This window comes from Thamnophis elegans, chromosome 17 (assembly GCF_009769535.1).
Source record: "Thamnophis elegans isolate rThaEle1 chromosome 17, rThaEle1.pri, whole genome shotgun sequence".
Classification (NCBI taxonomy): domain Eukaryota; kingdom Metazoa; phylum Chordata; class Lepidosauria; order Squamata; family Colubridae; genus Thamnophis; species Thamnophis elegans.
The window spans coordinates 11,368,761-11,440,421 of NC_045557.1; the positions used below are offsets into that span (position 1 = coordinate 11,368,761).

At 44.9% G+C, this 71,661-nt stretch overlaps 1 protein-coding gene across 1 annotated transcript; it reads right to left on the minus strand.

Moving 5' to 3' along the window:
- Window positions 1-12,185: 12,185 nt before the first annotated feature.
- NAALADL1 (N-acetylated alpha-linked acidic dipeptidase like 1) lies at window positions 12,186-51,023 on the minus strand. The gene is made up of 19 exons (XM_032234237.1): window positions 50,742-51,023; window positions 47,600-47,772; window positions 44,734-44,855; window positions 42,408-42,530; window positions 36,197-36,386; window positions 34,227-34,320; window positions 32,231-32,335; window positions 31,636-31,721; window positions 30,607-30,726; window positions 28,641-28,726; window positions 28,126-28,189; window positions 27,134-27,201; window positions 25,098-25,189; window positions 22,478-22,568; window positions 21,902-21,983; window positions 18,338-18,511; window positions 15,404-15,494; window positions 13,578-13,670; window positions 12,186-12,357 (listed from the first exon to the last, which is right to left on the minus strand). The coding sequence occupies exons 1-19, from the start codon at window positions 50,963-50,965 to the stop codon at window positions 12,186-12,188; spliced, it is 2,250 nt and encodes a 749-aa protein (XP_032090128.1). The 5' UTR covers window positions 50,966-51,023.
- Between the last annotated feature and the right edge of the window lie 20,638 nt (window positions 51,024-71,661).

Here is a 71,661-nt window from a genome sequence, read left to right on the forward strand (position 1 = left end):
TTGTTCTCACTGTCAGGACATTTTTCCTGAGATCTAGGTTGCTCCTCTCCTTGGTTCTTCTCTCTCTCCCTTCTCTCTCTTTCTCCCTTCTCTCTCTCTCATTCTCCCTTCTCTCTCTCTTTCTCTCTTCTCTCTCTCTTTCTCCCTGCTCTTCTTTCCCTCTCTCTTTCTCTCTTTTCTCTCTCCCTTCTCTCTCTCTTTCTCCCTTCTCTCTTTCTTTCTCCCTTTTCTCTCTCTCCTTCCTGTCTTTCTCACTTCTCTCTCTTTCTTTTTCTTTCTTTCTTTCTCTCTCTCTCTTTCTCCCTTCTCCCTCTTTCTCCCTTCTCTCTTTTTCTCTCTCTCCCCCATCTCTCTCTTTCTCCCTTCTCTCTCTAGAAGAGAGAGGAAGGAAAGAAGGAAGGAAGGGTGGTACAGGAGGGAAGAAGGAAAGAAAATTGGGAGGGAAGGAAGGAAGGAAGGAAGAAAGGAAAGATGGTACGGGAGGGAAGAAGAAAAAATTAGGAGGAGAGGAAGGAAAGAAGGAAAGAAAGAAGGAAGGAAGGAAGGAAGGAAGGAAGGAAGGAAGGAAGGAAGGAAGGAAGAAAAGGTGGTACAGGAGGGAAGAAGAAAAGAAAATTTGGAGGAGAGGAAGGAAGGAAAGAAAGAAGGAAGGAAGGAGGGAAGGAAGGAAGGAAGGAAGGAAAGATGGTACGGGAGGGAAGAAGAAAAAATTAGGAGGAGAGGAAGGAAGGAAAGAAAGAAGGAAGGAAGGAAGGAAGGAAAGGTGGTACAGGAGGGAAGAAGAAAAAATTCGGAGGAGAGGAAGGAAGGAAAGAAAGAAAGAAGGAAGGAGGAAAGGAAGGAAGGAAGGAAGGAAGGAAGGAAGGTCAGCTTGCAGACCAAGGAAGCCACCCAGGACACCTCCTTCCTAAGAGAAAACACGACCTATGTAACTCCAGCCGCTTTTCACCTGTCGTTCAACCAGGACACCGGAGCCAGCTGGCTACTCGGTCAACCGCACCGAAAGGCAGTGACATTTCGCATCCGATACCCACAGAAAAGGCCAGGTTGACTTTGGCTCCAGCCTCGACCCTTCCTCGTCCCCCTGAAGTTTTCTTTGGACCGTGGCTTGCTTAGACAGGGGGCATCTTTCCGTGAGCCAAAACCACACTTGGTGCCAAAAACCTTGCCAACCAAAACCCCAGTGAATGATGCCCCTTCTTCATTGTTCAGCCATCTCTCCATGCCACTGACCTTCAATTTAATTTGCTTGAAGGCTTTAGTTTTTCTCGACTTCAAAGACCTGGGTTTATCCTTGGGGGAAACTGAGGCACGAGGAGGTGGGAGAGGGGCCCCAGGAAGGGCCACGCCAGGCCACCAGGTCAGAAGGGCACCAAGTTGCTTTGCTGGCACGTGGCTGTAGACGTAGCCTCACGAATCCGGAGCAGAGTCCCTCGACCTTGGCCACTTTACCAGAGGTGAACTACAATTCCCATGCTGGCTGGGGAAATCTGGGAGTTGAGTCCACCCATCTTAAAGTAACAGATAACACAGATTAATGGAGTTGGAAGGGACCTTGGAGGTCATCTAGTTCAACCCCCCACCCAAGCAGGAGACCCTACGCCATTTTTGACAGATGGAAATCCAGTCTCTTCTTGAAAGCCTCCAGGGATGAAACTCCTACAACTTCTGAAGACACCTTCTGTTCCCTGGGTTGATGGTTCTTCCTCCATATTTCCAGGTTGAATCTCTCCTTGGTCAGTTTCCATCCATTCTTCCTTGTCTGGCCTTTGGGTGCTTTGGAGAATAGCTTGACCCCCTAACTCCTCTCTGTGGCAGCCCCTCAAATATTGGAAGATGCTCTCCTGTCTCCCCTGGTCCTTCTCTTCCCTAGACTAGCCAGGCCCAGTTCCTGCAACTGTTCATTGTATGTTTTAGCCTCCAGTCCCCTCATCATCCTGGTTGCTCTTCTCTGCACTCTAGTTTCAACCTTTTTTATAGTGTGGTGACCAAAACTGGATCCAGTATTCCAAGTGTGGCCTTACTAAGGCTTTATAGAGTAGTAGTAGCACCTCCCTCGATCTTGATTGTATCCCTCTGTTGATGCAGTGTAGGATTGCATTGGCTTTTTTGGCTCCTGGCTCCTATTTAGCTGGTTGTCCACTAAGACTCCAAGATGCCTCTCACTGTTATTAAGCAACCATTGACCTTGAGAAATACTCAGCATCATCAGTGTTAGACAGAAATGTGGTTTGCAAAGAGGAGGAGGAGGAGAGCTGCAGGGTCCTTGATGTTCTCTGAACTTGGCTGCTTTCTTACAGACGTTTCATTACCAAACTAGGTAATAAAATCAGTGCAGGGATGGTATTACCTACTTTGGTCACAAAATGTCTGCAAGAAAACAGCCAAGCTCAGAAAGTACCAAGGATCCCTCAGTCCTCTCCTCCTCCTCCTCCTCCTCCTCCTCCTCCTCCTCCTCCTCCTCCTCCTCCTCGAAACCAAGTTTTCAATCAACCTTGCCATGCCACCTAACTGTGGCATCGTGCACAATGTAACAGTGAGATCATGCTGTATATATATCAAAAACTAAACTGACCAGCCAAGGATGAGCGTCCAAGCAAAACATCAATCATACCTTGGGGTGGGGAGGGAAAAGTCCCATTCAGACACATACAGGTGTGCTTCTGTCCTTACTTGCAAAACAATAATGTTTTTCTGAGATTTTTCCCAGACACTGGGAAAAGGATATGTAATCTCAGAAGGGCTTAACTTCACCTTGAGAATCAAACTCAACTTCCACCAGCCAGTCAGAAGAAATACATAAGTAAAAGGACAACATCTGGGCTAAGTTGTTAGGCTTGACTAACTCTTAGTAAGGCCGCACCTAGAGTCCTGCATCCAGTTTTGGTCCCCACACTATAAAAAAGTTGTGGAGACTCTGGAAAGAGGGCAGAGAAGAGCAACCAGGATGATGAGGGGACTGGAGGCTCAAATATCCGATGGACGGTTGTAGGAACTGGGCCTGGCTGGTCTAGGGAAGAGAAGGATCAGGGGAGACAGGAGAGCGTCTTCCTATATTTGAGGGGCTGCCCCAGAGAGGAGTTAGGGGGTCAAGCTATTCTCCAAAGCCCCTGAAGGCCAGAGAAGGAAGAACAGATGGAGAGATTCAACCTGGAAATAAGGAGGAATTTCCTGACAGGGAGAGCAATCAACCCATGGAACAGAAGTTGCCTTGGGAAGTTGTGGGAGCTTCATCCCTGGAGGCTTTCAAGAAGAGACTGGACTGCCCTCTCTCAGAAATGATGTAGGGTCTGCTGCTTGGGCAGGCAGTTGGACTGGATGACCTCCAAAGTCCCTTCCAACTCTGTTATTATTCTGTTATTCAGAAGTTGTGGGAGCTTCATCCCGGGAGGCTTTCAAGAAGAGACTGGACTGCTCATCTGTCAGAAATGGTGTAGGGTCTCCTGCTTGAGCTTCGGGGGGTTGGACTAGATGACCTACAAGGTCCCTTCCAACTCTGTTAATCTTCTCTTTGGCTCAAGCTTAGCAGAAGAGACCCAACCTCAAGAGGACGGCTTCTTCTGGATTTCAAGGTGGAGCTTTCTGGAGGGTGAGGCTTCCTCGGAGCTTATATCAACACCCTTCCTTCCTCCAGCCCGCGGTTTCGACCTTCGCTGCATCTCCTGGCCATCATGAGAAGTTCCCTGGTGGCTCTCCAGCTGCTCCTGGCCTGTGTCCTGGTCTGGGCGACCTCAGTGCCGGAGGAAAAAAGGGAATGTTGTGGGCCAGGGGTGCCTCCGGAAGAGAGCTGTTGCCCTAAAGACAACGGCACTTCACAGGAACCGGGAAAAACAGCAGAAACGAATTCGGAAGAGCCAGAAGCAGAGGAGGAGATGCCAGCGGGATCAGCGGCATCGAGTTTTGCAGGACCGGCAAAACTGTGGAAGGCGCCATATGTTCTAGAGGAGCCGACTTCGGAAGAACTGGAGGAAAGAGGGAAGGAGTATCGCGAAAGGATGCACAAGAGCCCAAGCCCGTATGAATTCATGTTCTTGAAGGAGCACGCCCTGCATTACTTCAACAAACTCCGCTCCGAAGCTCACTACAGACCCCTGGAAGATACAAATATCAAAGTAAAGGTAATTCCATGGGGCGGCCTCGGGAAGGGGCGCAGGCGGGTTGAGGGACTGGGCCACCTGCAGAGGAGTTTGGCTACCCCTGACCCACCCTGAACTAGCGACTGCCCTCTCTGGATGGTTCTTGACGCATGTCTTTTTTCCTCTTATGTACACTGAGAGCTTAGGCACCAAAGACAAATCCTTTGTGTTTCTAATCACACTTGGACAGTAAAGAATTCTATTCTATTCTATATTCTATTCTATTCTACTTCTATTTCTATTTCTATTCTATTTTTCTTCTTTCTGTTCCATATTCTCTTCTCTTCTCCTCCCCTCTCCTATTCTATTCTATTCCATATCCTATCCTATCTTATCCTATCGCATTCTATAGTATATATCCTATCCTATCCTATCATATTTCTATTCTATTTCTTTTATATTCTTTTCTATTCTATATATTCTATTCTATTCTATTTCTATTCTGTTCCATATTCTCTTCTCCTCTCCTATTATATTCTCTTCCATATTCTATCCTATAATTTCTATTCTATTCTATTTCTTTTGTATTCTATTCTATTCTATTTCTATTCTATTCCTATTTATTCTATTTTTCTTCTTTCTGTTCCATATTCTCTTCTCCTCTCCTCTCCTATTCTATTCTATTCCATATCCTATCCTATCTTATCCTATCCCATTCTATAGTATATATCCTATCCTATCATATTCCTATTTCTATTTTATTTCTTTTATATTCTTTTCTAGTCTATATATTCTTTTCTATTCTATTTCTATTCTATAGTATATATTCTATTCTATTCTATTTCTATTCTGTTCCATATACTCTTATCTTCTCCTCTCCTCTCCTATTATATTCTCTTCCATATCCTATCCTATCCTATCCTATAATAAATATTCTATTCTATTTCTTTCGTGTTCTATTCTATTCTATTCTCTTCCATATTCTCTTCTATTCTCTTCCATATTCTATTCTATTCTATAGTATATATCCTATCCTATCCTATTCCATATTCTATTCTTCCATATTCTATTCTATTCTATGCTATGCTATGCTATGCTATCCTATCCTATCCTATCCTATCCTATCTGTCATTTGTCCACTCCCAGACCAAAAATGAGCCCGGAGAACATCCCCTTCTGGACCAGCTGCAACTTCTGGTGGCAAGCAGTTCCACCAGTAAATTGTTCCCACCATTAGAAAATTTCTCCTCAGTTCCAGGTTGCGTCTTGCCTTAGTTACTTTCCACCCGCTGCTTCTTGTCCTGCCCTTCTGGTACTTGGGAAAATTGGCGTGCAATGAGGTTTTAGCTAGGATAAAGATATCCAGCCTCTCCCTGCAGCTGGGAGGCACCAACAGTGAGAGACCAAAACTTCGGAAAATCTTTGTGCAATTCCCTCACTTACCTGCATGACTTTTTAATATTCCTTTCATTTTCTTTTTCTGAAAAGAGGTCGACTACATTTCCTGGAGTTTTAACACACTGTTCTAAACGACAGTGATAGTCTATAGAGATTCTCCGTCATCCAGGTCCTGGTTGTCCCAAAGGGGCTTTTTCAGGAGGCAACTGGGCTTCCTTGTTTTTTTCTTTGAAGAGGTTTCACTTCTCATCCAAGAAGCTTCTTCAGTTCTGACTGGATGGAGGGGAAGGGAAGGATTTATCCTCCTTGCAGACAGCTGGTCATTTGCATCCTTTTAGAGGGCAATGAGGCCACTTGGAGGTTTGTCTGTGTCCTCAGATAAATGGCTCCTTCTACACCCCACTTGCACCACTCAGGTGACCCTGAGGACACAGAAAAACCTCCAAGTGGCCTCATTGCCCTCTAAAAGGATGCAAATGACCAGCTGTCTGCAAGGAGGATCAATCCTTCTCTTGCCCACCATCCAGCCAGAACTGAAGAAGCTTCTTGGATGAGAAGCGAAACATTTAAAGAAGACACAAAGAAACCTCCAAGTGGCCTCAATGACCCTCTAAAAGGATGCAAATGACCAGCTGTCTGCAAGGAGGATCAATCCCTCCATTTCCCACCATCCAGTCAGAGCTGAAGAAGCTTCTGGGATGAGAAGCGAAACATCTTCGAAGAAAAACCAAAAAGTCCCATTGCCTTTTGAAAAAAAAGCACCTTTTGAGGGCACTGTTTCACAGTTTTCTCCAGATTGAACTCTGATCAATGGCTGTGAATGCAGCCCCCTATAGCCCTCTCTAAGCGGTTTGCAGAGTCAGCCTCTTACCCCCACAACAATCTGGGTCCTCATTTTACCCACCTCGGAAGGACGGAAGGCTGATTCAACCTTGAGCCTGGTGGGATTTGAACTGCCAAATTGCAGTCAGCTGGCAGTCAGCAGAAGTAGCCTGCAGTACTTCATTCTAACCACTGCATACCAAGGAAGGAAGGAAGGAAGGAAGGAAGGAAGGAAGGAAGGAAGGAAGGAAGGAAGGAAGGAAATAGCACTTAAACTCATACATTGCTTCACAGTGCTTTCCAGCCCTCTCTAAGTGGTTTACAGAGTTAGCTTCTCCACCCCCACCCCCACCAATCTGGGTCCTCATTTTACCCACCTCGGAAGGACGGAAGGCTGAGTCAACCTTGATCCTGGTGAGATTCGAACTGCCAAACTGCAGGCAGCCGGCAGTCAGGAGAAGTAGCCTGCAGTACTGCCCTCTAACCACTGCTCCACCCTGGCTCAGTGCTTACTGCTTCATTTCATGACTGGTGAGCCTGTTTCTCAGTCTGGAGACCCCTGCATGATAGTTCTTTGCCTAGGATAGCTGGAGGATTTCTCCAGTGGGCAGCGGGGTGGTGTAGATGACCTCCAAGGTCCCTAGAATTGAGGGGGGAAGCAATCTAGAACTAAGGAGAAATTTGCTGAGAGTGAGAACAATTAACAGCGGAATGGTTTGCCTTTGTGAAGGCTCCATCACTGGAGGCTTTCAAGAAGAGATTGGACAGCTGTTTGCCCAGCATGGTGTAAGGTCTCCTGCTTGAGCAGGGCGTTGGACTGGAAGACCTCTGAGGTCCTTTCCAACTCTGTTATTCCTCTTTCCAGAAAGCCATTGGCAGCATCCTGACCTTCACGCTATTTTTGGTGAACACCAACTGTACCAAAGAAGAAGGACGGAGACTTTCAACCCCGTGGTATGAGCCTACTTCCACAAAAGAGGTGCCCTGCGTGGCCTTGCCCAAACACGAGCAGAAGGTAAGATGCCCAGCCCACCTCCCTCTTGCGCCTCGCCAAGGTTGCCCACCTGGGGAGCACTGTCGTACTTTCGCAGTCCATCAGGCTGCGTCGTAAGGCACGGCCGGCTTCAGGTAAGAGGTGAATCCCCTGCAATGCTTCCCAGGATCCTTTTGGGTAAAGAGAAGAAACCGAGAAGCTGGACTAAAACAAAAGACCTGAGTTGTAAACACACCGGAACCATCGTCATCTCTCGAGCGCCAGGAGGATCAATTGAACGCCTTTGTCGAAATAGCGAACGAGATGTGGATAGGTGGGGAGCAGGACAGGGGTGGGTTTCAGCCGGTACGTACCGGTAGTAGCCAGGAGCAGCTGACAGCGTACCAGTACGGTGGATCGTTTGATCCATCTGCCCGCCCACGTTCTATACTGGTTTTTAAAGCAACTGGCCAATTTCACACGCGTGTGCCAACTCCGACAAGCAGCTGGTTGTCGCAGGGGTGGTGAAGTGCGCATGTGTGTGCAGTGCAGGTGCATGAAAGGATGCAAGCCCCATGAGCACCATACCGGTAGCAACAGGGAGAGGAACCCACCACTGGAGTAGGATCTAAGGGGAAAGCCCAAGGGTGAGATTCAGCCAATGCAGACCGGTTCGGGCAAACTGGATGCTAATTTTACATCTGGTTCACCGAACCGATAGTTGTCAGGACTGGCTGGCCTCGCCCAGCCCTCCTAGGAGCCTCTATGTAGCCCGTTTTGGATGGAGGACCCATGCAGAGGCTCTGGGAGGGCAAGAGATGGGCATACCAGAAGTTCCGGAAGTCTGGGAGTGGGCCCGTTTCCAGCCTCCGGAGGACCTCTGGAGCCTGGGGAAGGCTCAAGGAAAGCCGGAGTTCTTATCCTGCCTTAGGCATGAAAGCTGGCTGAGTATCAGTCACCAGGGGATGGGGAGTTCTAGTCCTGCCTTAGCCATGAAAGCTGGCTGAGTGACTCCGTATCAGTCACCAGGAGACGGGGATGAAAGCCAGCTGAGTGACTCCGTATCAATCACCAGGAGACAGGAAGTTCTAGTCCTGCCTTAGCCATGAAAGTCAGCTGAGTGACTTCGTATCAGTCACCAGGAGACAGAGAGTTCTAGTCCTACCTTAGCCATGAAAGCCAGCTGAGGGACTCCGTATCAATCACCAGGAGACTGGGAGTTCTAGTCCTGCCTTAGCCATGAAAGCCAACTGAGTGACTTCATATAGAGTCACCAGGAGACAGGGAGTTCTAGTCCTGCCTTAGCCATGAAAGCCGGTTGACTGACTTCATATAGAGTCACCAGGAGACAGAGAGTTCTAGTCCTACCTTAGCCATGAAAGCCGGCTGACTGACTTCATATAGAGTCACCAGGAGACAGGGAGTTCTAGTCCTGCCTTAACCATGAAAGCCAGCTGAGTGACTTAGGGCTGAGCTCGGTTTTCGATGGCAGAGGCACCACAGGCCGGTCCTTTGCTGTCTCCAGGATATCCCCACAGGCCAGATCTAAGCGGCACACGGGCCTTTGAGTTTGACACCCTGTTGTAACTCGTTTTCCTTTTCCTCTACTATCGTCCCAATTTCCAGAAATTGAAATGCAGGGTTTCCATGTTTCTTGACGCCAAGACCAGACGGACCGCCGTGGTGGGGCACGAATGCCAGCCGGTGGTCTTTTGGGAAGATTCCGAAGACACGTTGGATCTCGGTCACTTGCTGGATTTTTCGGCCATGCGATACGTGGAGGACTTCTGAGGCCTCCTGCTTTCGACCCTCGTTTCCGGGTAATCTCTTAGACGCAACGCCTCAAATATTTTCCCCTGGAAGAAAAGGGGATCTGTCGCAGCTCCGCTTCAGCCAAGGATTCCCCGTAGTTCTCCTTCCTTTTCTCGCGAAATAGTTGTGAAGATTAAATTGCATAAACGTTGCTGCGTCATTGAACTGTCCTTTGCTGTGAAGGTTCGGCGGCTTTGCATGCCTGGGCTGGTGAAAGTCAAGGGAGGGGCTTTAGCCTTTGAATGCGGGGGGGGGGGGGGAACGACCACAGGGAGTCCTCGGCCTATGACTGTTCACTTAGTGACCATTTAAAGTTAATTAAAAGTTTAAAATTAAAACGTTTAGAGTTAAGTGTACAAAGTTTAAAGTTAAATGTATATTACCGTATACCTTGCATTGCGCAAGGTGATACTATTAACAGTATTGTAAATACTTAAAATAGTATTGTATCTGAAGGGGTGTAAGATCTCCTGCCTAAGCAGGGGGTTGGACTAGAAGACCTCCAAGGTCCCTGTTATCCTATATTCTGTTATTCTATATTCTGTGTTGTATTCCGTTATTCTATATCTGCTATAGATATAGAATCTATATCTATAACTCTTTATTCTATATTCTGTTATTCTATATTCTGTGTTCTATATTCTGTTATTCTATATTCTGTGTTATTCTATATTCTGTGTTATTCTATATTCTGTTATTCTATATTCTGTGTTATTCTATATTCTGTTATTCTATATTCTGTGTTCTATATTCTGTTATTCTATATTCTGTGTTCTATATTCTGTTATTCTATATTCTGTTATTCTATATTCTGTGTTCTATATTCTGTTATTCTATATTCTGTGTTATTCTATATTCTGTGTTATTCTATATTCTGTTATTCTATATTCTGTTATTCTATATTCTGTGTTATTCTATGTTCTGTTATTCTATATTCTGTTATTCTATATTCTGTTATTCTATATTCTGTTATTCTATATTCTGTGTTATTCTATACTGTTATTCTATATCTGCTATAAATATAGACTCTATATCTATAATCCTGTTACTCTATATTATATTCTAAAGTTATGATGGACCTGAAAAAAAAGTACTTACGACCCATTTCTAAGTTTCAACAGCCACTGCCCCCGTCCCCTGCCTCCTGGCCTGGCAGCTATGTGGCTTCATTTGGGGTACTAGACCACTCACCATATTTAACAGAATTCCAGAGTTGGAAGGGACCTTGGAGGTCTTCTAGTCCAACTCCCTGCTCAAGCAGGAAATGCTATCCCATTTCTGGTATAGTAACTGTCTAGACTCTTCTTGAAAACCTCCAGTGTTGGAGGCATTCACAATTTCTGGAGGCCAGTTGTTCCAATGGTTAATTGTTCTCACTGCCAGGAAATTTCTCCTCAATTCCAGGTTGCTTCTCTCCTTGATTAGTTTCCACCCATTGTTTCTGTCCTGTCTTGTCCTGTCCTCAGGTGGTCAGTGGTGAAATTCAAAAAAATTCCCTACCGGTTCTGTGGGCGTGGCTTAGTGATCATGTGACTGGGTAGGCGTGGCTTGGTGGTCATGTGACTGGGCAGGCAACAAGCAGGAACCTCACAGAGTCACAGAGACCTCAAAAACCAACAATCACACTTTGCACAAAAATAACACAAAAGCTACACAACTGACTCCACACACAATGCAAAAGCAGCTGGACTTCACACACACACAAAGGTTCCGACGATCGCGCGGCACAGCTGATTGTTGCACATCATCACAACATTTTTTATTATTTTTTAAAGCATTTTTTTAACGGTTCGGACAAACCAGAAGCATTTCACCCCTGCCGTGGCTGACTGGATGGGCGTGGCCAGCCTGACTCCATTCCCCAAACTGCTGACATCTTCGCACTGGGTCAACCGGGCCGAAGCAATATGGTCCGGCCCCTTACAATTTCCAGGATTGGCCTGCGGGCCTGATCCAACCCCATCGTGGGCTGTATCCGGCCGGCGGCCTTATGTTTGACACACCCTCGTCACCTCTAGGCTTGATTACTGTAATGTGCTTTACATGGGGCTGTCCTTGAAAAGTGTTCGGAGACTACAGTTAGTCCAGAACGCAGCCGCATGAGCGAGTTTGGGTGTACCTAGATACACCCATATTACACCTATTCTCCGCGAGCTGCACTGGCTTCCGATTGGTCTCCGCACACACTTCAAGGTGCTGGTCATCACCTTTAAAGCCCTACATGGCCTAGGACCTGGATATCTGAGAGACCGCCTCCTGCCACATACCTCCCAACGGGCGATAAGAACTCACAGACTGAGCCTTCTCCGGGTGCCGTCGACCGGACAATGCCAACTGGGGGAGGGCCTTCTCTGTAGCTGCTCTGGCCCTGTGGAACGATCTACCCGTAGTGATCCAGACCCTCCCCACTCTCTGGGCCTTCCGAAAAGCCACTAAAACCTGGCTATTCTGGCAGGCCTGGGGCTGTTGACTTCATGTATGAGGTCCAGCCCCACTGAGATTGAGTGTATGGTGTGTTGTTTTTAAATTGTTTCTTTTTAAATTGTTTCTTTATTTTAACACCTTATTTTAACTTGTTTCTGTAAGCCGCCCGGAGTCCTACGGGATTGGGCGGCATATAAATTTATTAAAAGTTAAAGTTAAAGTTAAAGCCTGCTTGAAAGGCAATTCTACCTGCAATATGGTGCCACAGAAGAGGTGAGTTCCTACCGGTATGGTACAGTACGGTTCGGTCAAATAGGTAGTAACTCCAGCGGACACATCGCTGTACTAATTCTATCGCCGGCGCTGTAGGCTCCGCCATCTTGTTTTTTTCATCTGTGCATAGCATGCATCAAACGCGGGTATGCGTGAAGGACATGCGAGCCCGGAATGCATCCCTGAGAGAACCGGCAATAAAAGAAGCCGGAACCCCCCACCCCCTGTCCGCAGCCCCCTAAGCCTACCCTGTTTGCATTGTTTCACATTGCTCAGCGCGAAGCCCGAGAGAACTGCGCCAAACGCTCAGAAAGGGTTTATAAAGTGCAAAGCTTTTATTTCTTCAGACGACGTAAATCTGGCGTGTCACAATCGAGGCTTCCCAAGAGGGCCACGATGAGGCCGGGTCATTCGGCCACGGGTTCGAGAAAGGAAGCAGCGTTCTCCACCGCTTGGATAGCCACCGTCAGATGTTTATGGACATCGTCCCACTTGTCCTGGTCTTTGGCCGCAGCCACGGCGTCGGCCAGGCCTGGGAAGGTAGCCACGGACGACGAGCTGGAGGCCCAGATGACGTGGCTGTGGGAACAGAGGGAGAGAGCCGGGTGCAAATGGCATTCAAAGGCAACAATAGAAATGGAATAGAAATCAGCCGGTTCTACTGGAGTGTAGCGTTTACCAAGTTGGATCAGAAAAGTCAAGATAGCAGCTAGATTAATTCATTCAAATCACTGCAGATCCCATCAAAATTAGAGGGAGGGAGGAAAAGAGGGAGGGGAGGAAGGAAGGAAGGAAGGAAAGAAAGAGAGAGAGAGAGAGAGAGAAAGGCGAGTGAAGGAGAAAGGAAGGAAGGAAAAGGAGGGAAGGAAAATAGGGGAGGGAGGAAGGAAAGAATGAAGGAAGGAAAGAAAGGCAAGTGAGGGAGAAAGGAAGGAAGGAAAGGGAAAAAAGAAAGGAAGAGAAGAAAGAAAGGAAGGAAGGCAAGTGAGGGAGAAAGGAAGGAAGAAAGGGGAAAGAAGGAAAGAAAGAAAGAAAGAAAAAGAAAGGTGAGTGAGGGAGAAAGGAAGGAAGAAAAAGGAAGGAAGGAGGGAGGGAAAGAAAGAAAGGTGATTGAGGGAGAAAGGAAGGAAGAAAAGGGAAGGCAGGAAAAGAGGGAGGAAGGAAGGAAAGGAGGGAAGGAAGGAAGGAAGATGGATGGATGGATGGATGGATGGATGGAAGGAAGTAAAATGTCAGGGTTCCAAATAACACCCCCAACAAAAGAAGACTCCGAGGCCTGAACTTCATCAAAGTTCCATTTTATTAGAGATATGAAGTGAGGGAAAAAGGAAGAAAGAAAAGGAAGGAAGGAGGGAACAAAAAGAGACAGAGGAGAGAAGGAAGAAAAGAGGGAGTTGGGGAGAAAAGAAGGAAACTGGAAGGGAGGTGAGGAAGAAGGAAGAAAGGAAAGAAGAAAGACGGAAAAGAAGGAAGGAAGGAAAAGAGGAAAGAAAATAGGAAGCAATTAGGAAAAATAAAATCGGGAGGAATTAGAAAAACAAAAGGAGAAGAAGGGAGGAAGGAGAAGGAAAAGAAAGGAAAACAATGGAAAGAAAAGGAATGGAAAGGAAGAATAAAAGAAAAAAAAAACAAGCAAGGAAAGACATACAATTTCAGATTGCAGGAGAACTTGGCTTTTTCTAGCAATGGGCTACTAAACGTTGGAGCCGAACGGAATCCAACCTTAGGGAGGCTCAGCCTGAATAAATGGGGGTGGGGGGGGGGGTGGAAACCAGGTGTGTGCTGGGCAGTTGAGTTACCTGTAATAATGCTTCTCTGGAAATGCTCTCGGGTTCAGGAATGTCCTTTCTAACAGCATCAGCTGGTCATTCACCGTCCGCAGAGCAAGAGGGCTAAACAGGATGTCCGGGATGAAGAAGAGACTGTTTGGTTACCCACAATCCACTAAGCCTAACTGGGGCTTGTTCAAGAAACAGGACTCCAACCCACAAGGGATTAAGTAACGGTAAAGATTCCCCTCGCACATCTGTGCTAGTCGTTCCCGACTCTAGGGGGCGGCGCTCATCTCCGTTTCAAAGCCAAAGAGCCAGCGCTGTCTGAAGACATCTCCGTGGTCATGTGGCCGGCATGACTCAACGCCCCCGAAGGCGCACGGAGCACTGTTCCCTTCCCACCAAAGGTGGTTCCTATTTTTCCACTTGCATTTTTTACCTGCTTTCGAACTGCTAGGTTGGCAGAAGCTGGGACAAGAAAAGGGAGCTCACTCCTTTCGAATCCCTGGGGATTCGAACCGCCAAACTGTCCACCTTTCTGATCGACAACCTCAGCTACTCAGCCGCCGCGTCCCATCCGCAAGGGATTGCAGGGTCATTAAACAATGACTGCAGTTGTTAAATCCGTTAAGTCAGTGTTTCTCAACCTTGGCGACTTTAAGTCCTGTGGACTTCAACTCCCAGAATTCCCCAGCTGGGGAATTCTGGGAGTTGAAGTCCACAGGACTTAAAGTCGCCAAGGTTGAGAAACACTGCGTTAAGTGAATTACTGCAGTCATTAGACTTTCACATGGGCTTCGCTTGTCAGAAGGTCGCAAAAGGGGATCACATGACCCACACCAGGACACGGCGACCGTCATAAATGTGAGTCAGTGTTGCCGAGCATCCAAATTTAAATTGCATGACCATGGGGATGCCAGAAAGGGAGTCAGTATGAAAAACCATCCCGACTCACTTTTTTCAGTGTCGTCGTAACTTGGGACGGTCACTAAATGAACCATTGTAAATTGAGGACTACCTGTACCGTACAGCAGAGGTCCGCAACCTTTCAGACCTCAGGGACCACTAAATTCATCATTTTAAATCCCACTGACCACTAATATGATCTTCCTAATGACTGGTTGGGTGGGCGGGGCCATGTGGTCGTGTGACAGGGTGGGCGTGGCCAAATTGATGTCACTCACATCAGGGGGCACTTCACCAGCCTCTGCTCGCCCCTCCCCTCCCAGCCACTCCTTGCCTGAGCCCACCCGGGCTCCTTAGGGCCCCAACAGGAAGCAGTTGCTGGAGCTAAGCAGCCCCCAGGAGAAAGAGTTGGCAAAAGAGATCAGTTCAAATTGGATCTGACCGAGAAGGAGGCTCAGCAGAAGCACCTCACTGAGGACTAGGAGCATGGGCTTTCCAAGCAGAGAGAAGACCTGCGGGAGTGCAAGGCCAGGTGCCGGCGCCTGGAGGCTCAGCAGGCTGAGATGGTCAGCCAGTTCCAGGCCGTGATGCAGCCCCACTAGAACGAGGCCCTCCGGCTCTTCGCCCCCAGCGGTGCTTCCCTCCAGCCTTGGCCCAAAGCCCCCCACCAGGAGACTGAAGCAGACCCCAAGTCAGAATTGCTACCCCCCCTTCCAACCCCCATAAAAAGACCCCGAAGGGGGAGACTCTCTGCAGCAACACAAGCGTCCATTGCACGTATCCATCCCAGGAACCATAGTTTGAGGACCCCTGATTGAGTGCAATATCAAAAATGCAAATAATTTTTCTGCGGACCACCAAAATTTTCTCGCGGCCCCCCAGTTGGTGACGGCTGCTGTACGGGATTAGAAAATTAGAATTAGAAAAATGAAGGGAAAAAAAGTCACCTGGGAGTGGCTTCCCTTTGCAAACTTGCGATGCGCTGGTTGAGGCCGGCAGCTGCAGTTTGGAAGCGAAGCACCGTATCACGGAGGGGGTCTGGAAGGATGGGAAGCGAAGAGAAGGGAGGGGGAAAGACGAACGCTGTTTAAATTTCCTCCCCATATAATAATTTGAATTGTGGGACAACGGATGCCACCTTCAATGGCATGAAATCTTTTTCAGCTATTAATATTTCCCCCCCCCCCCCATTGCTTAATGACTCCATAATCCATTGCGGAGTGGAGTCAGTGCAAATGACTGAAGCTGAGTGGCCCGATGCTTTTCCTGTTGCCGGTGTGGAGTTTTGTTCGGCAGATATATTCCCATCGAGCTCAAAGAGAGAAAAATATCACCCTCTATCTGGGCTCAAACTCCTGCTTGTGAGGCGAGAGCTCCCCCTCTAGGCCACCGCACCACTCAGCATGCTTAAAGATATGGAGATTTCAATTTCCACTCTGCTTCGTCATAAATCTGGCCTCAAGCTACAGAGAGGAAAGGGACCACCAGAGGCCATCTATTTTACCCCCTGCTCAGAGTGTCTCTGACAGATGACCATTTGTCACTTCATGTGGCAGGTTGTTCCTCTGGCTAAGAGGAGGTATGGCCTGGTGTCTAGCCTGAATTTTCCTTAGGAGAAAATATTTGTAGTTGAACTGTGGGGCGCTTGGTATTCTCCAGGCTGAGTTGTTTTCTTGCAGGCGTTTCGTGACCCATCTCGGCAACCACATCAGTGCTAGAAGGGAATGGGATTTGCCTTCCGTTGATATGCAAAGGTTCGAGGGAGCATACTTGGTGGTTCCTTCATTAGGCTGTTGTTTAGGATTTGATTATTTGTCTGAGTTGGTAGTTCCTTTTTTTATAGCAATTTTTTTTCCATTTTCATAACATATAATCACATGTATACTATTACACAGCCAGCATCGTTTTATATTATTAAATGTTTACATCAATTCATCTTACCATCAACTCCCAAAACACAATTATTTAGCTCTTCTGCTCTCCATGCACCATATTTATAGTTTACCCCTCATTTTCTTCTCTCTCTCTCTCCTCCCCCTCCCTACCTCCTTTCTTCCCTCTATCCTCCTTCCCTACTTTACTTCCCCTTCCTCTCTCCTTTTCCTCTCCCCCTTTCCACTTCTCCTTTCTCTCCTCCTCTTCCCCCTCCTTGCCCTCTATCCCATCCCTCTCTTTTCCCTTCTCTCTCTCCTCTACTTCCCACTTTTCCTCTCTCCTCCACTCCCCCCTTTCCACTCCTCCTTTCTCTCCTCCTCTTCCCCCTCCTTGCCCTCTATCCCATCCCTCTTTTTTCCCTTCTCTCTCTCCTCTACTTCCCACTTTTCCTCTCTCCTCCACTCCCCCCTTTCCACTCCTCCTTTCTCTCCTCCTCTTCCCCCTCCTTGCCCTCTCTCCTATCCATCTCTTCTTCCCTTCTCTCTCTCCTCTACTTCCCACTTTTCCTCTCTCCTCCACTCCCCCCTTTCCACTCCTCCTTTCTCTCCTCCTCTTCCCCCTCCTTGCCCTCTATCCCATCCCTCTCTTTTCCCTTCTCTCTCTCCTCTACTTCCCACTCTTCCTCTCTCCTTCTCCTCTCCCCCTTTCCACTCCTCCTTTCTCTCCTCCTCTTCCCCCTCCTTGCCCTCTCTCCTATCCATCTCTTCTTCCCTTTCTTGAAAAAGAAAAATAGAACAAAAAAGGATAGTTGGTAGTTCCTTGATTGAGGTATTATTTACGGCTTGATTCAGAGGGTGAAGCCCACTCCCTGGTAGCACTGATGATGTTCCCTAGTTGGGTCATGAAATGTCTGCAAAAAAAACCACCAAGCCCAGAGACCATCAAGGACCCCACAGTCCTCCTCCCCATCTTCCTCCCCTTCTCCTCCTCCTCCTCCTCCTCCTCCTCCTCCTCCTCCTCCTCCTCCTCCTCCTCTCTGCAGATACCTCTCTCTTCCAGCACTGATGATGTACCCTAGTTGGGTTATGAAACAGCAAACTCAGAGAGCACCAAGCACCCCCACAATCCTCCTCCCCTTACCTGCAAACCCCATCACTTCTGAAAACTCCTCTCATTTCTACCACTGATGATGTTACCTAGTTGGGTCATGAAACGTCTCCAAGAAAACCCCCCAGCTCAGAGAGCACCCAGGACTCCATTAAACCTCCCTCCCTGTTGGTTTGACCCACTGGTCCTGATCCTGCCCACTGGGGTCCCCGAGAATAAGCCCACTCCCTCCTCTGAGTGACAACCTGGCTGATATTTGAAGGCGTCTATAGGGGGCTGCATTCACAGCCGTTGATCAGAGTTCAATCTGGAGAAAACTGTGAAGCAGTGGCCCCCAAAAGGTGCTTTTTTTTCAAGAGGCAATGGGACTTTTTGGTTTTTCTTCGAAGATGTTTTGCTTCTCATCCAAGAAGCTTCTTCAGCTCTGGCTGGATGGTGGGGAATGGAAGGATTTACACTCCTTGCAGACAGCTGGTCATTTGCATCCTTTTAGAGGGTCATTGAGGCTACGTGGAGGTTTTTCTGTCTCCTCAGGGTCACCTGAGAGGTGCAAGAGGGGTGTAGAAGGACCCATTTATCTGAGGACACAGACAAACCTCCAAGTGGCCTCAATGACCTTCTAAAAGGATGCAAATGACCAGTTGTCTGCAAGGAGGATCAATCCTTCCCTTCCCCACCATCCACTCAGAGCTGAAGAAGCTTCTTGGATGGGAATCGAAACGTCTTCAAAGAAAAAACAAGAATGTCCAGTTGCCTCTTGAAAACAAAAAGCCCCTTTGGGAGAAACACGCCCTGGATGACTGAGAATCTCCATAGACATGTGAAGCCGTGCGATCTCCTTCCTTGCTGTCTCTCCGTACAACAGCCTTGCGAGGCAGGCCACTCCTCCCCCTCCTCACCAAGAGAGATGCTGTGGTTGAGAAGGTCCGCCTGGAACGCTCCCTCGGCCGCCTTGTACATGTCTTGCAAGGTCTCTGCATAGTCACTCACGTTGAAGGGAAGGATCAAGGCGCCCGCCAGGCGCAGCAAGACATTGCCGGCGGTTTGTGCCACGGCCCGGTGGCTGGTGAATCCTGTGGGGAGAGAGGAGACTGACCAGAGTGTCTGGGGAAGCTTGCAGTAGACTCTGGGTGGGTCAAAAAGGGCAAGATGGCGGCCACTGGAACTCCACCAGCTTTGGATGGTGAGAGTGAATCTTCATCCTATTTTTGGGGCGCCAACAAAGAACCATAAGGGAACTGGGCAGTTTCACTCAAGCAAAAGGGTGATGGTTTTCCCAGTTGCAATGGATGGCTGTGAAGGTTGGACCACAAGGAAGGCTGAGGGCCAAAGAATGGAGGCCTTTCAAGTTGACTTGAAACTCAACATGAAGAAAACTAAGATCGTGGCCCTCTCAATTCCTGGCCAATAGATGGAGAAGGAATGGAGGGAGGGACAGATTTTATTTTCCTGGGCTCCAGGATCACCGCAGATGGGGACGCAGCCAAGGAATTAAAAGAGGTTTGTTCCTGGGGAGGAAAGCTGGGGCAAATCTAGACAGCATCCTAAAATGCAGAGACATCACCCTGCCAATCAAAAGTGCCTCTAGTCAAGGCTGTGGTTTTCCCAGTTGCAATGGATGGCTGTGAAGGTTGGACCACAAGGAAGGCTGAAGAATGGAGGCCTTTGAACTCTGGTGCTGGAGAAGACTCCCGTGAGTCCCTTGGACTGCAAGGCCATCCAACCGGTCAGTCCTAGAGGAGATCCACCCTGGCTGCTCTTTAGAAGGCCAGATCCTGAAGAGGAAACTCAAAGACTTTGGCCACCTGATGAGAAGGAAGAAGGACTCCCTGGAGAAGAGCCTCATGCTGGGAAGGATGGAGGGCAGAAGAAGAAGAAGGGGATGACGGAGAAGGAGGGGGCTGGATGGAGTCATTGAAGCAGTCGGCCTGAGCTTCAATGGACTTCAAGGGATGGTAGAGGACAGGAAGGCCTGGAAGAACGTTGTCCATGGGGTCGCCTTGGGTGGGACATGACTTCGCCACTAACAACAACACTGAAGCATGGAACTACTGCTGTGATGTTTGTGCACGATAGTGTGTGTATCTACACAACCCCCCTCCACACACAAACGGGGGAGTTTATTTCCTCATTTGCTTCACACCCCAACACACAGATACACACACCCAGGGCCCAATATCTTGGCGGCCATTTCATTCTGTACGTCCTTTCTCAACCTTGGCCGGTAAGTGGCTCAGGGACTCGCACCCAATTTTATGCCAGGGTGGTTAAGTGAATCCCCGCTGTTGTGAAATGACTCACACTGTCATTAAGCCAATTTGGCTTCATCCCCCATTGGTTGGAAGCTGCCTGGGGGGGGGGGGTGTCACAAGACCCTTGGGCCCTGCAACGATCATAGATGCGGGGTGGTTGCAATTGGATCACAGCATCCGGATGAGAACATGACAGTCGTAAGTGCAAGGACCGGTCACTCTGCGGCACCTTTGAACCGTCACTAAATATAGGATTGAAAGCCAAGGACTATTTCTATAAATCTCAAAGGGGGACATATTGTAGTTCGCCAAAGGGAGGGATTTGAGAAACTCCTGTGCATAATAAACAGAAATGCGCCTGGCAGAGAATGTGCCAAGAGCCCATTTGGTTTAGGGCAGTCTTGGCAAAAGTTTTCGGCACTGAGTGCCAAAGCGGGAGGGCTCGCTTGGAACATGATCTTCTGGTTCCCGGAAGATCAGGTGACCAGTGCACGTGTGCATGCCAGAAACCGGAAGATTATCTTCCTGGCGGGCAGCTGCTCTTCCAGTTTCCCGTCCTCCCACATGCATGAAGAATAACTGGCTGGCGCACCGGAACACAGAAGAGCAACAGGCGACGGCTCGTGTGCCCGGAGAGATGGCTCTGCATGCCTCTTCTGGCACACGTGCCCCATAGATTCACCATCAGGGGTCTTAGTAGTTATAGCACTGGTTAAAAAGCAGAAGACTGTGAGTTCTAGTCCCGCCTTAGGCAAGAAAGCCGGCTGGGTGACTTTGGGCCAATCACCAGGAGACAGGGAGTTCTAGTCCCGCCTTAGGCATGAAAGCCAGCTGGGTGACTTTGGGCCAATCACCAGGAGACAGGGAGTTCTAGTCCCGCCTTAGCTAAGAAAGCCGGCTGGGTGACTTTGGGCCAATTACCAGGAGACAGGGAGTTCTAGTCCCGCCTTAGGCATGAAAGCCAGCTGGGTGACTTTGGGCCAATCACCAGGAGACAGGGAGTTCTAGTCCCGCCTTAGGTAAGAAAGCCGGTTGGGTGACTTTGGGCCAATCACCAGGAGACAGAGAGTTCTAGTCCCGCCTTAGGTAAGAAAGCCGGCTGGGTGACTTTGGGCCAATCACCAGGAGACAGGGAGTTCTAGTCCCGGCTTAGGCATGAAAGCCGGCTGGGTAACTTTGGGCCAATCACCAGGAGACAGGGAGTTCTAGTCCCGCCTTAGGTAAGAAAGCCGGCTGGGTGACTTTGGGTCAATCACCAGGAGACAGGGAGTTCTAGTCCCGCCTTAGGCATGAAAGCCGGCTGGGTGACTTTGGGCCAATCACCAGGAGACAGGGAGTTCTAGTCCCTCCTTAGGTAAGAAAGCCGGCTGGGTGACTTTGGGCCAATCACCAGGAGACAGAGAGTTCTAGTCCCGCCTTAGGTAAGAAAGCCGGCTGGGTGACTTTGGGCCAATCACCAGGAGACAGAGAGTTCTAGTCCCGCCTTAGGTAAGAAAGCCGGCTGGGTGACTTTGGGCCAATCACCAGGAGACAGGGAGTTCTAGTCCCGGCTTAGGCATGAAAGCCGGCTGGGTGACTTTGGGCCAATCACCAGGAGACAGGGAGTTCTAGTCCCGCCTTAGGCATGAAAGCCAGCTGGGTGACTTTGGGCCAATCACCAGGAGACAGAGAGTTCTAGTCCCGCCTTAGGCATGAAAGCCGGCTGGGTGACTTTGGGCCAATCACCAGGAGACAGGGAGTTCTAGTCCCGCCTTAGGCATGAAAGCCAGCTGGGTGACTTTGGGCCAATCACCAGGAGACAGGGAGTTCTAGTCCCGCCTTAGGCATGAAAGCCAGCTGGGTGACTTTGGGCCAATCACCAGGAGACAGGGAGTTCTAGTCCCGCCTTAGGCATGAAAGCCGGCTGGGTGACTTTGGGCCAATCACCAGGAGACAGGGAGTTCTAGTCCTGCCTTAGGTAAGAAAGCCAGCTGGGTGACTTTGGGCCAATCACCAGGAGACAGGGAGTTCTAGTCCCGCCTTAGGTAAGAAAGCCGGCTGGGTGACTTTGGGCCAATCACTCTCTCAGTCCGATCCACCTCGCAGGGTTATTGTTATGGGGAAAATAGGAGGAGGAAGATGAGTTGTCAAAATAATACAGGTGGGATACAAATGAATAAATAAAAACAGTGGCCTTGAGGTCTGCCTGCCCCACCGCCCACCAATCATTACCAGGGTCGATATATCGGTCTGCGTAGTCAAAGGTATCGAAGGCCGTGTGGTAGGCTGGGTAAATGCGCGCCGACGTTTTGCTCTGGAGGAGAAAAGAAAAGTGGAAAGCAAAGAAAACGCATCACAACGGAGTTTGCTGGCTTATGTTGTGGTGCGCCAGTGGAGCTGGAAGCAGATTTGGAGAGTGAGGAGGGTTGGGGAGGAACCTGGGCCAGTCCCGGAGTCTGGGGAAGGCTCGGATGAGGGCTCTGTGTCGGAGGCAGAGAGGGGGCCAGGGCCGTATGCCAATTATCAGCTGCCTTCTGAGTCAGACATCAGTGGGGCACATTGTTCCCAGTGTGTGCATGCGCAGAGCTGCCAGACGAAGGGAGCAGCTGAAGAACAGGGATTGACTTGGGAGTAAGGCCACAGGTGGACGGTGAATGGCCCCTCCCAAAGGGAATAAAAGAGGAGCGAAAGGGGAGTGGAGTTTGCAGGAGACATTTCACCGCTGCTCTGGGCGCCTCCCATTTCTGGCCTTATCTCCCCTCTCTAGTGTGCAAAAGACACACACATTCCTGTGCCCCAGGGACTCACCCGATCGTAGGTGTAAGCGAAGTCCATCGCAGTGATGCCCAGGTAGTGGATAAAAGGTGCAAAATCACTTCCAGCCCCCAGAGGCCCCAAGCTGCAAAGAGCAAGCAAAAATCCCAGCTGAGTTTGCGCAGGACATTAAAAAAATTCAGGCTGCATTGCCCTCAAACCAGGTTCTTTCTAATCTCGGTTAGCTTGGTTGTGCGAACCCAAACGCTTTGGTTTGTTTATGGAGCAACGTGTTAAAGAAGGTGGCTCTCTCCCCTTTGAATTGAGGTCAAGAACTGGGGGTTTTATGGGCACACACTGGTCTTTACTGGGTGGGTTTGGGATGTCTTGGTGGCCTCCTTTCCAAGGTGCTCACCAGATTGGATCACGTTCAGTTCTTCTCTACCTAGACAACTTTCTGTGTATGTGAGACAAAGAGAGAGACTGGGCGTTCTTGTTAGAAATTCTGTACAGAACATTCAGCCCTACAGAACAAACTGCACCGTCCACATGTGCTTTTCTGCTTAGCTGCGAGAAGGAAGCAGGAAACTTTATTCAGAGAAGAGTCATGGAGTATACCATCGATGCAATTACAAACTTATTAACACTGCAGTCTACTATCTCTACTGAATAGTGTTGTAGTTGTTGCACAAAATACATGATTTTATTTATTTATTTATTTATTTATTTATTTATTAGACTTATATACCGCTTCATAGGGCTTTCAGCCCTCTCTAAGCGGTTTACAGGTTTTTTTAGCAAATTGAGTCAGCAACTTGCTCCACAGTCTGGGTCCTCATTTCACCCACCTCGGAAGGATGGAAGGCTGAGTCGACCTTGAGCCGGTGAGATTTGAACTGCTGAACTGCAGATCACAGTCAGCTGAAGTGGCCTGCAGTGCTGCATTTAACCACTGCGCCACCTCGGCTCTTTTTTGGTCAATGTATTCCAACAATTCTAGTTGTGACTTAGGCATGAAACATCTCTCTCTCTCTCTCTCTCTCTCTCTCTCTCTCTCTTTCTTTCTTTCTCTTTGTCTCACCCCCCTCTCCCTCTCTCTCCCTCTCTCTTTCCCTCCCTCCTTCTCTCTCCCTCCCTCTTTCTCTCTCTTTCTCTTCCTCTCCTTCTTTCTCCCACTCTCTCTCCCTCTCTTTCTCTCTCTCCCCATCTCCCGCCTCTCTTCCTCTCTCTTTCTCCCTCTCACCCCCTCTCTTTCTCCCTCTCTCTCCCTCCCTCTCTCTTTTCTTCTCTTTCTTTCTTTCTCTCTCCCCCATCTTTCTCCCACCTCTCTCTCTTTCTCTCTCCCTCTCTCTCTTTCCTTCCTTCCTTCCTTCCTTCCTTTTGTCGCTCTCTCTCTCTCTCTCTCTCTCCAACCAACCTTGCAGGAGAGAGAGAGAGAGAGAGAGAGAGAGAGAGAGAGAGAGAGAGAGAGAGAGAGAGAGAGAACAACCGAGATAAAAATCTAACCAATAAAATCATTAAATTTTGCATAGTTTCTACAAACCCCAACCCAACCAAAAACCACTTCAGAAAGTTGTGTGATGCCAGCCCCACAAGGATATTTCTAGACACGCCCTGGTTACAGGCAGGCTGGTGTAAGAACTGGCCTTTATGCATCCCCAAGATCAAAAGCAACAAACTACGGTTTGTACAGCCATGATGGAGATGTAGTCAAACTAGTTTTGCGAAGTTTACCAACAGCTGCTAAAGATCTAGAGTGGTCCTCAATCTACAACCGTGACTGGCAATTATTACAGTCATAAATCATAAGAGTCGTAAAGCGGGTCATCGCATAATCAACCTGATTTTATGAGCTTTCTCGTGGCCATTGTTAAAGCCAAGGTGGCAGCTATTGTTCACTGTGGGTGCTTTTTCGCAGAAAACAGAATCCAAGGCCAATTTTTAGCAAAAATGTTCTAAATTGCAGCCAGCTGACATGGGCAGGATGTTGCAAACAACTTGTCAGTGCGGGCTGGTTGCCAGAATGTGGTCACATGACTACGGGGAGGGCATCAAAACTTCAGAACTGGGTCATCTTTTGGGGCACCCGTCGTAACTTTGAAAAGTCACTAAGTGACCATTCGTAACTTGGGGACTTACCTGAAATTCCTCCTGGTTGGGCTACTCGAAGAAATGAATCTTATGGGGGTATAAGATACACACACACACACACACACACCAGAGATGGGTCCCTACCAGTTCGCACCTATTCGGTAGAACCGGTTCGTCAAATCTACCGAACCGGTTAGAAGAGGTTCCACCAGTGGACCCGGAAAGCAGGCCACACCTACAGAAGAGGTTCCAAAAAATTTTGAAACCCACCACTGACACACACACAGAGACACACACACACACAGACTCACACAGAGAGAGAAAGAAAAAAAGAAAGGAAGAAAGAAAAAAAGAAAAAAAGAAAGAAAAAATGAGAGAGATGAAAGAAAAAAAGGAAAAAGTGACAGAGAGACAAAAGGAAGGAGAGAGAGAGAGAACACATGGCCGGCAAGCCACTCCTACCAGGTCACATGGCCAGCAAGCCACTCCCACAAAGGTGGCCACACCCACAGAAAATTTTTTGAAACCCACCACTGACACACACACACACACACACACATGCACACGACACAACCTCTTTTACCTGGGGATTGTTCCGTAAGCCGAGCTAGTTCTGTTGAAATGACGCTTCCAGTTTTCATACACGGATACCGAAGCATCGGCTGGGGTCTTAACCTACAGGGAAAGAAGTTCTTAAAAGTGGATGCAACTAAACTTTGTAACTTACAATGATAGTACCGATGAGGAACGTGGCCATCATGGACTCTGTGTGTGTGTGTGTCTGTGTGCAGTGTGCCCATCAGTATAAAAAATTAAATATTCTATCCAGGGCGGGGTAAGGGAAGTTACACATGGATTTTTCTCTCTTCAAAATTGTGCCTGCCTTGTTCTCAGCAACACAGTTGGATTTTCTAAACAATGCACATGAGCTCAACGGATGTGTGTTGCTGTATGTGTAACTTTTAAAATCGGTCCATAGTATCTACAGAAGTGTATAATTTTAAACTAGCCACACACAGACACACACAAAGCTTACATCTTTTTTTCTCTCTCTCTGTCTCTCTCTCGACTGAGTTTATTAAAGGCACTTTATTCTCCTGTTCATCTGGATTAAGTTCCGGTCCTTGTGTTTGATTTTTACCAGTATTTTTCTGTGTGTAGATTTTGAGTTTTCTTTTAAATTCAAAATTCTACATTGTAAAGTTTTGTGTAAAAAAATTTGCCCCCAGGCTTGGTTATTTGGGCTGCATCTGAATAAGCTGCTACAAACCCCTAGAAGGACCAGGGGAGACAGGATAGCAGCCTTCCAATATCTCAGGGGTTGCCACAAAGAAGAGGGAGTCAAACTATTCTCCAAGGCACCTGAGGGCAGGACAAGAAGCAATGGGTGGAAACTAATCAAGGAGAGACGCAACTTAGAACTGAGGATAAATTTCCTGACAGTGAGAACAATTAATCAATTAATTTATTAATTAATTAAACAGAAGTTGCCTCCAGAAGTTATGAGTGCCCCAACACTGGAAGTCTTTAAGAAGATGTTGGAGAGCCATTTGTCTGGAACGGTATAGGGTTTCCTGCCTAGGCAGGGGGTTGGACTAGAAGACCTCCAAGGTCCCTTCCAGCTCTTGTATTGTATTGTATTGTATTGTATTGTATTGTATTGTATTGTATTGTATTGTATTGTATTGTAAACAAAATAAAGAAATCTTACGATGCCTTTTAGAGGCATAGTAAGTAAATTGGGATTTGGCACATGGGAATAGAATCTGATGGGGAAAACCATGGAAGATCTTTTAAAGAAAGGGGAAAAAATGGTTGTAAGAGGTTTTATTACCATCTTGTGAGAAAAAAAAAGTTTCTGAAACTTAATAAGAATCATTGGTGTATTATTGGGCGGGGGGAGGGGGGAAGTCGATGCAAAATTGGCATTTTTTAAGAAATATGACGGTGCTAGAGAGCAGAAATCCATTTGGGTGGTGATGAACAGAAATGCTTTTTTTGTTTCCCAAAAGCCCTGCACACAGTGATTTTTCTCCTTGGCAGTTTCAAGATGGGGGGACTTCAGCTGCCCCAAATTCCCAGGCTAGCTGTTATGCCTGCAAGCCATTCTTTTCTTTTGGACTTCAGGCCGGCCACACTTTCTAGTGTGGGAAAATGGGAGGGAGGCTTATATGGAATTGGGTGATAAGTAGCCATAACAATGTTCTTCTTAGAAAACAAAGGTCATCCTTTGTCTCTTCAGCTGGCCGGAACTGGATGGGTGGAATCTGTCTTCATGGCAGTGGGAGATGGGACCATGGGATGGACTTGTGTGTGGGGGCAGGATCTTGAACTTTCAACTGGGTGGGGAAAACCGGGAAGCTTTCAGATTCGGGGTTTCCCAGATGTGCCAACATGGCTCTTTTAAATAAATTGAAACGTTGAGGAATCTCTTGCTTCGGACTCTGATTTTATTTCGGACGCTATTTGAAACCCTGACACTAGCATGCTTTACAATGGGTGGACTTCAACTCCCAGAATTCCCCAGCCAGCCAGGGTCTCCCAGGCTTTTTGTTACCCCAAGGAACAACTGTATTTCAGTAGCTGCTCTCTTTCCTCCCCTTCACTTTCTCCGCTTACCTGCTTAGTAGCAGCAAAAATGACATTTTGGGCTGGGGGTGTTCCTTGGACCCTCAAGGTGGCATTAGCTGGGGAAGGAGACATGGAGCATTAAAAGAAGATGCTGAAGGGTTATGCTTCTCATAACTCTCTTTCCTTCCTTCCTTTCTTCCTTTCCTTTCCTTTCTTTCTTTCTCCTCCCTCCCTTCCTTCCATCTTTCCATTTCTCTCACTTTCTTTCTCTCCCTTTCTTTTTTCTTTCTTTCTCTTTCTTTCTTTCCTTCCATCTTTCCATCTCTCTGTCTTCCTCTTCCTTCTGACTTTCTCTTCCTTTCTCTTCCTTTCTCTTTCTTTCCTTTCTTTCTCTTTCCTTCCTTCCATCTTTCCACCTCTCTCTTTCTCCCTCTTCTTTCTGACTTTCTTTTTTCTTTCTTTCTTTCCCTTTCTTTCCTTTCTTTCTTCTTTCTCTTTCTTTCCTTCCATCTTTCTGTCTTTCTTTTTTTCTTTCTTTTCTCCCCTACCCACAATTATGAATGTAATGTAATGTAATTTAATTTTTACAAAATGGAGCTGGTGAGCCTATTTTATTCTATTTTGAGCTGGTGAGCATGTTTTGTTCTATTTCCTCTTCCTTCTGACTTTCTTTTTTCTTTTCTTTCTTTCTCTTTCTTTCTCTTTCTTTCTCTTTCTCTTTCTTTCTCTTTCTTTCTTTCTTTCTTTCTTTCCTTTTTTCTCTTTCCTTCCTTCCATCTTTCTCCCTCTCTCTTTCTCCCTCTTCTTTCTGACTTTCTTCTTTCTTTCTTTCTTTCTTTCTTTCTTTTTCTTTCCTTTCTTTCTTCTTTTTCTTTCTTTCCTTCCATCTTTCTTTCTTTCTTTCTTTCTGTCTTTTTTTCTTTCTTTTCTCCCCTACCCACAATTATGAATGTAATGTAATTTAATTTAATTTTTACAAAATGGAGCTGGTGAGCCTGTTTTGTTCTATTTTGAGACAGGGAACCTTTTGAGATACTTACCAAAGACAGCAATATCTACATTGATGTAAGCCACACTTCTCTCTTGCAATTTGCTGAAAAATTCCTATGAGTAAGAGAGAAAAAAGAGAGGAATCAGTGCCCTCCACTGTGGACTACAGTGTCCACGCTCCCTTGCCATTCCACACTGGCAGGGGATGATGGTCGTGGACCGCCAAATATCCAGACGATACTAAATGATCAAGGCGGCTATTGTATAAAAGTGAAATAATACAGAAGAAACGTTTGTTTCTATGTTTCGTAGTTTGGAAGAGCTTCATAGCTCCCGTTGCCTTAAGAAAGTTCAAAACATCCTTAAAGTTTCATCTCATCCTGGTCAACCTTTTTTTTTTTTTGAACTATTACCATCTGGCAGACGGTACAGGAGAATAAAAACAAGGGCTGAAAAACTATCTATCCCAGAGCTGTAACTATATTGAATTCTACTGCATAATGTAATATTAATGCGCTCTGAAGACACCGACCGGGTGCGTCTCCTCACGGCTCGGCTTTTTTACCTCAGTGTACTCTGTCGAACCGATGAGGCCGAACTCTTCGGCACCCCAGCTGCCAAAAATGAGCGTTCTTCGTGGGCGCCACTTCCCTGCGTGAGAAGAGAGAGGAAGACAACTCACAGAACTGAATTCTCAACCGCTTCGTGAGATGCGCAAGAATGGGAGTAGACTACATCCCAGCGCCTCCTCGAGATGAAAAACTACAATTCCCGTCCCAAAGGTGCTTTTTTCAAGAGGCAACTGGACTTTCTGGTTTTTCTTTGAAGACGTTTCGCTCCTCATCCAAGAAGCTTCTTCAGCTTTGACTGGATGGTGGGGAAGGGAAGGGTTTATCCTCCTTCCAGAAAGCTGGTCATTTGCATCCTTTTTAGAGGTCCTTTTCTTTTCAGGAGGCAACTGGACTTTCTGATTTTTCTTTGGAGACATTTCGCTTCCCATCCAAGAAGCTTCTTCTGCTCTGACTGGATGGTGGGGAAGGGAAGGATTGATGCTCCTTCCAGACAGCTGATCATTTGCATCCTTTTTAGAGGGTTGTTGAAGCCACTTGGAGGTTTCTCTGTGTCCCCAGGATCCCCTGAGTGGTGCAAATGGGTGTGAAGGCCTCTTGGAACTGCTGAAAGGACTGTGTTGCAGACTGGAGGTAGATGATGTCATATCCTTCTTCCTCCTATTGAGAGGCGGCTGTTAAATTTTGACACAGGTGGCTTCTCTGACCCCTCCTTCAAACCAGCTGTCCTCTCTGTCCAAAATGTGGACTTTGTTCCAAAAGGAGGCAAACAGGTGTGGGATTCAGCCAGTTTGCACCACTTCGGGAAAAGCGGTTGTTAGGTTTCTGAGCAGTTTGGTGATACTGGTTGTTGGAAGAAATCATTAGGGCAGAGAACTGGTTGTTAAATTATTTGAATCCCACCACTGGATGCAAAGGACCAGCCGTCTGCAAGGAGTGTAAATCCTTCCATTCCCCAACATCCAGTCAGAGCTGAAGAAGCTTCTTGGATGAGAAGCGAAACGTCTTCAAAAAAAGAAAAAACAAGGGAAGTCCAGTTGCCTCCTCTCCTCTCCATTCCATATTCTATTCTATTCTATTCCTATTTTCTATTCTATTCAATTCTATTCTATTTTTTTCCATTCTATCCTAGCCTATCCTATCTGATTCAATTCTATTCTATTTTATTGCATTCCATTCCATTATATCCTATCCTATTCTATTCTTTTCCTTATTCTATTCTATTCCTATTTTATATTCTATTCCTTATTCTATTCTATCCCTTATTCTAGTCCTTATTTTATTCCTTATTCTATTCTATTCCTATTTTCTATTCTATTATATTTTATTCCCTCTCCTCTCTCCATTCCATATTCTATTCTATTTTATTCTTTTCCTTATTCTATTCTATTCTTTTCCTTATTCTATTCTATTCCTATTTTTATTCTATTCTATTCTTTTCTTTTCCTTATTCTATTCTATTCTATTCTATTCCACTCCATTCCTATTTTTTATTCTATTCTATTCTTTTCCTTATTCTATTCTATTCTATTCTATTATTTTCCTTATTCTATTCTATTCTTTTCCTTATTCTATTCCTATTTTTATTCTATTCTATTCTTTTCTTTTCCTTATTCTATTCTATTCTATTCCATTCCTATTTTTTATTCCATTTTATTCCATTATTTTCCTTATTCTATTCTATTCCTATTTTTTATTCCATTCTATTCTATTCTTTTCCTTATTCTATTCTATTCTATTCTATTCTTTTCCTTATTCTATTCTATTCCCTATTCTATCATATTCTGTATTCTATTCTATTCCATCCCATCCCATCTTTTCTATTCTGTTCTGTTCTTCCATTTCCACACCCCACACTAAAATCAAATTAGCAAAGGTCCTCCTATCTACGCTTGTTCCGTGTTTTATTTATGAATTACCTTTTTTAAACCACCCTTCTCCCTCCCCCACGTGGAAACTCACCTTCCTTCACCATCTTCCCCAAAATACGTGTGATTTCAAGCATGACAGCTGTCCCACTGCTGGGGTCAATGGCTCCGTGGACCCAACTGTCCCGGTGATTCCCATAGAGGACGTACCGATCTGGAAGAGGAGGAGGAGGAGGAAACGGCTAGTAGTTGTGGAGGAAACTACGAGAGAACTGTGGGAAGAACTCATCCATTTATATAACTCTGTTAAAAATATTGTATACTAGTAGCTGATAACCTGGCATTGCCTGGATATTTATTTATCCTAATCCTGTATTAGACAGGAAAAGCCCTGATTTCAGCGACAATTAAATTAGTTACAAATGTGCCCCTTGAAGCATCAAAGAAAGCAATGCCACCTGGTTGAACATGGCCATACATTTGTCCTCAAAATAATCAAGGCCTTCTTGAAAATGTCCGGACCAAACGTAATTTCTAATGTTGGATTTTCCCCCCTTACCAGAAGGAAGCCGTACTATGAAGCTGTTACCATAGCAACTCCATTGCGCTGTATAGTAGAAGCCATTTCACGGCAGTACAATAGAAGCCATTTGAAGGCACAACAGGCTGTTTCTTAACAACACACACACACACCGAGGGATGTTAGGGATATTTGTTTACACAGGGTAAGTGATCTGTGTTGACTTACAAAACATGGAAAGGGAGGGAGGGAAGGTGAGTGGAGGGAGGGAAGGGGAGGGAGGGAGGGCGGGAGGGCGGGCGGGCGGAGGGACGGAAGGAAGGAAGGAAGGAAGGATGGAAGGAAGGAAGGAGGGAGGAATAGTAACAGACATATCCCGCTTCACAGTGCTTTTACAGCCCTCTCTAAGCAGTTAGAGTCAGCCTATTTCCCCTCAACAATCAAGGTGCACATTTTACCCAACTCGGGAAGGACGGAAGATTGAGTCAACCTTGAGCCCGTCAGGATAGAACTGCTGGCAGTCAGCAGAATTAGCCTGCAATACCGCACTCTAACCACTGGGAAGGAGGGGAGCACAGGAAAGACGAAGGGAGAATAACTCACCAGGTTCCACACTTCCTCGTATCACCCCCAGGACATTGGAAGATGGTTTAATCTCTCTCCGGTTGTAAACGCTCACCCGGACGTTGCTAGGATACAAAGAAATCTGGGTTCAATCAATCACAATGGGACACGTGCAATTACTTTGGGGCGAGTCACTCTCACCCCATCCACTCCAGCTACTTGAGATACCCCCATTTAACTTCTCATAGGTGTAACTGAGGAACGCGGTGGCTCAGGGGCTGAGATGCTGAGCTTGTCAATCAGAAAAGTTGGCAATTCGGCGGTTTGAATCCCTAGTGCCACGTAAAGGAGTGAGCTCCCGTGACTTGTCCTAGCTTCTGCCAACCTAGCCGTTCGAAAGCAGGTAAAAAATGCAAGTAGAAAAATAGGAACCACCTTTGGTGGGAAGGGAACAGCGTTCCGTGCGCCTTCGGCATTGAGTTATGCCGGCCACATGACCACGGAGACATCTTCGGACAGCTCTGGCTCTTCGGCTTTGAAACTGAGATGAGCAGCGCCCCCTAGAGTCAGGAATGACTAGCACATATGTGCGAGGGGAACCTTTACCTTTGCCTTTTTGGTGTACAGTAATTACCTGGTGTTAGAAAAACTCCCACTGTTTCGGAATCCAGGTCCCAGGTGATATTCACAGCCCAGGGCGCCTTGCCAGGCCACTTTTGCTTTCGGTCCATCAAGGTTACTGCAAACCAAGATAGAAAGAAACCACAAAAGCTGGATTAATTCACCAAGGGGGAAAATATCCAGAAGCCACAATGGATCAGTACATTTTAGCCTTTTAGAACATGCAACATAGAAGAACAAGATTGAAAAAAACCTTGGAGGTCTTCTATGTTCAAGTAGCAGACTCTATTTCATTCAAGGCAAATGCCCGCCCAATCTCTTCTTGAAAACCTCCAGGGATGATGCACCCACAACTTCTGCTGGCAAGCTGTTCCACTGGCTAATTGTTCTCAATGTCTGGCAATTTCTCCTTAGTTCTAGGTTGCTTCCCTCCTTGCTTAATTTCCACCCATTGCTTCTTGTCCTGCCTTCAGGTGCCTTGGAGAATAATTTGACTCCCTCTTCTTTGTGGCAGCCCCTGAGATATTGGAAGACTGCTATCATGTCTTCCCTGGTCCTTCTTTTCATTCAACTAGAACAGTGTTTCTCAACCTTAGCAGTTTGAAGATGTCCGGACTTCAACTCCCAGAATTCCCCAGCCAGCGAATGCTGGCTGGGGAATTCTGGGAGTTGAAGTCCGGACATCTTCAAGTTGCCAAGGTTGAGAAACACTGAACTAGAAATATCCAGTTCCTGCAACTTTTTTTTAATGTTTTAGCCTCCAATCATCTAATCATCTTGGCTGTTTCTCCCTGTGCTCTTTCCAGAGTCTCAACATCTTTTTATAATACGGTGACCAAAACTGGCTGCAATATTCTAAGTACGGTCCTACTAAGGCTTTATAAAGGGGACAATAAAACTTCACGCGATTTTGATTCGATGCCTCTGTTTATACAACCAAGGATTGTATTAGGTTTTTCGGCTGGTGGCTCATATTTAAGTGATTGTCCACTAGGGCTTCAAGAACCCTCTGGCAGTTGCTGCTATTGAGCCAACTTTCACCTAATCTGTACCTGTATATTTGTTTTTTGTCGCCGAAATGTAAAACCTTACTTTAAGACCTGTGGACTCCATCTACCAGAATTAACCAGCCAGCCAGGCTTAATTACAGAAACAGATTGACAGAGTTTGAAGGGACCTTGTAGGTCATCTAGTCCAACCCCACTTCCAAGCAGGAGACCCTTCACCATTTCTGACAGATGGCAATCCAGTTTCTTCTTGAAAGCCTCCAGGGATGAAGCTCCCACAACTTCTGTCCCATGGGTTGATTGTTCTCACTATCAGGAAATTCCTCCTTATTTCCAGGTTGAATCTCTCCTTGGTCGGTTTCCATCCATTCTTCCTTCTCTGGCCTTCAGGTGCTTTGGAGAATAGCCTGACCCCCTTCCTCCTCTCTGGGGCAGCCCCTCAAGACTGCTCGCCCTCCCCAGCCAGCCAGGCTCAATTACAGATTCAGATTAACAGAGTTGGAAGGGACCTTGTAGGTCATCTAATCCAACCCCCACCCCAGGCAGGAGGCCCTTCACCATTTCTGACAGATGGTAGTCCATTCTCTTCTTGAAAACTTCCAGGGATGAAGCTCCCACAACTTCTGAAGGCAACTTCTGTTCCATTGCTTGATTGTTCCTTGTGTGGCCTTCGGGTGCCTTGGAGAATAGCTTGACCCCCTAACTCCTCTCTGTGGCAGCTCCTCAAATATTGGAAGATGCTCTCCTTCTCTTCCCTAGACTAGCCATGCCCAGTTCCTGCAATCATTCATCAGATGTTTGAGCCTCCAGTCCCCTCATCATCCTGGTTGCTCTTCTCTGCACCCTTTCTAGAGTCTCAACATTCTGTTTATAGTGTGGTGACCAAAATTCTGGGCGTTGAAGTCCACACGCCTTAAAGTTATCAAGTTTGGGGACCCCCTTACATAACCCATCTGGGCTCTGCCTATGAAGGGCTTCCGTGTAATTTGATTTGATACCCACCAGATCAGCTCCTTGGCATCCTCAAAGCCGATGGGTTGGACGGGGATTGTGGAAATCCCAGAGATCTGATCTTCGGGAATCCGGTAGGTGAAATCTGAATATTGAAAGGAGAAAGTGGGACAGAAGATAAACGGCCAAAAGTTCGGGGTGTTTGGGAACGCAGCAAGAACTGAGCTGCGGGAAAAGATTAAAGAACTGCACAGGAAGAAAGGTTGGGGGTGGATGGCAGACAGCCCCCCCTCACAATACTGGTGGATCACAAGTCCCCAACTTGTACAGGCAGCTGGAACAGAATAGAATAGAATAATTCTGAATAGAATTAGAATTAATAGGATGGGATGGGATAGAATAAAGAATAGAATAGAACAGAACAGAATAGAATGGAATAACTCTGAATAGAATTAGAATTAGTAGGATAGGATAGAATGGGATGGGGATAGAATAGAAAATAGAATAGAATAGAATAATTCTGAATAGAATTAGAATTAATAGGATGGGATGGGATAGAATAGAATAGAATAATTCTGAATAGAATTAAAATTAATAGGATGGGATAGGATAGGATAGAATAAAAAATAAAATAGAATAGAATAGAATCAGAATAGAATCAGAATAGAAAAGAAAAGAAAAGGATAGAATAGGATAAGATAAATAATAGATAGAATAGAAAATAGAATAATAGAAAAGAATAGAATCAGAAAAGAAAAGAATAGAATAGAATAATTCTGAACAGAATTAGAATTAATAGGATAGGATAGGATAGGATAGGATAGGATAGGGAATAGAATAGAATAGAATAGAATAGAATCAGAATAAAATCAGAATAGAAAAGAATAGGATAGAATAGGATAGGATGAATAATAGAATAGAATAATTCTAAATAGAATTAGAATTGGTAGGATAGGATAATCCACCAGTTAATGCTATTTTCCATTCTACAATCAATATAGCCTAATATGTTTCCAATTAGCTGTCAGAAGGCACAATGAAAACTGGCAAAAAAACAGTCACAAGGCTTCCCTTCAGAAGTTGTGGTTGCCCCATCACTGGAGGCTTTTAAGAAGAGATTAGACAGGCATTTGTCTTTCATGGTATAGACTCTCCTGCTCGAGCAGAGGGTTGGACTACATGACCTCCAAGGTCCCTTTCCAATGTTATTTTAAATATTTTCAATGACCCCAAAAGAGCTTTTCAGGTGGTCCTTCCTCAGACCAACTCCTGAATCCTAAACCACCCCATTATCATTCTCCACCCTAACAGGAGGATTATCAGATTCACAGAGTTGGAAGAGACCTTGTAGGTTATCTAATCCAGCCCCCCACCCAAGCAGGAGACCCTACACCCTTTCTGACAAATGGCAGTCCAGTCTCTTCTTGAAAGCCTCCAGGGATGAAGCTCCCACAACTTCCAAAGGCAACTTCTGTTCCTTCGGTTGATGGTTCTCCCTGTCCTTATTTCCAGGTTGAATCTCTCCTTGGTCAGTTTCCATCCATTCTTCCTTCTCTGGCCTTCGGGTGCTTTGGAAAATAGTTTGACCCCCCTCCTCCTCTCTGTGGCAGCCCCTCAAATATTGGAAGATGCTCTCCTGTCTCCCCTGGTCCTTCCCTTCCCTAGACCAGCCAGGCCCAGTTCCTGCAACCATTCATCCTTTGTTTGAGCCTCCAGTCCCCTCATCATCCTGGTTGCTCTTCTCTGCCCTCTTTCTAGAGTCTCAACATCCTTTTTAGAGTGTGGTGACCAAAACTGGTTGCAGGATTCTAGGTGTGGCCTTACTAAGGCTTTATAGAGTGGTATTAATACCTCCCTTGATCTTGATTGTATCCATCTTTCAATGTAATTTAGGATTGTGTTGGCTTTTTTGGCTGCTGCTGCACACTACTGGCTCATATTTAATTGGTTGTCTACTAAGAGGAGAGGGCTCAAATCCACCATCTGACCTCCAAAGAGACTCTCTTTATGCCTCCTCTTACTTTTGGCAGGAAAATAGGGCGTCAGAAGGTCTCCGAATCCGGTTTTGAAAGAGCCTCTCTCTACGCCGGAGCCGGGCATGTACCACGAATGAGGATAGGTTTCTGTGGGTGAAGATTTCCCATCGTTGATGTCTGCAGGATCTGTGTACACCACCACACCAATTACGCCAAATTTTGCCCCGTTGATTGCCTGGAGACAGAAGGGAAAAATTTATCAAATCGATTGATTGATTGATTGATTGATTGATTGATTGATTGATTGTCCAACATGTACAAGATAACAGGTATAAGTATAAACATGGACATAAACAGAGGAAATGGGTATGAATAAATGGGGACAGTAGGAGAGGGACTGAAAGCATGCTGGTGCGCTTATGCACGCTCTCTTTACGGACCTCTCAGGAATGGGGTGAGGTCCACGGTGGACAGTTTGAGGTTGAAGCTGGTTTGAGGATGTCACAACGGAGTCAGGTAGAGCATTCTAGGCGTTGACCTCTCTGTTGCTGAAGTCGTATTTTCTGCAATCGAACGGTTTGGAGCAGTTTATCTTGAGTTTGCATCTGTTGTTTGCCCAGATATTATTGTGGTTGAAGCTGAAGTAGTCGTTGAAAGGTAGGATGTTGTAGCAGACAATTTTGTGTATTATGCTTAGGTTAGATCGTAGACGGCGTAGTTCCAGATTGTCCAAGCCCAAAATTTTGAGCCTGGTGGCATAAGGGATTCTGTTGTGAATGGAGGAATGAAGGACTCTTCTCGTGAAATACCTCTGGACCAGTGGTGGGTTGCAAATATTTTTACTACCGGTTCAGGGCCTCCCACCACCTCTACTATTGGTTCGGCCGAACCAGGCCAAACCAGGAGCGATCCACCACTGCTCTGGACTGATTCAATCGCATTAATGTCCGATATACTGTGTGGATTCCCGGCAGATGAGCTGTATTCGAGGATTGGTCTGGCAAAGGTTTTGTATGCCCTAATTAGCAGTGCAATGTTACCGGAGAAGAAGCTTCACAAAATTAGGTTAACAACTCTTAATGCCTTTTTGGCAATGCTGTTACAGTGAGCTCTGTGGCTTAGATCATTTGAGATGAGGACTCCCAGGTCCTTGGCAGAGTGAGGGTCATCTACGAGATGATATCCACCCATCTTACATTTGTAATTAAATCAGGATTTAATTCCAGACTGGGGTAAGGTTTGTATCTTAATACCGAAGTTTCTCCAAAAGAATAGAGGTAGTCCTTGACTTACAACCACAATTTAGCCCCAAGTATCTGTTGCTAAGTGAGACAGTTATTCGCTGAGTTTTGCTCCATTTTACAACCTTTCTTGCCCTAGTTGTTAAGTGAATCACTGCATTTGTTAAGCCCGTAACACAGTTGTTAACTGAACCTGGCTTTCTCCCTTGACTTTGCTTGTCAGGAAAAAAAAAATTACCTCAGGACGTGGCAACTGTCATAAAACTGAGTCAGTGGCCAAGCGTCTGAATTTGGATCACATGACCATGGCAGATGATGACGCCATGGTTGTAAGTGTGAAAACCGGTCACAAACGGTCGCTAAACGAACTGTTGTAAGTCGAGGACTACCAGTATAAAAATCAGAGTTTTCCTTTTAGGTTTAATGGACAAGGAACTTGGAACAAAAATCTGGGTCTTTGTCATATTGAGAGCAGCAAGAATGCAAAAATGAACAGACGCAACAAATTCCCGCTATAGAAGAATAGCAGGAAAAAGTGACAGAAATGGCCGAATTTAATCTTGTATTCAAAAGTACAAAGTTGAGGATGTAACAATATTACATTTATGCTACTGCAACTGAAAAGAATTGAACATTAATGCTATTTTTTTTCTCCCACCCCCCTTTATCTCACACCAGTGGTGAGTTGCTAACCAGTGTGCTCGGGCACGCAACACTTCTTCTGCGCATGCACAGAAGCGTCCGGGCACATGGGCGGAGCCTCCCACCGCCACCACTAGCGGTTCGACCAAACTGGGCTGAACGGGGAGCAACCCACCTCTGTCTCACAATTCTTTCTTCCCCTTCCTGCTCTCTTTCTTTTCAACGTATATTTTATTCCTTAATAAAGAGGTTTAATTAAAAAAAAAAGATAGTAATAATTAAAGAAATCTGGATTTAATTCCACTGACAGTTAACCAATGGTGATGAATTTTCTTTTAAAAATGTAAATCAAGCATGAGAGCTAAATATATATTTTTAAAAGGTATTAAAAAAGTGATCTCCAAAGTTTTTCGCTGCAGGAATAAGTACAAATATGTTTCAGTCTCTCTCTAGTTATTTCATATGACTCTTTTTTCTATCATCTATTCTAGCTAATCATCAAAACCATATATCACAACCTCAGTTTTACACAAAGTCCATCAGAGGCTCGTACTCAACAATAAACAATAAACATAGATGGTGACTTTTCTCCAATTAACGAAGTCAATTTATCCATCCAAGCAAAATCTGTCAACATCATCAGTTTTTATCTTCTCATCTCTGGGCAGGCAATAATCTCGTTTCTGTGATCATATTTTTAAATGGCTTTTAAGTGGCTTTTTTTTCCTGTTTATTCATTAACCTTATAAGAAAAGCTATCGCCAACTTTGGTCAATCATTACCATTTATTAGAACCAAAATATTCTAAAACATTCCTTCCCCCAATTTTTATTTCAATGATAGCCCAGCATAAAATACAACCAATGAAAATCACAGCAATTGCAATAAATCCATATAAAGAATACTTATATGAAGTAAAAAAATAACTCAAAGTTAAGATTGCTAATCTATATAATATAAAAATGGCCATGTGTGTGTGTGTGTGTAAGCATAATTCTGGAACGCCTCAAGCAATTTCAACCAAACTTGGTACACAGATGACTTACTCTGTGGAGACAAATATTGTGAGGGTAAGACACCTCTAACACCCCTCGGTGTCTGTGTTCTGTTAAGATACAGCCTGTTGTGCCTTAAAATGGCTTCTACTGTACTGCTGTAAAATGGCTTCTACTGGAGTTGCCATGGTAATGGTTTCATGGTACTCCACAAGGGGGCTCCCTCTGTTAATGGGGAAAATGCAACATTAGAAATTTCATTTGGTCTGGACATTTTTCCCCTATAAATAAATACCCGGGCAACACCGAGTTATCGGCTATTACACTATAAAGATAAAATAATAAAATATATAATAAAATTATATAGAACATTATATTGCATTGCATTGCAGTGCAGTGCAGTGCATTCTATTATTCTATTCTATTCTATTCTATCTATTCTATTCTTATCTTATCTTATCTTATCTTATCTATCTTATCTTATCATACCATATTATATTATATTATATTATATTATATTATATTATATTATATTATATTATATTATATTATATTATATTATATTATATTATATTATATTATATTATATTATATTATATTATATTATATTATATTATATTATATTATATTATATTATATTATATTATATTATATTATATTATTATATTATATTATATTATATTATATTATATTATATTATATTATATTATATTATATTTACATTACTATTGCCTGTTATATTATAATTATAATACATAACATATATTATATTGATAGATAAATATGTATAATGTAATTATATATGAATCAATTTCGTTGTATTTAAGTACAATGACAATAAAGATTATACTTACAACCTTCTAAAAATGGGCAGAACATATTCAGAGAGTCCAGATATCTTCAAGCGTGTTATAAAATACTAAGGGACACAACCACACACAGCCCCTCTGAACTCCAATGTCTTCCCGGCATGTGTGACTACAACTCCCATCACTCTCAGCCAGGCTGGGAGTAACAGACAGTTGCAAGCACCTTGAGAGCCAGAGAGAGAGAGCGGTCCCAGCAACTGCCTTAAAACATGGCCAGGGAATGTTACTCGTGTTAACACACATTCAAAAAAATCAGTTCGGGACTTCTGTCACGTGAGGCTCAATTAAAGTGGTTAACAATGATCACAGGGCTTTTTTTGCATCTGAAGCCATCATATGTTGGAAAACCTGGCTTAGTTTATTGATCGTTGGACTATACAGCCTCTCTAGTAAGTTAGCTTAACCAACTTGGTAGTTCTCAACCTTGACCACATTAAACTTGGAATGGTTGAATAATTGGCAACTCCAAATCTCAACCAACAAATGCTCTGTCTTACTACACATTGGCACTAAAAATCAGAACACCAAATACAAGCTAGGTGGATACAATCTCGTAGACGACCCTCACTCTGCCAAGGACCTAGGAGTCCTCATCTCAAACGATCTGAGCCCCAGAGCTCACTGTAACAGCATTGCCCAAGAGGCATTAAGAGTTGTTAACCTAATTTTGCAAAGCTTCTTCTCCGGAAACATTGTATTGCTAACTAGGGCATACAAAACCTTTGCCAGACCAATCCTCGAATACAGCTCGTTTGCCTGGAATCCACACTTTTTAATGGACATTAATACGATCGAGCGAGTTCAGAGGTATTTCACGAGAAGAGTCCTCCACTCCTCTGCTCACAACCAAATCCCATATGCCACCAGGTTTGAAATTTTGGGCTTGGACAATCTTGAATTATGCTGCCTACGGTGTGACCTAAGTATAGTACATGAAATTGTCTGCTACAACATCTTACATGTCAACGACTTCTTCAGCATCAACCACAATAACACACGGGAAAACAATCGATACAAACTCAAGGTAAACCACTCCAAACTCAATTGCCGAAAATACGACTTCAGCAAACAGAGTGGTCAACGCCTGGAATGCTCTACCTGACTTTGTTGTTACATCCTCAACCCCCCCCCCCACAGCTTCAACCTCAAACTGTCTACTGTGGACCTCACCCCATTCCTAAGAGGTCCGTAAAGGGGGCGTGCATAAGCGCACCAGCATGCCTACCGTCCCTGTCCTATTGTACCCATTTATTTGTACCCATTTCCTGTGTTCATGTCCTTGTTTGTGTAAGTATAAATAGATACAGATAGATATAGATAGATAGATAGATAGATAGATAGATAGATAGATAGATAGATAGATAGATAGATAGATAGATAGGCAGGCAGGCAGGCAGGCAGGCAGGCAGGCAGGCAGGCAGGCAGGCAGGCAGGCAGGCAGACAGACAGACATAGACAGATAAAGTAAAATAGAATAGAATAGAATAAAATAAAAGATAGATAGATAGATAGATAGATAGATAGATAGATAGATAGATAGATAGATAGATAGATGTAGGTAGATAGGTAGGTAGGCAGGCAGGCAGGCAGGCTGACATAGACAGATAGAGTAAAATAGAATAGAATAGAATAAAATAAAAGATAGATAGATAGATAGATAGATAGATAGATAGATAGATAGATAGATAGAGGTAGGTAGGTAGGTAGGCAGGCAGGCAGGCAGGCAGGCAGGCAGGCAGGCAGGCAGGCAGGCAGACAGACATAGACAGATAGAGTAAAATAGAATAGAATAGAATAAAATAAAAGATAGATAGATAGATAGATAGATAGATAGATAGATAGATAGATAGATAGATAGATAGATGTAGGTAGGTAGGTAGGTAGATAGGCAGGCAGGCAGGCAGGGAGGGAGGCAAACAGACAGACAGACAGACATAGACAGATAGAGTAGAATAGAATAAAATAAAAGATAGATAGAGATAGATAGATAGATAGATAGATAGATAGATAGATAGATAGATAGATAGATAGGCAGGCAGGCAGGCAGGCAGGCAGGCAGGCAGGCAGGCAGGCAGGCAGGCAGACAAACAGACATAGACAGATAGAGTAAAATAGAATAGAATAAAATAAAAGATAGATAGAGATAGATAGATAGATAGATAGATAGATAGATAGATAGATAGATAGACAGACAGACAGACAGACAGACAGACAGACAGACAGACAGGCAGGCAGGCAGACAGACAGACAGGCAGGCAGGCAGGCAGGCAGGCAGGCAGACAGACAGACAGATAAAAAGATGGGTGGACTTCAACTCCCAGCATGCTGGCTAGGGAATTCTGGGAGTTGAAGTCCACCCATCTTAAAATGCTCCAGTTTAGGAAATACTGATTTATCCTTTAAGTGGGTGAACTTAAGATTTCGAACTTCTGGTCCTGTTGCATTGAAGAGCATCCTAGAACATCTGTCCCTGCAGGAGGAAAACATCTTCCCTCCGGTCCAGTGTTACCTTGGCAACTCTGCCGGCTCCTCCATAGCGAGTGATGGCAATGGTGCCCTTGAGGTCGATACTTTGACTAAGAAGGAATTCATAATCACTCGTTTTTCCTTGGTTGGCGTAGACCAGCTTCCCCTGGAAAGAAAATCAAGTGCCATGGAGCGGCAAGAATGCCATGTTAGTATTGATATATCGACAATTTATACAGAGGTTAATGCACTAGTCCTCAATGTACAGCCACAATGGAGCCCAAATTTATGTTACTAAGCGATACATTTAAGTGAGTTTTTTCTCCAGTTTACATTTTTAACAAACATAAATGAGTCAACAGTGTGGTACCTGGTTGTCATACACTCTAATACAGCGTTTCTCAACCTTGGCGACTTTAAGTCCCGTGGACTTCAACTCCCAGAATTCCCCCAGCCAGCTGGCTGGGGGATTCTGGGAGTTGAAGTCCACGGGACTTAAAGTCGCCAAGGTTGAGAAACACTGCTCTAATACAAATAAAACTAATACAATTAATCACAATTATTACATTCAACCAACGTATATATTTCTAATATTAATACATAATCATATTAAGTTGCCGTCTGTCATTATTTAATTATTCCAAGTTTTCTCCTGTTATTGCTCTTATTTTATTATATAAAAATGTATGCATTAACGCTCCCCCTTTCTCTTATTTCTATCTCTTATTCTTAACTTTTAGTTATTAAAAGGCATTTTCTTTCTATTATATCTAACTTCTAGTCATGTCACCTACATATAAAAGGAAAGGAGAGAGGGAAAGAAAAAGTAAGTCAAAAAAATAACCATAAAAAGAAATCATCTATCCATCGTCTCTTACCCGCTTCAATATTTTAATTGCTATGCTTTTGGACTTGCCTCCCATATATTGGATCTTTGTCTCTGCCTGCATCTATTTTTTGGCTGTTCAATCTAGGTATTTCTCCCATCTCTCCCCGCTTCTACTGCCTACTGTCCACATTTTGATCTAGGGCAGTGTTTCTCAACCTTGGCGACTTTAAGTCCTGTGGATTTCAACCTCCAGAATTCCCCAGCCAGCTATGCTGGCTGGGGGATTCTGGGAGTTGAAGTCAACAGGATTTAAAGTCGCCAAGGTTGAGAAACACTGATCTAGGGGAAGTCTGCCACAGTCACTAAGTGTGAAAAACAGTCATTTTTTTCAAAATGCCGTTGTAACTTTGAACAGGGATTAAATGATTTTGTGGTTTGATGTGACAAATAAAAAAAATTCACCTTGGGGTAAAAGCATCCAAGGTTTCTTGTGTTAAAAGGCAGGGAGGGGGAAATTCACAAGCCAATCAATCAAACGCACTCAGCAAAGACAATATATGAGAGATGTCTGCAGGAGGTGCGCAAAAAATTCAAGAGGGATTCGTCCTTCTGTGTTCTCTTCGCCGAGATGAGCAATCATTTTAACAACCAATAAAGGTGATTTATTGATTTAACACCAGTAGAAAAGGAACATGCTATCTGGGGATAGATCATAAAACTGAGCAAATTCCAGCCTGGGGTGTGATAACAAAGATGAGAGATTAGATAGGAGGGTGTTGCCCCTTCTGTTAGCCCATTGAAGATGGGTAGGTTTCATAAGTTCTGGTCAACCACAGTACAATAAAAGATGCTGAGACTCTAGAAAGAGGGCAGAGAAGAGCAACCAGGATGATGAGGGGACTGGAGGCTCAAACCTACGATGAACGGTTGCAGGAACTGGGCATGGCTGGTCTAGGGAAGAGAAGAACCAGGGGAGACAGGAGAGCATCTTCCAATATTTGAGGGGCTGCCCCAGAGAGGAGGAAGGAGGTCAAGCTATTCTCCAAAGCATCTTTGAAGGCCAGACAAAGAACAATGGATGGAAACTGACCAAGGAGAGATTCAACCTGGAAATAAGGAGGAATTTCCTGACAGGGAGAACAATCAACCCATGGAACAGAAGTTGCCTTCAGAGGGTTGTGGGAGCTTCATCCCTGGAGGCTCTCAATGAGAAACTGGATTGTCATCTGTCAGAAATGGTGGAGGATCTCCTGCTTGGGCAGAGGGTTGGACTAGAAGACCTACAAGGTCCCTTCCAACTCTGTTAATCTGTAAAGGATGTTGAGATTCCAGAAAGGATTTAATTTAATCTGTTAAATCTGTTAAATTCCCGGAATCCTCCAGGCAGCATGGAGAATGTTGGATGCGTGAGGAATTCTGGGAGTCGAAGTGTGAGGAATTCTGCGAGTCGAAGTCCACCCATCTTCAGGTGGCCGAGGTTGAGACTCTGAGATAGAAGAATAAAAGGCAAGGGGTAGAGTTAGCCTTTCAGGATTTATACCTCGGCGATCCCTGGGGGTCCATAAGCTGCGTAGGGCTTTACTATATTTGGATCTTCTTGATCTGGAGTGAGTTTTTCCTCACTTTCCTTGGACGCAAACACCTCAGTGTTGTTTTCCAGCACTAGGGGAAAAAAGAAAATTTCATTAAAGTTCCTCCATCTGTAGACTTCATCTCCCAGAATTCCCCAGCCAGCATGCTTTAAAGCAGGGGGGGGGGGGTCTCCAACCTTGGCAACTTTAAGACTTGTGGACTTCAACTCCCAGAATTCCTCAGCCTGAGCTCCCAGAATTCCTCAGCCTGAGCCTGAGCTGAGGAATTCTGGGAGTTGAAGTCCACAAGTCTTAAAGCTGCCAAGGTTGAAGATGAATTCTGGGAGCTGAAGTCCACAAGTCTTAAAGTTGTCAAGGTTGGAGGCCCCTTGCTCTAAAGACCCTTCAAAGTTGCAACAGTGCTGGAAAAAAATGACTTACATCCAGTCCTCGCATTTATGACTGTTGCAATGTCCCCATGGCCTTGCGATTAAAATTCAAATGTGTGACAAACATCCTGTATTTACAACGGTTGCGCTATCCCGAGGTCACAGGGGATCTTCCCAGCCGGCTTCCCTCAAGCCAGCCTAAAGGGAAAAGCCGGATTTGCTTAGTGACCACCTGATTCACTTAACGACCATGGCCATAATTGTCCCAAAAATGGGCCTGACAAACTTAACGACCGCCTTTGCGGTTGTGAATCGAGGACTACCTGTAACTCCAAAACATTGTTGCTTGTTGTTGTTATTATCACCATTGTTTGAGTGTTATGACTAATATTACCATTATTGGAGTCTCCTGCTTGAGCAGGAGGTTGGACTAGAAGACCTCCAAGAGCCCTTCCAACTCTGTTATTCTGTATTTCACTCTTTTTTTTTCAGAGCCATTGTGGCTTTGAATGGTCAATAAGCAAATGATCGTAAATCGAGGACTACCAGCATGGATTGCAACCTGTTGCCTTTTGAAATCAGGCCGAGAATTAGGATTAGGGTAATCCCATGGGAGGTGGAGGCCCATTAACTGGACCACAACCTGGTTTAGCATTTTCCAAACCAGCTGTGGGGAGCCCCCTCACCCCAGAAGAATGAAATATTTTGGGAAATATATTTTAAAAAGGCATAATATTATATTTCCCAAATGAAGAAATGGAGAAACATGTTTTTAGAGGCAGAAAGTCTTTCTTAATAGCCCGCAGCGGATGCCAGCACTTAAGGAGATAAAGAGCTTATTGAAAGAGGAAGCTGACTATCTAGATGGCTCCATTCATAAGCAAAGCAAACCCTGCAGGCAGAAACCCATTCAGGACAGATTAGTCATTAGCCATAATCGAAATCGCCCAAAACCCTTTCAAAACACAAATCATTTCGTGTGCACACACACAAACACATACACAGCCGCATTTCAGGATCTATATAAAAATCCTGTCATTCATCTATCTAGTTGTTCCGCTGTCCCACAACGGTACGCTGCCTTTTAGTTAGTTTACTTCACTGTCATTGCGCCTCGTACAATGAAATTAAATGCCCTCTTCAGTGTACATTATAACTATAAAAATAAAACACAAACACACACCCTTCCCATTCTATACCAGTGTTTCTCAACCTTGGTGACTTTAAGTCCTGTGGACTTCAACTCCCAGTATCCATTTCTGAGGGCACACGAGGTGTTGCCCTGTCAGCTTCAGCACGCATGGGGTTCCGGATCCCGTCACAACCGGTACTCTGCGATGGGGCTGGACGTCCACCTCGCGCACGTGCGCTGTGACGCCCCAGATGCTCTGCGAGGTTGCGCAGGCACCATATGCTGTGCACGCATACGCAATTGGCCCATTTCCCTCAAAAAGCGGTAAGGAATGCGGGTGGGCAGCCTGGCCCAATGAACTGCCATTCCAGTACGGTGGCTGCTGCTCCTAGTTCCAGTACGGTGGCTGCTGCTACTGGTTCCAGCCGGTACACCCGTACCAGGCCGTACCGGCTAGAACCCACCACTAATGTACGCCCTGGCCATCTGATTTTGGTCTTGATTTTTGGCCGTTTTCTGCCCCCCGGAAGCTTCAGAAGGCTTTCCTGAAGGCTTCCCAGCAGAGGTGGATTCCTACCAGTTCACACCAATTCGGTAGAACCGGTTCGTCAAATCTACCGAACCGGTTAGAAGAGGTTCCACCAGAAAGCAGGTCACACCTACAGAAGAGGTTCCAAAATTTTTTGAAACCCACCACTGACACACACACACACTCAGAGAAAGAGAGAGAGAGAGAGAGAGAGAGAAAGAAAGAAAAAAAGAAAAAAGAAAGAAAGTGAGAGAGAGATGAAAGAAAAAAAGGAAAAAGGGACAGAGAGACAAAAGGAAGGAGAGAGAGAGAGAGAGAGAGAGAGAAAGAAAGAAAGAAAGAAAGAAAGAAAGAAAGAAAGAAAACACATGGCTGACAAGCCACTCCCACCAGGTCACATGGCTGACAAGCCACTCCCACAAAGGAAGCCACACCCACAGAGTAGGTTCGGAAAAAAATTGAAACTCACCACTGCTTCCCAGCAAGAGTCAACCAAGCTTAGGACTCAAAACACAACCTGCAAAGTTACCCCTGCATGGCCCTAGGTGGGTCTGACAACCAATCAGAACACAAGCTCAAATTCAAAAGCCCAGAGAGGGCATAAAACCCAGGCAGTTTCAACATCTCTTCCCTTTTTCTTGGCCCAGGATCTCAAACCGTGTGGTCCTGCCCACCACCATTAAACCATCTTTCCAAGCAGCCTCCATGTTTCCAGTGTCTTTTCCCCCCACTTGGAACTGAACCCAGAGGGACATTCCTTCTAAGTCCTTTGCCTCCATACTCACCCACGGCCACCTTGTTGGGTTTCTCTGGGTCTGGGAAGGACAGAAAGACGTCGTACCGCATCTCCGTGGCCTTGTCGAGGCCAGATTTTGGGTCATTCCAGCGTTCGAGTAGGAGTTTGACTAGATCTTGGTCCCCCTTAGTGGTTGCCATATGGGGCTTGGCTGCCAGCTTCCTAACATGTGAAGGACAGATGGGGAAACCCTTGTTGGTTGCACATTTCAGATTTCAGAGACCAACGTTACGTTTTTTTTTTTTTGCACAATTCCTTCTTCCAACGGAGAACTGAAAAAGCAGAAAAGGCAGCTTCCCTCCAGAAGTTTTGGGAAACCTCCAATGTTGGACGTTTTTAAGAAGAGACTGGAGAACCATTTATCTGGAATGGTACAGGATCTCCTGCTCCAGCAGGGGGTTGGACTAGAAGACCTCCAAGGCCCCTTCTAATCAGGGGTGGGTTCTGGCAGCCACTACTGCCAGCTCGCTCGTGGTTGCGCCCCACGCGCACGCACACACAGTACAATAAAAATTGTTCTGCACATGTGCAGAAGCAAAAAACAAGATGGCGGCGCCTACAGCACCGTCCGGAGAACCAGGTCGGGGCGTGGCAGGCCTGAGTCACTGCCGGTTCCAGGGACCCAGGCCACCAAACCACTACCAGTTTGGCCGAACTGGTCCGAACCGGTAGGAACCCACTACAGCTTCTACATTTGTTATTCTCTTTATTCTGTTATTCTTTTTATTCTGTTATTTTGTTATTCTCTTTATTCTGTTATTCTTTTTATTCTGTTATTTTGTTATTCTCTTTATTCTCTTATTCTTTTTACTGTTATTCTGTTATTTCTTTATTCTGTTATTTTCTTTATTCTGTTATTCTGTTTGTTCTGTTATTCTTTTTACTGTGATTTTGTTATTCTCTTTATTCTGTTAATCTTTTTATTGTTATTTTGTTATTCTCTTTACTGTTATTCTTTTTATTCTGTTATTCTCTTTATTCTGTTATTCTCTTTATTCTGTTTTTCTTTTTACTGGTATTTTGTATTCTCTTTATTCTGTTTTTCTTTTTATTCTCTGATTTTGTTATTCTGTTTATTCTGTTATTCTTTTTATTCTGTTATTCTCTTTATTCTGTTATTCCTTAACTGTGATTTTGTTATTCTCTTTATTTTGTTATTCTTTTTATTCTGTTATTCTCTTTATTCTGTTATTCTCTTTATTCTGTTATTCTTTTTACTGGTATTTTGTATTCTCTTTATTCTGTTATTCTTTTTATTTTGTGATTTTGTTATTCTGTTTATTCTGTTATTCTTTTTATTCTGTGATTTTGTTATTCTGTTTATTCTGTTACTCTCTTTATTCTGTTATTCTGTTTGTTCTGTTATTCTGTTATTAGGTTGGAGCTGACCAGCCTGGCCATCTCCATAAAATGCTTTGAGTGGTACATTTACCAAACAGACTGGTTTTTACAATATGTGTAACCTGGTTAAAAATTAATTAAGCCACTTTTAAAAATTAAGCCACTTTTCTGATTTCCTCATTCACCATATACCTGGTAGGTAAGTTTAACATGCTTTGCCAGCAAAGGAAGTGGAGTCTGATCTGAACTTAAAATTAAACACATTTGGGATATTTTAAGAAGGCAACTGACTTAGTCCATGGTCTTCTCTGAGCTCAGCTGATTTGAAACCTCGGAGACTGAAGAGCTTCAGGCAAGAAGCAGGCAAACTTTGGATCCAGATTTCAAGCCTGAGTTAATCCTGAATGCAACTGACTAGTAGACACAAAATATGTAACACCGGCCCTGATGTTTCTGGGAGGTTGAAAGAGTTTCCTTTTCTTTCTTTCTTTCTTTCTTTCTTTCTCTCTTTCTCTCTCTCTGTTTCACCTTCCATTTTCCCTCCTTCCCTTTTTTCTTTCTCTCTTTGTCTTTGTTTCTTTCTTTTCTCTTCCTTTTTTCCTTCTCTTTCTTTCTCTTTTTTCCCTCCTTCCCTTTTTTCTTCCTTTCTTTCTCCTTTCATTTTCCCTCCTATTTCTTTCTCCTCTCTTTTTCCCTCCATTCCTCTTTCTTTCTTTCTCTTTCTTTCTCTATTTCTCCTTCCTTTTTCCCTCCTTCCATTTCTTTCTTTCTCCTTTCTTTTTCCCTCCATTCCTCTTTCTTTCTTTCTTTCTTTCTTTCTTTCTCTCTTTCTCTCTTTCTCTCTTTCTCCTTCCTTTTTCCCTCCTTCCATTTCTTTCTTTCTCCTTTCTTTTTCCCTCCATTCCTCTTTCTTTCTTTCTTTCTTTCTTTCTTTCTTTCTTTCTTTCTTTCTTTCTTTATTTATCTTTTTACCTATTTATCATTCCTTTTTAACTCCTTCCATTTCTTTCTTTCTTTCTCCTTCTTTCTTTCTCTTTCTTCCTCCTTTTCTTCCTTCTATTGTCAAGGTGACCATTCCTCCTTCCTCCTCCTATTTTCCCCCACAACACCACTGCGAGGTGGAACTGGACTGAGAGAGAAGGACTGGGCCAAAGTCACCCAGCAGGGACTCCCACTCGCCGTCTCCTGGTTTCTGGGGCCAGTCCATTCAAAGACAAACACGAGCGTCTCTCTCTCTCTTTCTCTTTCCTTCCTTTTTCCCTCCTTCCCTTTTTTCTTTTTCTCTTTCTTTGTCTTTGTTTCTTTCTTTCCTCTTCCTTTTTTCCTCCTCTTTCTTTCTCTTTTTCCCCTCCTTCCCTTTTTTCTTCCTTTCTTTCTCCTTCCCTTTTCCCTTCTTCTATTTCTTTCTTTCTCCTTTCTTTTTCCCTCCATTCCTTTCTTTCTTTCTTTCTTTCTTTCTCTCTTTCTCCTTCCTTTTTCCCTCCTTCCATTTCTTTCTTTCTTTCTTTCTCCTTCTTTCTTTCTCTTTCTTCCTCCTTCCTTCCATTGTCAAGGTGACCATTCCTCCTTCTTCCTCCTATTTTCCCCCACAACACCCCTGCGAGGTTGAATTGGACTGAGAGAGAAGGACTGGGCCAAAGTCACCCAGCAGGGACTCCCACTCGCTGTCTCCTGGTTTCTGGGGCCAGTCCATTCAAAGACAAACGCGAGGGTCTCAAAGGCCACAGGGCCCTACTACCCCATGATTCCAGAGCTGGTCCCAAGCCCCACCCCACCCCCCAAATCCTTACTTGAGGTTCTCTCGGATGTTGGTTGCTTCCACCTGGTTCATGAAATCCTCCAGGATTGCTGGGTCCAGATCCTGAGTGGTGATGTTGATCCAGTCGGGGAGAGATGACACATTGCAGATGGGGGGACTCTCTTTGGGGATGGCGAAGTGCCCCAACAGGATCCCTGCAGTCAGCAGCACTGACCCGGCGAAGAGGAAGCCCAGAATGTACTTCCAGCGTCCCATGGTTACCAGTGCCAAGGAAGAGACCCTGGTAGCCTCTTTCTTCCCTCCTGGCTCCAGGCAGGTCTTGCTCGGTGCTGGGGCGTGAAAAGACAGCCGTGTTGCAACGATGACATGCCCTTTGATCGTCCGGGATGGGCTGATCAAGGAAATGGCCTATGTGGTTCTGCCAACGGGGCTGCCCTGCGGGGAGGGGGAGGGGGAGATGTTCTTGGACCAATCAGTTGGAAAGAGGTGAGTCTTCCCAGTGGCATTCTGGTGCTCCAAAGCCACATCAAATGGCTCGCATAGCGGTTGAATGTGCTACAGGTAGTCAGGTTAACGGAGCTGGAAGGGTCCTTGCAGGTCATCTAGTCCAACCCCCACCCCACCCAAGCAGGAGACCCTACACCATCAGTTTCCATCCATAGTTCCTTGTCTAGCCTTGGAGAATAGCTTGACCCCCTAACTCCTCTCTGGGGCAGCCCCTCAAATATTGGAAGATGCTCTCCTGTCTCCCCTGGTCCTTCTCTTCCCTAGACCAGCCATGTTGAGTACTTAACAGCTTAACAGAGTTGGAAGGGACCTTGTAGGTCATTTAGTCCACCCCCCCTGCCCAAGCAGGAGACCCTACACCATCTCTGACAGATGGCAGCCCGGTCTCTTCTTGAAAGCCTCCAGGGATGAAGCTCCCACAACTTCCGAAGGAAACTTCTGTTCCATGGGTTGATTGTTCTCCCTGTCAGGAAATTCCTCCTTGTTTCCAGGTTGAATCTCTCCTTGGTCGGTTTCCATCCATTCTTCCTTCTCTGGCCTTCAGGGGCTTTGGAGAATAGCTTGACCCCCTTCTCCTCTCTGTGGCAGCCCCTCAAATATTGATGCTCTCCTGTCTCCCCTGGTCCTTCAAATTAACAGAGTTGGAAGGGACCTTTGAGGCCATCTAGTCCAATCCCCCCACCCACCCAAGCAGGAGACTCCACACCATTTCTGACAGAGGGCAATTCAATCTCTTCTTGAAAGCCTCCAGGGATGAAGCTCCCACAACTTCCAAAGGCAACGTCTGTTCCAGTGGTGGGATTCAGCCAATTCGCACCTATTCGGAAGAACTGGTTCTTAACTTTCTAAGAGGTTCAGAGAACCGATTGTTGTAAGAAATCTTCTTTTGTTTTTTTCCCACTTTACAGGGCTAATCCTGTAAGGAAGGCAGGAAGGAAACATTCTGGTGTTGTTTCTAGCTTAATCTTTATTGCATTGCTTACAGAAACTGCCTCTCCGGTTAACCCTTATTACATTATCACAGCTAAGGCAAAGTGCCCATCGACCTGAGTAATGTTGATTTGACCACGCCTACATGGTCACATGATCACTAAGCCCCGCCTACCCACCTGGTCATTAGGACAGAGAACTATTTGTTAAACTATTTGAATCCCACCACTGCACCCGGTCATATGGCCAGCAAGCCACTCCCACCCGGTCACATGACCGGCAAGCCACTCCCACAAAGGAGGCCACACCCACAGAGTAGGTTCCAAAAAAATTTGAAACCCACCACTGTTCTGTTCCATGGGTTGATTGTTCTCACGGTCAGAAAATCCCTCCTTATTTCCAGCTCTCTGAGCTTGCTTGTTTCTTGCAGGTGTTTCCTTACCCAAACCAGGTAACACAATCAGGGCTAGAAGAGAAGGGAGTTTGTGGAAGGGAGGGAGGGAGGGAGGGAAAGTACTGTGGGGTCCTTGGTCCTCTCTGAGCTTGCTCATTTTCTTGCAGACGTTTCATGACCCTACTAGATAACATCATCAATGCTAGTAAGGAGTGCTGTTTGCTCTCTGTTTATATTCTGGTGTCTTGCCTGTCTGTGAATGGGTGGGGGGGTCTTAGGGATTCTTTGCTTGGGCTGTTTACTGATGGCTCTTTGACAGTTTCATGACTGGGATCTTGTTTACTACTTGATTGTTAAGCCGAAGTTAACCTTGGAGTTAATCTATTCTATGCAGAACGGGGTGCCGATTCCTGATAGGTGCCTTTTGTTCCCTTTCAGGCTGGTTGATTGTCTCTTTTGCAAAATGTGTGGGTGTGGTTTGTGTCCATTGGCTAAGGTGACCAGATTTTAACACGGGGCGACTGACAATTATTTGAGCGGGCGCGGCCGGCGCAAACTACCGTCAGTCGCCCCGCGCTCATCAAAACAAGTCCAGGGAGATCCTTTGCGGGCAGCCAGTTCTAGCCGCTTGCAAAGGACCTCCCCAGCTTCCTAAGTCTGTGACAGTAGAAATCACTGCACGGCAGTTGCAAACTGCTGCGCGGTGTTTTCTTGCCATGTGCGCGGCCGGCCGGAAAATCGGGACTTTTTAAAAACGCTGTGGGACACGGGAAAAATTGGCCAAAAGCGTGACTGTCCTGCCAAAAGCGGGACGTCTGGTCACCTTACCATTGACGGCTGATTTGTCAGAGGGCCAGGCTTCTGGAAATTCCCTGGCATTTTTGCATTCGACCGATGGCCACATTTTCCCAATGGAAAGTCTGCTCCCATCTGTCTGTAGGTTGTGAAAGGAAAGCATTTTCGTCAGGTCTTCTGGCTGCCAGTGGAGCCTTCGGCCTCTTTCTCCTATGGATTGGGTGTTGCAATTCTGACATTGTATGTTGTAGATGACTCCTGTTTTCTCTTCTGGGGTTGCTGGGTCTTTTGGCTTGGAAGGGAGGGGGAGGGAGGGAGGAGGAGGGAAAAAGGGAGGGAGGGAAGAAAGGAAAGGAAGGAAAAAGGGAGGGAGAGAATGAAGGGAGGGAGGGAGGGGAGGGAGGAAAAAAAGGGAGGGAGGGAATGAAGGAAGGAAAAAGGGAGGGAAGGAAGGAAGGAAAAAAGGGAGGGAGGGGAAGGGAAGGAAGGAAGGAAAAATGGAGGGGGAGGGAAGGAAGGAAGAAAGGAAAAAGGGAGGGAGGTGGGGGAAGAAAGGAAGGGAAAAAGGGAGGGAAGGAAGGAAAAAAGGGAGGGAGGGGGAGGGAAGAAAGGAAAAAAGAAGTAAAGAAGGACGGGAGGAAACAGGAAGTGAAGGAAGAAAGGAAAAAGGGAGGGGGAGGAAATGAAGGAAGGGAGAAAGGAAAAAAGAAAGAAGGGGGAAGGAAAAAGGAAGGAAGTGAGGGAGGGAGGGGAGAAAGGAAAAAGGGAGGGAGGAAGGGGAGGGAAGGAAGGAAGGAAAAAAGGGAGGGAGGGGAGGGAGGGAATGAATGAATAAAGGAAGGAAGGAAGGAAAAAGGGAGGGAAGGAAGGAAAGAAGGAAGGAAGGAAGGAAACTTGAGACTTAGAACAGACTCCAGGTTTAGCTTTGCTTTAAGGGGAGAGCATAATCAAGGGGGACCCTCCCTTGGGACAGTGCAATGCACACGTCACACACCCAAGGAACCAAAAAAATGACACGAACACTTGTCCAGAGTAATTTCTTTATTGCTGCTTGCCTACAGACAGCAACCTTGCTGGACTAAAATACTTATATGCGTAACTATAGATACACCCTGTGAACTGCTAGGGAGGGTTCACCTCGCCCTCTTTCTGCCTACCAGACATTTCAAGCGGCATCACCTCTTTGCTTTTTGGGAAAAAACAGCCCCCTCCCTCCTGCCACTCTGCACTAAATTCCACCACATCGCAATTTTTCATTGCAACGCAACCGATTGCCAACCCTGAAGTTGGCTGGATGGCGGCCATTTTCTTTTTTGTAGTTTTTTTTCCCCCTCGGGAGGTGTCTCTTCTCACTGCTTCAGGGCTAACACAGCCTGGCGCGAGGGGCCCAGGGAGGGGGGTGTAGAGATAGCGGGGGTGTCGTAGAATAAATAGAATTCTTTCCCCTGGGAATCCAGGACGTTGGGGCAGGGGTTCGAAAGGTGGAGACAGAGGCCACCTTGCAACTGGACTACATGCGTGGGACTGGAGACCCTGGGGGTGAAGTGACAAAGTTTTGCTTTTAATTGGGTGTAAAACAGAGGTGGGCTGCTCCTGGTTTTACTACCAGTTCGCTTCGCGCATGTGCAGAACAATTTACAGTAAACTGCACACACATACACACTACTAGACAACATGCCAGCAACAGCAGTGGCAACAGGGGAACCAATTCGGGGGGCGTGGCCAGCCTGGTTGCCAGTTCTGCGACCCAGGCCAAAATACCACTACCGAACTGAGCCGAACCGGGAGAAACCCACCTCGTGGGTTGTAAAACCAGCGGGGACTTCGTGCCGGTTTTCCACCAAGTCTGTGCCGATTTGATATGTCCCAGTTAAATGTTTTTTGAGGTGTTTTGAGGAATGTTTGCCTCGGAGTTCTTATTGAAGGGGAACCCTGACACCGACACAATCTGCAGCCCCAGGGGTCTCAGCTTGGGGGGGGGCACGGAGGGGCTGTGACCTTGCCTCTCACAGCGACGTTGAGTCTTGGACAGTGGCAAAATTCCGCCTCTCCCTTCCTCCCCCCTTGCTGACCTGGGGGAGCATACCCCCCACATGCTGAAGCCGGGGGCGTAGCTTCCCTTCCGAGGGTGTCTCCCCAGGACTCGAGAGCTCCTCGCCACTCCCTTCCTCCTGCACGGTGACGCAACAGTGTTGGGACCAGACGGTCCCCTTCTCTGGAATCTCCTCTGGCTCCGAGCGCTTGGCGGTCAAGCCACAGCTGTCCAGCATCTTCGGCCTTGGCTGATGCTCCAGGCGGGGTCTTGATGCCTTCATCACCAAGCCGGGACTCCGGAAGACTTTGGCGGGATCCGAGCGGCTCCATCTGCTCCGTTCAGCCGGATACTCGCTCGCCGCCGGCCGGCTGGACAGGTAAGACGGATGCAGCATGGGGAAGGCCCCTAGTTCTGGGTCTGACAAAGGGCTAGCAGTGGATGAGGGTGCCGAGGCCTCCTGCAGGTAAAAAAAGCAGGGGGCTGGGGGAGAACAGACCAGGCCCCTCTCTTTCCTGCCGTACTCTTCCTCCGTCACACTCGCGCACTCAGCACAGAATTCCGTGGGCTTCCAAGCAGAGAGAGGCGATGGGTGGAGGTAGCTCTTGGCAACAGGAGGTCCACGGGCCTCGTAGTCCCCCAGCAACCCAGCTGGGTCAAATTCCGAGCTGCAGCCTTGCCTGCTGCTTTCAAGGGTCAAATCAGCCTGGGCAGGACTGCTCTGAGTGCTGGAATCTCTATCCTTAAAAGGAGGAGGGGGAGGAATGACATCCAAGAGAGGTTCAGAAGAAAAGCCCATGTGGTTCTCTCCCCCAGGCTGGGATTTGGGGAGCAGACCCGAAATCTGGATAAGGTTGGAAACAGACAGAAACAAGGATATTGTTTAGATGTCCCAGACTTGTCAAGAACCGGCCATTCATTTAACCATCATGTCCCTATTTCTCAACCCTGGCAACTTTAAGGTGGGTGGGCTTCAACTCCCAGAATTCTCAGAGTTGAAGTCCACTTATCTTAAAAGTTGATAAATTTGAGACATATTGCTCTATGATCTATCTACACTCTATCTGTCTATATCTATCGTAAATATCGTATCTATTGTATCTATCCTATCTATCTATCTATCTATCTATCTATCTATCTATCTATCTATCTATCTATCTATCTTTCTATATCTATCTATCTATCTTCTATTTTATTCTATTCTATTCTATTTTACTCTATCTGTCTATGTCTGTCTGTCTCTCTCTCTTTCTCTATCATCTATCTATCTATCTATCTATATTCTATTCTATCTATTCTATTCTATTCTATTCTATTCTATCTGTCTATATCGATCTTTCTGTCTACCTATTGTCTATCTATCTCTGTCTATATCTATCTATCAATCTACCAATATCAATCTATCTATCTATCTATCTATCTATCTATCTATCTATCTATCTATCATCTATCTATCTATCTATCTATCTATCTCTATCTTTCTATATCTATCTATTTATCTATCTATCTATCTATCTATCTATCTTCTATTTTATTCTATTCTATTTTACTCTGTCTATGTCTGTCTGTCTGCCTGTCTGTCTGTCTATCTGTTGTCTATCTCTCTACCTATATATTTTGTCTGTCTATATCTATCTATCCATCCATCCATCTATCATCTATCTATCTATCTATCTATCTATCTATCTATCTATCTATCTATCTATCTATCTATCTATCTATCTATCTATCTCTGTCACCATCATCTATCTATCGTATCTATCGTATCTATCGTATCTATCTATCTATCTATCTATCTATCTATCTATCTATCTATCTATCGTATCTATCATATCTATCTATCTGTCTGTCTGTCTGTCCCTCAAATACTGGAAGACTGCTATCATGTCACCCCCTAATCCTTATTTTCATTAAACTAAACATACCCAATTCCTGCAACTGTTCTTTGTATGTTTTAGCCTCCAGTCCCCTAATCCTCTTTGTTTAATACTATATTAATTTTATAAGATTCAGAAATACAAAAAAAAAAAAAATAGTAGGAAAGGGGAGGGAAAGGGATGTGTAATAATATCAACTAGCCATTTCAATGGCAACAAACCCATCTCATCAGTAAAAGCCAAAATCAAAGTTTCATTCCCCGCCCACTCCCATCTCAGGCATAAAGTGCAGAAGTGGTTTCCAAATAGAAACAAAAAAGTAATTGTGGGTGGGTGTTTGGTTATTTTTCTTTCTTTCTTCATTTAATCAAAGCAATCAATTCCCCCATCTCTGCCAATTCCATCGACTTCTGCAGCCACTCATCCGTCGTGGGAATCAAAACGCCCTTCCGTTTTTGTGCCTAAAGTCATCTTGCTGCCATCAACATTTACAGCATCAAAGTTCTGGGTTTTGTTTTTCTTTACCCCAACCTATATTTCGATGCGTGTAAAGTACTCACGTTGATTTTCTCAGAGACGCAAAAAACATTTTGGAACCTGATAAGCCGTTCCAATTCAGCGATTCGTTGGTTCCAACTCTCTCTTTCCTCAGCCATTGTCTGCACCTGATAAGAAAGAGATGGATTAAAACAATGACTTGAGGACAAACTTCTATCAAACTCACGGAAATTTAAATGTGGAATTTGTTTCTTTGATTGTTTCTCTATCTACCTATTTATTCCGTGGCATGACAAAACCGCGCTCGACTAAAGCGCGCCCAATTAAACCGCGTCGCTGACGTCATCAACAGGGCGACAACAGTGAGCGCGGAGAAAGAAGGGCGCTTTAAATAGCGCTTTGAAAGCAAGCCGATTCAAGTTAAGGTAAGGGTTAGGGTTAGGGTTAGGGTTAGGGTTAGGTTTAGGGTTAGGTTTAGGGTTAGGTTAAGGGTTAGGATTAGGTTTAGCGTTAGGTTAAGGGTTAGGTTTAGGGTTAGGTTTAGGATTAGGTTTAGGGTGAGGTTTAGGGTTAGGTTTAGGGGTTAATTTTAGGTTTAGCGTTTACAGCGTGCTTTTTTCTCCGTGCTGTTGTCGCGCTGTGATGACATCAGCTACGCGGTTTCATCGAGCGCCCTTTAGTCGAACGCGGTTTTGTGGTGGAACCATTTATTCATTCATACCCTGCCTCAAGGGGTGGAAATAACTCAAGGTGACACACCTTCCTGTTTTTGGAACAACAACAACATCAACCCTGCAAGGTGTGTAGGATTGAGAGAGAGAGGGACGGGCCCAAAGTCACCCAGCTGGCTCTTCTGCACCTAAGGTGGGACTAGAACTCACCGTCTCCTGGTGATTGGCCCAAAGTCACCAACCGACCTTCCTGCTTAAGGCGTGACTAGAACTATTTCCTGGCAATTGGTCCAAAATCATTCAGTCAATTTTCAATGCTTAAGGTGGGACTAGAATTCAACGTCTCCTGGTGATTGGCCCAAAGTCACCCAGCCAACTTCTATGTTTAAGGTGGGAGACTAGGACTCACTGTCTCCCAGTGATTGGCCCAAAGTCACCCAGCCAATTTCCATGCCTAAGGTGGGACTAGAACTCACCGTCTCCAGGTTTCTAGTCTCCTGCGCCTTAGTAATTAAACCAAACTGGCTCTACTATCCAGACCCAGAATCAGCAGGCATGAGTTGGGCAACTGATAAATAAATAAAGGGAGATTAGTATAGATCTATTTCAAGCTATTTAGCTCTCATCAGTTCTTCTCCTTCTCCCTGGCTCAGCTGATAAGGAGAAGAACCTTGTGGCTTAATGGTTAACACATCTGCCTAAGATGCAATACAGCACAAGTTCTAATCCCAGTAAGGGTATGGCTAGCTGATGAGAGCTAAATAGCTTGAAATAGATCTATACTAGTCTCCCTTTATTTATTTATCAGCACAAATACAACACAAATGTAACAAAGGCAACAGTAAAAATATTGGGTTTCTGTCTGGATGGTCTCTTATGACGAGCCGATGGACAGAGAATGGAAGCAGTGAACTTCCTCCCATATTTGGGCATACCAGGGGTTGTGACTTTAAATATATATATTTATATATAAATTTAAAGTCACAACCCCTGGTATGCCCCAATTATGGGAGGAAGTTCACTGCTTCCATTCTCTGTCCATCGGCTCGTCACAAGAGACCATCCAAACAGAAAGTCCAATATTTTACTGTTGCCTTTTGTTACATTTGTGTAGTATTTATTTTATCTTTATTTATTTTTATCTTTATTTATTTATCAGAACAAATACTACATATATATATAAATAAATATATTTATAATATATATAAATAAATCATATTAAATAAATAAATAAATCATATTAAATAAATAAATTCCAATAAATAAATAAATTCTAATAAATGAATAAATCATATTAAATAAATAAATCATATTAAATAAATAAAATAAATCATATTAAATAAATAAAATAAATCATATTAAATAAATAAATCCTATTAAATAAATAAACAATATTAAATAAATAAATCCTATTAAATAAATTAAATAATATTAAATAAATAAATAAGTTCTATTAAATAAATAAGTTCTATTAAATAAATAAATCTTATTAAATAAATAAATCCTATTAAATAAATAAATCCTATTAAATAAATAAAATCTATTAAATAAATAAATACAATCTATTAAATAAATTAATACAATCTATTAAACAAACAAACAAATTCTGCAGGTATTAGATATCAGTTTTTCACGCTGATACCCAAAAATGATTTAAATGATTTCCAATAATTCCCATAATTTCTCTTAAATGGAAAAAAAATGCTTGACAAAGTCAGACTGGGTGACTTTGCAGGTTTCTGCAGCATGAAAACTTATTCGTGATCTTCATTCGCTGCCACTGTAAAATAGGAAACGTGGCTCAGCTGTATATTAACCTTGCAGCTATGAATCTACAAAACATACAGATGGTATATAAGATTTCAGAGCATTTAAAATGATCTGAAATTACATTTAGAAACTGGCTCCCAACTTAGTATGTCATGTTAATCGATTAAGTAACTTAATATGCAATTAACAATATTATTAATAAGTGATACAACAGGTTTCTTACAATCCTCTGAAGTTTCTCTTCTAACAACTGGTTGGTGTGACGGGTGTTGGAATACTCTTCTTGAATCCTAATTGAAGAAAAGCGGAAAGTAATGAAAAAATTTCTGAATGAAAGTTCTACACAGAGAAATTTGGGATCAGAAATCCATTTTTTTCTCAAAATTGGCCACTTTAAGATTGGGTGGACTTCAACTCCCAGAATTCCCCAGCCAGCATCTTTTAAGATGGATGAACTTCAATCCCCAGTATTCCCCAGCCAGCATTCTGGGAATTGAAGCCCACTTATGAGATGGCTCAGTGGCTAAAACACTGAGCTTGTCGATCAGAAAAGTCGGCAGTTCGGTGGTTCAAATCCCTAGTGCTGTGTAACGGAGCGGGCTCCCATTTGCATGCCTTTGGACTGCTAGGTGGGCAGGAGCTGGGGAAGGTAACGGGAGCTTGCTCCGTTGTGTGACACTCGGGTCTCAAACCCAGACTGTCAACATCCTTAACCACTGAGCTATTGTGCCCCTCTATTGGCATTCAGCATTTCTTAAATAAATGTAGTAGGGACGCGGTGGCTCAGTGCTAAGACACTGAACTTATCGATCAGAAAAGTTGGCAGTTCAACGGTTCGAATCCCCAGCGCCGGGTAACCGAGTGGGCTCCCGTGACTTGTCCCAGCTTCTGCCAACCTAGCAGTTCGAAAGCAAGTAAGAAATGCAAGTAGAAAAATAGGGACCACCTTTGGTGGGAAGGGAACCGCGTTCTGTGCGCCTTCGGCATTGAGTCATGCCAACCACATGACCACGGAGACGTCTTTGGACAGCGCTGGCTCTTCGGCTTTGAAATGGAGATGCACACTGCCCCCTAGAGTTGGGAACAACTAGCTTATATGTGCGAGGGGAACCTTTAAATTTATATCTTAAAACGGCCACAGATGAGGAACACTGGAACTTCTATAATAATTCCCAAATTGCAATGCATTGTGCAAAAATGTTGGTAACGTTAATATTTTAATACTAAACTCCTCCCCAAAGTAGGTTGGGCTACAGGGAACCCCACCCCTTCAAGACCTCCCGTGCTTTCAATTCTTCCTTACCTGCTGTAATTTTCCTTTAAGGACTCCAAAGTCTCTTCCCATTTTCTTTCCAGATCTTGTTGAGTTGATACAGATTTGGAGTCCAAAACAGGAATTTGGGGTGGCTGCTGCTCCCGAGAAGACCTTGCATGAGAACAAAAACTCATTTACTATCTCCTATACTACCTCCTCTTACAATACTATCTCCTCCTATAGTACCACCTCTTACAATACTAGACAACACAGCATCAACAGTAGAGATCTTCAAGTTGCTAGGTTCCGTGGCACGACAAAACCGTGGTCCACTAAAGCGCGCCCGATTAAAGCGCGTACCTGACGTCATCAGCAGCGCGACAAATACGACCGCGGAGAAAAAAGGGCGCTTTAAAAAGCGCTTTTAAAGCAAGCCGATTCACGTAAAGGTAAGGGTTAGGTTTAGGGTTAGGGTTAGGTTTAGGGTTACGTTAAGCGTTAGGGTTAGGTTTAGGGTTAGGTTAAGGGTTAGCGTTAGGTTAAGGGTTAGGTTTAGGGTTAGGTTGAGGGTTAGGTTAAGGGTTAGGTTTAGGGTTAGGTTTAGGGTTAGGTTTGGGGGGGTTAGGTTTAGATTTACGCGTTAATTTTAACTTCACCGCTCACAGTGTGCTGTTTTCGTCGCGCTGTGATGACGTCACGTACGCGCTTACCTAACATCAAAAACCTCATCAAAAAAGCACAACAAAGAATGTTCTTTCTGTGCCAACTCAGAAAGCTCAAACTGCCCAAAGAGCTGCTGATTCAGTTCTACAGAGGAAGGATTGAGTCTGTCCTCTGCACCTCCCTAACTGTCTGGTTTGGCTCTGCAACCCAACAAGACAGACGGAGACTTCAGAAGAGAATCAGAACTGCAGAAAAAACCATGGCTGCCAACCTATCTTCCATTGGGGACCTGCACACTGCAGGAGTCAAAAAGAGGGCTGGGGAAATATCTACAGACCCTTCGCATCCTGGACATCAATTGTTTCAACTCCTACCCTCAAAACGATGCTATAGGGCTCTGCACACCAGAGCAACTAGACACAAGGACAGTTTTTTCCCAAATGCCATCACTCTGCTAAACAAATAATTCCCTTGCCACTGTCAAATTATTTACTAAGATTGTATTACTATTATTATGAAAATTACAAGCCATCATCCTGCCTCTTAAATTTCAATGGGAAGTTGAGAACCACGAGAGTATCAACGCATAAAATCGGGAAATATGAAATTTAGAGATTGATTAACTGTAGCTTTTTAACAAACAACTCAGTCACGATTGCTCCAGTATCCCAAATCCCGTCCTTCAAATTTATGAAAGTTGTTTTCCTTTGAAAAATAGATTGATCACCATCATCGTACACGGAATATGGAATAATTGACAACATAACTATTTACATGGTCTCTGGTCAGTGACTGGAGTAAACCTGATTTGATTTGATCAATATTTATAAGGCCACTTCATATGAGGCTGCAGGGGGCATACAAGTATTAAAATCCAAACAATAAACCAACACCCCCCCCACACCCCATCACAGGTAATCCTCTATTTATGACCACAAGACAGCTCAGGAATACAGTTGTAAGTCAAGCTGGTCATTAAGCAAGTCACTATATCACTGTGTTTGATTTTACAATCTTTTTTGTTGTTGTTGCATTGTTAAGCAAATCCGTTGAACGCAATTGTGTGATTTTTGCTGGAAACTGGAAGTACAGGTAGTTCTCAAGTTACAAGCCTTAGTAAGGCAACACCTAGAGTACTTCAGTTTTGGTCCCTACACAATGTAAAAAAGATGTTGAGACTCTAGAAAGAGGGCAGAGAAGGGCAACCAGGATGATGAGGGGACTGGAGGCTCAAACATACGATGAACGGTTGCAGGAACTGGGCCTGGCTAGTCCAGGGAAGAGAAGGACCAGAGGCAGAAGAGCATCTTCCAATATTTGAGGGGCTGCCCCAGAGAGGAGGAAGGGGGTCAAGCTATTCTCCAAAGCCCCCGAAGGCCAGAGAAGGAAGAATGGAGGGAAACTGACCAAGGAGAGCTTCAACCTGGAAATAAGGAGGAATTTCCTGACAATCAACCCATGGAAGAGAAGTTGCCTTCGGAAGTTGTGGGAGCTTCATCCCTGGAGGCTTCCAAGAAGAGAGTGGACTGTCCCCTGTCAAAAATGGCACAGGGTCTTCTGCTTGGAAGTGGGGTTGGACTAGATGACCTACAAGCTCCCTTTCTAACTCTGTTAATCTGAATCTGATATTCATGCAACCATTTATTTCGTGACCATTCAAAGTTACAAATAGCAATGGGGGAAAAAGCGACATGACCAGTTTTCAAATTTATGACGGTTGCAGAGTCCCAGGGTCATGTGATCGCCATCCGTCACCTTTCCAGTTGGTTTCTGGCAAGCAAAGTCAATGGGGGAAGCCTGATTCTCTTAACGACAGCATGATTCACTTAACAACTGTGGCAAAAAAAAGTCATAAAAGAGGGTGAAACTTATCTAACAACTGCCAGAGCAGATGCTTTGGGCTCCATCGTGGTCGTAACTCAAGGACTACCTCAAAGTGCTAATTTTCAGGAAAAAGCTCCCAAATTGTGGTCACAGGGACTCTGGGATTCTGCAAATGACCATCAATGCAGGTTAGTTGCCTAGCGCCCAAAATGCCATCATGTGACTCGGGTACCTGCAGCCATCGGGACTTTGAATCTGGGTCATATGTAGCTGTTCTGACCCCCCTCGTTCCACACCAAAGCACACTCTGAGCCAAAGATACTTTACGGAATTTATTCACAGACAGACAGGTCCTTGGCAGCAAACCGGCACAAGCTGGGGCAGCAATCCAGCACAGATAAGCCATGGCAGCAATCCAGCCTGCCAAGCTCACACTAATGTTCTCCAACATTCGTTCCTGCGTTGACTTCTGCAAGAGGGGCATGTGCACAAGCAGTCCTTTTTATAGTCTGGAGGGTAGCCTAATGACCACCAGCTGAGTGCAATTACTTCCTGTAACTGTGCAACTGTTCCTGACGCCTATTAGCTCTCCGGTGCCGGGCATCCAGGAACAACTCACTGCTGGCCTCCGGCTCACTCTCCCTTGTCTCCTCCCCACTGGCCCAAGGCTCAGGCACCTCCTGGTGGAGCCTCTCTGTGCCCTGCTCGGAGTCAGAACCCTGTCCAGGGTCCCCCACATCCTCCAGAGCCAACTCATAGGGCCCCTCGCTGTCGGAGTCTGGTGGCAGCTCCAACGGCTCCTGCTGGGCCACAGCATGTAGCTATGGGGAAGGCCTGCTGTAACTTTGAATGGTCATTAATTGACCGGTTGTAAATCAACATTAAAACAACATATATGTTTTTTTGTCTTTTAATGACCCAGTAATCTCTTGGATTGGGGCGGAGTCTGGGCAACTGAATGGAGTTAAGTGTTTACTGGCCGGATGCCCTTCCTGTTGCCAATGAGAAGTTTTGTTCAGCACAGATAGTTTCACATTGTACCCAGAGAGATAAAAATCTGCCTCTACCTAGGATCGAACTGACAACCTCCTGATTGTGAGGCGAGAGCAACACTTCTAGGCCACCGCACCGCTCATTAAACCAACGTAATCTAGAAATGAAAATGCAAAATATACACTATGGTTCAAATTGAAGCACCAGAAGGCAGCTCCGAAGTAAATACCCCCAAGTGAGTAACCAAATATTAACTCACAATTTAATTTAATCTAATCTAATTTAATAATTTAATTTAATTTAATTTAATTATTTAATTTATATTTTTTAACTGCCTACCTCTGCTTAGAAGAGCCATTTCTAAAAGAGATGCAGAATACCAGAATAACAGAATTGGTGGGGACCTTGGAGGTCCTCTAGTCCAACCCCCTGCTTGAGCAGGAAATTTTATGTCAGTGTCCCTACAAGGATGCAGGCCTTACTCACCTGGACAGTTTTGGGTTCACTTCGACCAGAAGTTCCTAAAAGAGCAAAAGGATAAATATATATTTCAATTTTCACTCTTCACCTCCTTCAAAAAAAAAGGCAAAGGATCAGCCCTTAAGCCTCGGATAAATTAGAAACGGATCTCAAAGGAGACTGGATCTAAAATGATTTCCACTGTCAGCCAATCTTTATGGCTGATTCCAAAACTAGGGCTTTCTGGATAGGATCTTCTTTCCTGCAATTTGGTTTGGCAATTTGGTTTCTTGGTTTCTTGAGTGGCAATAACGATGACAGAAAAGCCATACCTGCTGGGAACTATAGGAACTGAAATCCGACATGTCCACTAGGCACCAGGTTGAAAATGGGGGTTGTTGTACATCTTTAATGTGGATTTTCATGTCTTTGCAAGAGAGTCACAAAAGTGTGTTTAGCTCTAGTAGCTTTTCATCCGTTAATTATTCTTACACCCCACTTATTCTTTAAGATGACTAGACATTCCCTCCAATCATAATGTTATTATGATGGTCAAGGCACAGTGAGCCAAGAGCTGGGTTAAAGTAAAATGGGATTTTTGAGCCCAGGTACATCCATATTTTTCTCCTGGTGTTTTTCCCCTCCTGATGCCAAATTTCAAAAAGGAAAGCAAGGATCAGAGTATCCCAAAACAGAAATCAAAATGAAGAACTATTCAAATAAAAGGATAAAAAGAGAGGGGGGGAGGGAGGGAGAGAGGAAGGGAGGAAGGGGTTGAGGGAGGGAGAAGGAAGGAAAGAAGGAAGGAAGGAAGGAAGGAAAAGAAAGACAGGAAGGAAGAAAAAGAAAGAAAGAAAGAAAGACAGGAAGGAAGGAAAAGAAAGAAAGACAGGAAGGAAGACAGGAAGGAAGGAAAAGAAAGAAAGGAAGGAAGGAAGGAAAAGAAAGAAAGAAAGAAAGACAGGAAGGAAGGAAGAAAGGAAGGAAAAGAAAGAAAGACAGGAAGGAAGGAAGAAAGGAAGGAAAAGAAAGAAAGACAGGAAGGAAGGAAGGAAGACATGTGGACTACAATTCCCAGAATTCCCCAACTACCAGGCTTTAACACGTGGACTACAACTCCCAGAATTCCCCAGCCAGCATGCTTTAAAACACATAGATTACAACTCCCAGAATTCCCCAGCCTGCTCCATGCCAGCTGGGGAATTCTGGGAATTGAGGTCCATACATCATAGAGTTGTCAAGGTTGAGAAACACCGAATTAGACAAGGGATTGAATCCCTGAAACACAATTTTGAAGGAGGGTCAAATTCACCATCCTGATCACTACGTTAATGATGGAGAGACTGGAGTCCCTCCCGCAAAGACAAACCACAGGTCGTCTTCTCCTTCTTCAGGATGTGGAGGACCTGGGCCAGGTGGCCAGAGAGTCTCTTTGTTTTGAGAAAAAGCCGGGTACCTTATGCAGCATCTGACTCTTCCCAGCCACGGTCCTTGACCATTCTTTACCATCCGACTTCTCTGCTCCTCGGGACACCATCTCCTCCGCTTTCTTGAAGGGCCGTTCTTGAGCTGTGAGCTTCAGAACATGCTCCGATGCTCCTTCACCATCCTTCCTCGCTCCACAAGGTTCTTCCAACAGCTCGGGCAGTTTGGCCAGGAAAGGAGCAAAGAGACCCGACTCGGAGCTGCTGCTGGTCTCATCTGGAATCCTGACAGGTTGGGCATTTCCCTGGGGCTGGTTGGGGCAGATGGAGGTGGCATCTCCCTTGGCTTTGGACGGCCCGACTCTTTTCCTCTTGGACAAGGACATTTTCCCTTCGTTTTTCTCCAGCAGGCACTCCGACGACATAGACTTGCTGCTGGGCGCTCTGTTGGTTGGAGAAGACCCTCGGGACTTCCAACCCAGGGACATAAGATTTGAAGGGCTCATGATTTGTTGGGTGACTTCATTGAGGAACTCCGAAAAGCGCAGCTTGTCTTCTATCCGTCTGTTTTCTCCTAGGATGAGGGACTTCTTGGGGAGGTTCAGATCCAAGCTTTTCGGAGAGGAGGGCTTCTCCTGCTGCTCCTGCTGGCATCTCCTGGGCTTCGGAGCCACCAGAGGCTTTGTTCCCGTTGGCTGTTCGGTGATGGCCTCGCTGGATCTGGTCTTCCACAAGCGGCCATCCTCTTCCACCAACCCATTTCCCAAGACAACCTGGCTGAGAGGATGCCGGACGGTCTTGGAGGGCTGCTGCACAGCTGGAATCTCAATCTCTTCCCCAAAGGCTGGACCATGCATGGTCTTGTAGAAGTTCTGCTCCAGGACTTCAGCTTGTCCCACCTGCGGCTGGAGCCCCGGGTGGCCCTGAGGTGAATCGCCTGTCCCCACACCTCTGACAAACGGGGTGAAGGACCCACCCAGCCTCCTGTTCTCCCGGGCGGGGTGGGAGGATGCGCCCTCCACGGCGACCTCCCTACCAGGTCCAGTTGGAGAAGAATGATACTGAGAAGGCACCATGCGCAGTGCTTCCTTTTCAAGCCGGGCTTCTAGAGACCACATGGCTGACGAGGTGGATGTGGACGAGCTGGAGGAGTGGATGGAGAAGCGGTCATCCAGGCTCTCCATTTGCAGGGGCAAATACACCCTCTCCTTGCGTCGCTCGGGCTGCTGCACCGGCGTAAAGAACTTCTCAAGAACCTGGAGCTTCCCAGCCGGAACGCCGCTGCCACCATTCTCCTCTGACCAGTGGGTTGGGTTGAATGCCGCCACCTGCTCTTTCTTCTCCAGCTTTGGCCGGATGGTTGAGATACTCATCTTGAGCAACGGATGCCTCTCTGCTCCTGACCACGTCTTCCCTGTTTATTTAGCCGGAGCCAGGCGATTTAGTGGAGCAGAAATGGGACATGTCAATACAATCAGCCTTGGACGTTTGATTGAACTAATAGAGGTTGACCGGAGCATGTGTTGCGCCTCTAAAACCAGGTTTCATAAGCAGATTCCTCTGTTGCCATTGAGGGCAGGACAAGAAGTGACGGGTGGAAACTCAGGAAGGAGAGAAGCAACCTAGAACTAAGGAGGAATTTCCTGACAGTTAGAACAATTAATCAGTGGAACAACTTGCCTCCAGAAGTTGTGAAGTCTCCAACACTGGAAGTTTTTAAGAAGAGGCTGGACAACCATTTGTCTGAAGTGGTGTGTAGAGTTTCCTGTCTAAGCAGGGGGTTGGACTGGACGACCTCCAAGGTCCCAACTCTGTTATTTTATTCGATTGTATTCTATTCTATTCCTATTCTATTCAGAATCCTATTCTCTATTGTTCCATTCTTATTCTATTATTGTATTCTATTTTCTATCCTATTCTAATTCTACTCCATTATTCTTAATTCTATTATTCTATTCAGAATCCTATTCTAATTCTGTTCTATTATTCTATTCTTATTCTATTATTCTTTCTATTCTATTCTATTTATTATTCTATTCGATTCCTATTCTATTCAGAATCCTATTCTATTCTAACCCTATTATTCTATTCTTATTCTATTCTTTCTATTCTATTCATTTTATTCTATTTATTATTCTATTCTATCCTATTTCTATTCTATTCTGCTCTATTCTTTCTATTTATTATTCTGTTCTATTCTATCCTATTTCTATTCTGTTCTGTCCTATTCTATTTTTTCTATTTATTATTCTATTCTGTCCTATTCTATTTCTATTCTATTCTTTCTATTTATCATTCTATTCCATTCTATCCTATTTCTATTCTGTTCTGCTGTTCTATTCTATTTATTATTCTATCCTATTTCTATTCTATTCTGTCCTGTCCTATTCTAGTCTTTCTAGTTATTATTCTATTCTATTCTATTTCTATTCTATTCTGTTCTATTTTATTCTATTCTTTCTATTTATTATTCTATTCTGTCTTATCCTATTCTATTCTTTCTAGTTATTATTCTATTCTATTCTGTCCTGTCCTATTCTATTATTTCTAGTTATTATTCTATTCTGTTCTGTCCTGTCCTGTCCTATTCTATTCTTTCTAGTTATTATTCTATTCTATTCTGTTCTGTTCTGTCCTGTCCTATTCTATTCTTTCTAGTTATTATTCTATTCTATTCTATTCTATTTCTATTCTATTTTATTCTATTCTTTCTATTTATTATTCTATTCTATTCTGTCCTATCCTATCCTATGCTATTCTGAGTTCTCCGTGGTGACCTAGAAGGGTGTTTTACACAGCTTTAGCTGGGGCAAAAAGCATCTGGTCCCAGGAAATTGTGCGAACTGTGCCACCCGCTTGGATTCTAGGAATATATTTATACAATTTAGAGATCTGGATGGCTTATGCTTGAAAAACAAACAACAATAGATCTAATAAACAAAACAGCTGGCTGGGGAATTCTGGGAATTGAAGTTCAGACATCGCAAGGGGGCCGGCCGTAGTTGCCCACCCCTACTTTAGAGCAATACTTGTCGACCGTGGGCACTTTTAAGGGGTGTGTGTTGAAATCCACACATTTTTACAGCTTGGGGCTTGCGACTATAATCGCGGGTTACCTTTTGATTGAGATGTCCCAGGCCTCGTACTTTGCAAACCGTGTCCCAAAGCTGCATTTTTCAAAAGGCAAGTAAACATTTTAAATGTCTGTGGAGATTCTCAGTCATCCAGCCTTTTTTTTCAAGACGCAACTGGACTTTCTGGTTTTTTTTCTGAAGACATTTCACTTCTCATCCAAGAAGCTTCTTCAGCTCTGACCGGATGGTGGGAAACGGAAGGATTTATAGTCCTTGCAGACAGCTGGCCATTTGCATCCTTTGAGAGGGTCGTTGAGGCCACTTGGGGGTTTATGTGTATCCTCAGATAAACGGATCCTTCACACCCCATTTGCACCACTCAGATGACCTTTAGGACACAGACAAACCTCCAAGTGGCCTCAATGACCCTCTAAAAGGATGCAAATGACCAGCTGTCCGCAAGGAATATAAATCCTTCCCTTCCCCACCACTCGGTCAGAAGTGAAGAAGTTGCTTGGATGAGAAGCGAAACATATTTTAAAAAGACACAAATAAACCTCCAAGTGGCCTCAGTGACTCTCTCATAGGATGCAAATGACCAGCTGTCTGCAAGGAGGATCAATCCTTCCCTTCCTCACCATCCAGTCAGAACTGAAGAAACTTCTTGGATGAGAAGCAAAACGTCTTCAAAGAAGACACAAATAAATCTCCAAGTGGCTTCAAGGGACCCTCTAAAAGGATGCAAATGACCAGCTGTCTGCAAGGAGGATAAATCCTTCCCTTCCCCACCATCCAGTCAGAGCTGAAGAAGCTTCTTGGTTGAGAAGCGAAATGTCTTTAAAGAAGACACAGACAAACCTCTCCAAGTGGCCTCAATGACCCTCTAAAAGGATGCAAATGACCAGCTATCCGCAAGGAATATAAATCCTTCCCTTCCCCACCATCCAAGTCAGAGCTGAAGAAGCTTCTTGGTTTTTATTTTATAGACATAAGCACATCAACAGAAACAAACACATAAAAACAACATAGGAACAATAAGTTCCATCGTATATCATACAGCAGTTCTGAATTGGTTTCTTTGCAGTTAGTGTTTTCCCATCTATACATTTCTATCTTGCATTCAAGCTTCTTGGATGAGAAACGAAACGTATTTAAAGAAGACACAAACCTCCAAGTGGCCTCAACGACCCTCTAAAAGGATGCAAATAACCAGCTGTCCGCAAGGAATATAAATCCTTCTCTTCCCCACCATCCAGTCGGAGCTGAAGAAGCTTCTTGGATGAGAAGGGAAACCTCTTTTAAAGAAGACACAAATCAACACCCAAGTGGCCTCAACGACTGTCTAAAAGGACGCAAATGACCAGCTGTCTGCAAGGAGTCTCAATCCTTCTAATCGCCACCATCTGAAGAACTGAAGAAGCTTTTTGGATGAGAAGCGAAATGTCTTGCCTCTGGAAAAAAAGGCACCTTTGGGTTAAATATTTTCAAGGACAAAAAAACAAGGAAGCCCAGTTACCTTTTGAAAAGCACCTTTGGGACAACCATGACCTGAATGATTGAGGATCTCCACAGACATTGGTAAACTCTGGCTTATCCTTGGGTGGGTGGTATAACCCCAGGCCATTGTCACTTAGTTCATAAACTAGGGTTTAGCAATCCAGGTTAAGCAGACTGAATTCACATTTTCTTCAAACTCTGCTGAGCTGAGCAATCAGACCAATAAATTGCGTCAAGAAGATGCTTTAATGATTTAACAACGGTAGAAGAGGAACATGGCCTGTGGCT

Bases quoted from the DNA above. Each gene is read 5' to 3' on its own strand.
- NAALADL1 (XM_032234237.1), bottom strand. From the start codon at position 50,965: ATGGGACGCTGGAAGTACATTCTGGGCTTCCTCTTCGCCGGGTCAGTG. The intron at 36,387-42,407 runs GTAACACTGGAC...TTCTGTCTCCAG, and splicing joins GAGCCGGCAGAGTTGCCAAG to GCAATCAACGGGGCAAAATT. The intron at 31,722-32,230 runs GTAATTACTGTA...TTTGTATCCTAG, and splicing joins GGGAGTTTTTCTAACACCAG to CAACGTCCGGGTGAGCGTTT.